Genomic DNA, 72,089 nt, shown 5'->3' with positions numbered 1-72,089 from the left:
GGGAGATTAAACATTCAGGTTGAAAACAAAAAATTATTTTTTGTGTTGGGGAAAAAAATCCTCATACGTAATTGACCCAGAAACTTGTATTGTAAAGGAGACAATTTGTTTTCAACCTGACATTATGTATACAGAGGAAGAATTTTGCTTGTACTGCTTGTAACAAGTCAAATGAGGCTTATAAAAACAAGAGCGTAACACTTTGGTAAATCACATACAATTTGGGAAATTAAGAATTTTAAAATTAAAAGCCATGCATATTCAGAAAGAGAACTTCTTACAGCTTTATAAAAAAGGAAAAGTGCTAATATTTTAATTTTAGTTTCTAGAGAAATACTACCTTGTAATGGTTAAAATGGAAAATTGTGATCCTTTATAATGACTTTGCATAACTATTATATTAGAGACAGCCTATTAAGTGCAAGAGAGCAATATTGAAAAACACCATCCTCTGATTATTCATCACAACACCTTTTCAGGCAAACACGGGAAAACCCATATTAATTCTATTTTATAACTGAGGAAATAGATGCATTTCAAAGGAAACTCACACTTGCATTCCGGGTGTAATGCAATAATCCAGGTCACCAAAGAGTTGCTGTAATTTGGAGTTAACTTGATCATCTTAATTAGGAACTCTGATAAACTGTTCTATTATACCAGTTTACTAGTTATTCCTGTTTCTCTCTCTGTCCTGGGTTCATACTAACTAACTAGCAGCTAGAATTAATTCCGTCCTTGCAGCTGAGATCTTGTGACTGTATTTGATAGAATGGGATAGGAGCAGAAGTTATTGCCCTGGACTTTGACTCTTCCTTTCTGTTTCCTGGAAAATGGATATATTCTGGCCCTATTTTGCCTAAGGAGACAAGGATAGTATCTTATGCCTGGTACAGTTGGAAGATAGAAAGACCCTGTGAAATCAAGCTGCCCTGATGGCTTGCACTGGCTGGTCTGTTGTATAAGAAAAATCTCTGCTTTATTTTGGATCTTGCATTACTGGCTTCTCTGCTACATCGACTTAGCTTTTACCTTAATTAATACAATTATTAAATATATTTCTTTGTAACTGATTCTTAGAAAGTCCAGACAACTGATGAAGTCAGCAAACCAAGAGCAAGTTACTCAAGTCAATATGTCTAAAAGCAACACTAAATTAATGAAAAATGGAAATAACTAATGTTCTCCTTCATTTGTAACTCATTCATTGGTAATTAATTCACCAGTAACTTTTAAAACAAACAGTTTCTGTGTCTAGATTGTATTCATAAGGGTTTCTCTTCAGTATTGTTTTAACACGTTCCTGATTTCAAAAGACTTACATTCTAAGACAGAGAGAAGACAATAAACAAATAAATTAAAAATATGTGATAAAATCTCTGATTTTGAGAGACACACCTTTAAGGTGGCTCCTATTGGGTCCTGCCCTTGTATAATCTCCTCCGCTTGAGTGGGGGCAGGCTGATGTTACACCACAAAATATGGCAAAGGTAATGGAATGTCACTTTCATAATTATGTCACATCATATTAGAATCTATTTCAGCAGATTTTAGAGAGAGATTCTCCTGCTGGCCTTGAATAAGCAAACATTTATGTTGCAGGCTGTCTGTGGAGAGGATCCCATGGGTGGAAACTGTGGTAACATCTATATAGTGACTTGTAATAGATAAAATTTCTTTCTAGTCTTCATTTTTTTCAAAACAGTCATCTGTACAATAAAATTATGTGACCTGTTTGCTTGTTTTTTAATAAGCTCTTGCAATTTGGTTCAGCAAATTGCAATAATGAGGACAGAGAAAAAAGTAAACATTTGTTGTCTATGGAAATTCTGTTTTAACAATTTTTAGAAATTACTTGCATTTCTTGTACTTAGAAATTATGTAAAAGAAAACATTTTTCCTAAGGTAATGTAAACACTAAATATTTATAACTAGATACAATTAAAATTAATTTGAAAATATTCCATTAAATTAACAACCTGTGGTTTGGAGGTATAAAACATGATTAATTTATTAATATTAAGAAAAATTTTGTTTCTCTTGGTAAATTCCAGAACTCGCTATTCTCTAAGGGCATGTCTACCTAACAGCAAAATTTTGTGTCAGTAAAAATACAAATGGAAATATACATGGATGAAATTTCTTAACAAGAAGACTCTTAACTTATATGGAGAATTTCATATCTTAGTTTCTCAAACTCAATCTCTTTCATCAGAAATTCTGATTCAACAGGTCTGGGCAAAGACATGGTTTCAGGAATCCAGAAGGAAGGAAGCGGAATGTTGGTGCATGTGAGTTTTCATGAGGTCTCCCTGAAGATTCTGGCCTACTTTCAAATTTGTGATCTACTTGTTTATCCAGTCTCAGCTCGGTAGGTCTTTTGTGAAAGGCAATGGTTTCTTGTGATGTTGTAGCCACAAGAATGAAATTACCTGTCACCATCTTTTAAATGAAATTTGCTGTTTTAAGTTCCAAGCATCCTCAATAATTAATATAAAGTATGTCCCTGATTAGTAGCTTTTCTTTTCCATCAGTAAATTTAACAGGAGAAGTAAAAGAATGGGAAGGAAGGACTGTATGTGTACGCGTACAAGCCTTGATGGTTGGGTGGATGACAGCTGGACAAAAAGTGGTTCCATATTGGAATTGTAATATCCTTGCCTGGCTGTCTAACTTGCATTCTATCTTCAAAGCTCAGTTTAGTTGTCACCTCCCCTATGAAGTATCTGTCATTCCTCAGGCAAAACCAGGCTCCACTTTATCTCTGCTCTCTTGCACCCTGTAAATAACCTGCCTGTACGTGTCATGATACTTTATAGCTGGCTTTCACTGCTGGTAGGGATTTCACCCTGTCTGGCTGGTGTATCCTGACTCCCCAGTGCAGTATGTGGTATCGAGTAGATTCTCTACGCAGGAAGGAAACGGGTCTTGAAAAGTGCCAGAAAAAGGGTGAAAATAGAAAAATGTGTGGGTAAGGAAGGAAAAAAGGACATATTGAATATTAACGTTGACATCTTTTTTGGACTTGTTGTTCATTTAGAGTTTATTGCCTGGGACTCTTTTTTATCCCATAAATTTTGCCCTATTCCTCTCATTTACTTCTCCTCCTACCATTCTGATATTTAAGGTTTTAAAATTGATGACATAGTTATTAATAGTGACAGAATTGTTTAGAGCATCACCATAATAAGAACTCTCCTCTTTAGTTCTCTGCTCAATAATAAAAGTAGATGTGATCTCGATCCTAGTCTGAACACAAATATATGAAAGAATACATTCTTTTAAGAAGGCAAGACAGACTGACATTTGCTGAGCATTTATTATATTTCAGGTACTGTGTTGGACACTTTTACTTAGTTTATTTCCTGTAATATTTCTATCAACTTGTGAGGTAGGTATTATATTTCACAAAGGAGAAAACAGTATTAGGGAGATTATAGAAATGGCCCAAGGTTTAACAGCTGGTAAATGAAGGAATCAAAATCTGAATGCAGATCTATCCTACGAAATTCTTGTGTCTTGTAACGCTCAGCTCTGAATAGCCTGACTGAAATTATTTGTAAGGGCTACAGTGACCTCTGCAGAGCCTCCTATGCATTTTAACATATCAGAGACGATGCACCTGCTATGTGGAAGGTCTTACCTAATTCATCTAGTTTGCTTGGCAAATTTGAATATTTTAGCACTTTCTCATTTTCATACCAGTTACCGCTTTATACCCAAACCATAATCTTTCAATCCTTGTCTAGTGAATGTCTCCTACATCTAAAGATGTCACATTTCTACTCTCAGAAAATCATAGCTTTATTTTATAAAATGTATTAATATATTTGTTTCAATGTTCCATTGTCCATTCATCTATATTCATATCATTAACCATTTCAATTTAATCTCTGAAGTAAACCCAACATTCCCAAAAGGACTATTTTCTATTTTGTAAAGAAATGAAGTGGGTAGTCTCTATATTCTTGGTTATCCCTTTCTCTTGAAACACATTTATATATATGTCTAACAAAATACAGTCCATCTTTCAAGGACCCACTAGGAAGTGCTTATTCCTCTGCACTGAGTAAACACTGGGGAAAAAAAATGTTGCTGAGGCTTGATAGTTACTCACTTTGAAAAGCTCAAGATGGAGAGAGAGATGCTGACCTAGGAGGCAGCAGAAATTGTTTAAGGCCTAGCAACTGTAGGACATGGTGAGACCAAGTATGGTTTAGACAAGGTGCAGGAAGTCCCACCCAGATTCCTGGTGACTTCCTGTCATGAAGTTTTGTGGGACCACAATGGATTTGGGAGATATCTGAAATAATACAGGCCCACTTGCTAAAGGGATGGGAATATACAGAATATGACTCAACTCTCTGAAAGAATGGTTGGTAAAATTTAATTGGCCTTCAGATCCTAGTCACTGGCTGAGTTTTAGGGTGGAATCCCAGTCCTATAAAGGAACTGAATTACGGACAGGGTAAGTAGGCTAATGACACAGTGAAGAAACAAGGTAGAAGTCTAATCCCAGCTATAGAGACAAGAAAGAGATGAATAGGAAATGCTACAACTGAGAAATCCCTCCAGCTCCACCTCATTGCCTGCAACTGGCTTGTATATTAATTAATTAATCTAGCCAGTCAGTAATCCATTAGGCATTTATTGAGTATCAATCGTGTATCAGGAACTAACTTGGGCTAAAATGAATAAAAAACTTCCTTAGAGTGAGGAAGAAAAATAAACATTAGGGCTATATTATTCAATATTATTCCGTGGTTGGACATCCCCCCGGTAGTTCCACCTATAACTGACTTGCACCCCTTGTACCAACGGTTTATGAAGGAACAAAGAAACCCTATCTGCCTGTTCCCAGCTTCCTGAGTTACTGTTCTGTGATGAGGAGCAGCTGGCACTGAGGCACTTACCTAGATAAAGTTTCCATGTGACGCCCGTGTTGAATTAAAGGGATGGCTTGTCAAAATCATTTGGACAGTAAAGGGTGAAGGTGGGGGGCATAGGAGGTAAAATGGAGGACTTCAAATTCCAGCTCTGGGATGTGACTTAATTCTTATAACCAATGGAAGCTGACAGGAGGCTTCCAACACTTTTCCTGCTTTGACTGATTATAGGTCAGGAACCGAATAGGACTTATCTGATAAGTCAGAGAAGGAAGTGTGGGCACATGTGGTCTCAGTGATGAAGGAGCTAGAAGAGTCAGGGGGGCAAGGATAGTTTCTTCGTCCTTAAAAAGAAACTTTACGGCCACCCAAAATGGAGTGACGACTTTGCACACTTTGTTTACATACATTGCTAATGGCCTTATTCTACTATGACACGGGAGGACTCAGCGGTGCCTGATCTTAGACCTAAGGGGTTTGAGGGGCATCCTTATTAGTGCTGCAGGGAAATCAGGTAGGGAAATCTAGACTCAGCGCTCCAGGGAAACAAGAGTCTTACAATTAAATTCAGATGTTGTCAAAGCGAGGCCTCCAAAAGAGTGGGGGATGAACGGTGCTTGTAATGCGCCAGGCAAAGGTGGTTGGTGGTGGTGGTTTTCCTGGGAGATTAACTCAACATTGCAGAGCCCTTTGTTAGAGATTTTGATTCAGGAAAGTGGAAATTATAAGAGCTAGGTATGAGTTGAGAAAGCTGGCAGACCACAGAATTGAACAAAGGCAGGACTGAATCCTGCTGGTTTTATTTGGGGTCGATGTGCACACTGAGTTCTGCTGGGCACGTGTGTCCTGTTTGGTATTAGAGGGCTTTGGGGGCCAGCTGAGGTGAACATGCATGATCTTGCTCCTGCTCAGCTCCATCCTTGTCTCCAATATTTGCTTTTGTTCATCCGACATCAGCCTCAAAACAGGCCAAACAAGTTTCCATCAAGGCCTTTGCACATAATATGACCTTTCCCTGGAAAGCTATTCTTGCAAATGTTCACATGGTTTATTCCCTCATGTTATTCAAGACTGCTCAAACATCTTATTAGAGAGGACTTTTCTCTCTTTCACCTGATTCTCCTTAGCTCCACAGCCCTTTTTATGACCTATCATGTTATTTCTTTATCCATTTTCTCTTTCCCACACCAGAATGCAAACCCCATGAGGGCAAGGGCTTTTCTTTGTTAACTGTTGCATTCTCAGGGCCTAGACCTGTGCCTGACACATAGCAGATACTCATTAAATATTAGATGACTGTATGCCTGGCCACCAAAATTTAGATGAAGGATGCAAATGGTTACCAAGCCACACTGAGTGGTGAGGCCAAGCTTTCTGTCATCTTATGTGCCTGAGGATTACCGTAGGAAACATAATAGGACTGAGTCTGCTTTGTGGGGTTGTCAAAAGTAGCAGCGGTAGGCACATGCAGGAGAAACTACACAGGGAGTGACATGCTGCAGCATTTCTGATGGTACATAAACAGATTTGATCATTACATTGCTAGATTATGAGCTCCTTGGAGGTGCTTATTTTATACTTAAGTAAACTTAATAGCAACTAGCCCAAGGCTATCCATATATGCATACTCAATGACACTTACTGAATGAATGAGTGATTTGATATTGAAATTACAATGCTCCTTATTTGAGAGTTATTTAAAGAATATCTGTAAAATGACTTCCTTAAAATTACAGTTTGGGTTCAGATTTATTATAAAATAAACTATTATCATACCATTTCAGAAATGAGAGTCTTAGTGTTAGCCTGAAATATAAGGCAACATAACATTCAATCAGATAAATGGAATGCTCAGGCTATCACTTGTGGGAATTAAATGAGTGGTCGCATGGGAGGCATTAAAACAACTGGATGCATAGTAAGATAACAGTGAGGAGAAGCAGTTATTATTATTATTAATATTATTGTTATTATTATGAATAATAGTGTGCTGTGGGGGTTTGGGTATGTGTGTGTGTGTGTTGTCTTCTCAAAAAGGGCAAATCTCTTATAGCAGGAGCCATGTCATGTATCTGTATACAAGGAAGAGGCGCACTACAAATATATTGGATAAATGAACTAATTCTTTCATTTGAAGAAGTTTTCAATCTGCAAACACACTGGAATGGTGCCCTTGCTGCAAGCGGCCAGGAGGAAAGGAGAAGGGAGGGGAAAGCACAGGTGTGTGCTGAGGAATGTGGGCTTTAGGGCTTGACTATGCTGCGCTTCAGTCCCACATGCTAACTCTGCTTGTGTGGGACAAATTAATCTTTCTAAGACTCAGCTTCTCTCTCTCTGAATGTATAACAATAACATACCCCTCAGGACTGTCTGGGAGACTAAGTGAGAAAGGATAGTACAAAATGCACAGTGCAGTTCTTGCACGTTATCTTGCCAATTACTGTGATTATCATAATCACCCAGGAATCCAGAGGTGTATCTTACAAGTTCAGAAATATAATGGCTTTAAAATATAGCATACCTCTTCTTTCCTCTTATATTTTATGGAGTTAAGAACACGGACGATCAAACAACTTAAGTCAGTATTTCTTTTTCATTCATTTGGATATGCATCATGTTCTGTTTTGGGACCACTTCAGAGACCTTGTCTAATATTATTATGAAGAATTTCACTTGTTCAATTTGTAATCCACAAATTAGGTTAGGACTTTGTGGGGAGCCGGTGTCCGCGATTGTGTTAGAGCCCCGGCTCTGTCAGGGACAGTTCCTTCTGCTGAGCATCCTGGTATTCTACCTGTATGATTAACTGGGCTTTAGGCTACAAGATCTAAATTGGGTCCCAGTTTACCCTTCACCAGCGGCAGACCTGTGAACAGTCCTCTCAGCCCTCTGCAAAGCCATTTCCTCATGTGTTCGAATGAGTGCAATAATCCAAGTGCTCTCAAAGGCCTGATGTGAGATGAAAATAGTTTAATGTGTGTATAAGTGCTTTGTAAGTTGTCAAGGGCTGCATAGTTATAAGGTAATATATGACTAATGACTAATAAATCAACAATGATTTATTGATTAATGCCAGAGTGAGTGACTAATTTTATCATTGCCTAAGGCATTTAGCAAGTTAGATTTGGGTAGTATTTTTATAATCACAAGTACCTGAATTAGAATGCATGTAAAAAATGATTACCTTGGGGAAACTATTCCAGAGATAGCTTAGACTCCCTTGATTTAAGTCTCAAACTGAGATCTAATTTTTTTGTTTATTCATCATCTTTGGAAAGTCTGTTTACTTCTTGTAACATTAAAGAAAAATAACTAACTTGTGGTTTAGCTCTCCTACTTGAGGATTGTGAGAAACGATTTAGGAATTAGATGGTCGAGACATAACACCAAAAAGGGAGAAAAAATGTTTGGTCCTTTATCAAGAACATGCAATAGCTAAGATCAACAAAGAAAAATGTGGTGGTATTTTACCTATAATTGTATCAAAGATGGTAGATTGAGTACCTCAAGCAGGAAAGGAATCAAATATAATTAAATGCTTTTGTTGCCCATAGTTTAAAAAAATTGTCATGCAGGTCATATAATTTGTCACTTTTCTCTTGCATCTAAATCTATTGTTAATGTAATGACCAAACTCCTTGCTATCAGAAAATGAAATCAAGACAGTGTTGATTTAAGAGTAACTATGTTGATGCCTTTTTAAGGCCCACATGTGTTTTTATATCCTTACCTTTAATAATTCCTACCATGGTTCTCTGTCCCTAGTGGGAGGCAATATAGCTGAGAACAAGATTTCTTAAAACATTATTTCAGTGCAGAAATAATCCTGACAAATATGATCCAGGAAAATATCAGCATCTACTTTCTTAGACATAGAAAGTAAAGCATTAAGTTTTATAACAAGCAAGACAACTTTTTTTTGTATGAAAAACTTTAAGCTCACACAGAAGAAGGAAGTACAAGGAACCTCAGTATAGTCATGACTTAGATACCAAAATAATCAAGATTTTGCCATTTTGGATTTCTCTGACCTTTTCTTCTCTCCCTTCTCCCTTTCCCTTCTGTCCTTCCTTTACTTTGCTGAATAAGTTTAAAGCAAATCCAGGTATCAGGCCATTTCAGCCCCACGTATTTCAGTATATATCTCTACAAAATGTGAACTTTTTCCTATGTAACCACAATACGTTATTAGGTATAGTTAACTTTAAAATCCTATATTCTTCTTATCATTTAGTAATCAGTCCATACAGAATTTCCCAGACTTTCTCAAAAATGTCCTTTCTGCATTAGATTAGTTTGTATCAGAATCCAAATAAAGTCTACAAATCACACTTGGGTGTTCTGGCTTTGCATCTATCTTGATCGGTCTCCTCCTCTCCCCCATTTATTTTTTCCATACAATTGACTTACTCCTGAAACTGGATGTATTGAGTTGTAGAATTTCTAACATTTTGGATTTGTCTGCTTGCTTTCTAATGCTGTCACTTAATTTATTCCTGTATCTTCTACAATTTCTACTAATGGAAGTCAGCTTTAGAAGCTTGAATAGGTTGAGGTCCATAGTTTTTGGCTATATAGTTAATCAAAGATGCTGAGGGCTCTGTGTTACATGGTATCAGAAGGAACTACATTTCTGGCTTTCTATTTTCAGTGAGACAGCCAGAATCTTCCACTGTAGATACCCAGTTGATTTTTTTTCATCTAATGGTTTCATCTCCTGATGATTGCCGCTTGAATCAATTATTTCATCAAGGGTTGCACAATGCAGTTTCTAATTCTACCATTCCTACCCTAGGTGTTAGTTGGAATTCATTTTGAGAAATAACTTTCTCACATCATGGAGGGTGGTATTTGGTTACTCTGAAACACAGTTTGTACACGACTCTTTCTGCTTCTTCTAAATGTCAGTTTTCAGGGTAGCCATCACTGCTGCCAAATCCATTTCAGTCTGCCTTTTCTCTCCATTTCCATCACCATAGTCTTAGTTCTGGCTTGCACTGACCTTCCATTATACTATTGCTGTAACTTCAGCCATTTATTTCACAAAACTGTTTTTCTTTCTCTTTCTATTTGTCTTTTGTCTATTTCTACCTAAATGATGCTTCTCAAACCTGCAGTGGAGTCTGATTGTCTTCAGCATAAAAGCTATCAGCCTCCAGTGAGATATTTGGAACTCTGTGCTGGCCCATCAAGCTATCTTTCTACTTTCAACACCACCACGCTCCAGGAACATAAGGAAACTCAACAAACATGCCCTGCATTTTTCTTCAAGCCCCTTGCATGACTCCGTCAGATGGTAGTGCCATTCTCCCCACTGTTTTCACTTACAATCCTACTGACCCTTCAAGACCTCGCTCTTATGCTACTTCTCCAGTGAAGCCTATGTGAACCTCCTCACTTAACATGAAGTCATCACTTTCTGCTTTGAACTGCCATAGCATTTCCAAGAACCTTCACTTTAACAACTGTTACTAGAAGTGCTCTTCCTGGACTTGACTGCACATATGCATCTTCCTGACAAATCACACATTCCCAAGAAGCTTCACTTGTGTAACCTTCCTATCCCTACCATCATCTCTTGTAGGAAGTGGTGCCTAGAATATTAATAAGAAATTATTTGTACATAATCCTTTGTGACTTGTCTTGAGGTCAAACACACACATTTAGCATAATGGAAAACAGTTAAATTTTAATAATCTGACCAAACATTTAATCTAAAGATATTGAGTACTTAGGAATCAGGTGGCATGCCCAGTGCTTTACAGGCCTCATTATACTTACTCACCAAAAATTCCCTATGAGGGAATTATCTGCTATGATTTCCATTTGATCAGAGAGGAGAGTAAGATTTAGAGAAATTACTTAGATTGCCAATGCCCTGTGTCTACTTGGCCTGCCACATCATATCAGATGCTTCTCTCCTCCAAGATTGTTGAATAGAAGAACTGGTATGAGGAGTGAGAAAGTCATTACATGACAATTAACTTGCTCTGGTCTCCATAAGTTAATAGCAAAAATTTGTGTATTTGCAGATCTTACTTAGGACAATAATTCCTGTAGTGAGCACATAAAGGGGAAGTCTAGGAATATCATAAAATGATAAAGACATCAAATTTGGAAGAAACGTAAGACTATTTATAAAGAAGTATTCTGAATTTATTAGGGAAATTCTATCACTTTTAAAACTTAGATTTTCTAGGATCCTGACAATATACTACTTAAAGAAGATGAAGTAGTAGTTCCAATAGAAAACTATACACATTTTAAATTTTGGCACATTTATTCAAGGAATATATCAGTGAATATTTATTCTGTGCTACATGTTGTAAGAAGATGTAAAGTTGCATAAGATGTCTACAACTTGCTTATAAGCTAGTAGAGAGGATAATATATATGCTTGGCAGTGGACAAAAGCTAGCAATAACCCATCACTGCTCTTGCAGGGCTCCAGTTCCAGCCATAACTTCTATGGGAATTCTGCAGGAGGAGAGAAAACTCTCCGTGCTATTACACAGACAGGAAGGGGATTTGTGCTGAAGAAAACAGCTGCTGGCAAAATTAAGGAAACATGGACACTTTCTCTATGAGCAGATTTATATCTCAAATAATTATTTAAAGGACCTGAAAAGAAAAATTGCAGGTGCTTCAGGGTCCGTTAGTTAAATAATCAACATGTCCAATTTGGTTCAAATTGCATAAGAAGGTCACACATTTTAAAAACATCCACTATTCCAATAGAAGTACAAATGGTGAGGTCTGTCAATGATGAACTCTTTATGACCTTGAGAATACAAACCTTGACCTGGCTAGCAGATGCTCTGTGAGGTAGGATGGGTGCTGCCTCCTGTTTAAGGAGTCAACATGCCGACTGGGAACAGTTCTGGGCTCTCCCTTCTAGCTGTCCTTGAGATTTTGCACAGATCACTCAATCTCTGTTATTGAAATCAAGTACTAGAGTATCTCTAAAGCCTTATTCATCCATTAAATTATATGACTTAATATTATAAGCACATTTAAGCACATGCTAATAATGAAGATGGTGGAGAATGTGCTAATCAGTGTAAGTCTAAATAAAGGTTGGTATGGCAAAAAGAAATAAAATGTTCCCATTCTTAAAGCCAGGCCATACTTTCCTGGTGGTATTTGGGTTTTGGGTAGTCATATTAAGAAAGGAGTGACCTGGAAGTCTTGATCTGTACACCCTGGGTGCGGACCTGCCATCTCATGCCTTGGGAGTGCCTGTGTGATAGCAGCTAGAAGCAGGACTGTTCTGGGAAACATTTTGCTTCTACCAAAATGTTGGATAAAAAGGAGTGAGTTTTCTTGGGGACCCTGTGACTACATGAGAGAGCCCGAGCTCACTGCCTGTGAGAACAGGGGAACCCCTAAAAGAAATGAGTGTGAAGGATCACTGGACGTTCTCCACAGGCTGTGGGAGGGGAGCCTCCAGTTAGGAGATGGTGCTGTGGTCGGTTTCCTCCTCTCTCCTAAAAAGTAAGACCCCACAAGGATGCTTCCGTAAAGTGAAGGGGGCTGTAGAGTGGCTCTCGCCTGGAAGGGACCGATGGAATATCACAACTGCAAAGCAGCCTAAGAGTGTGCTGTTTCCCCCAAGACCCTCTCCTACTTGGTCTGGTGGTGAAGGTTAGAGTGCTGGGGTAAGGAGAGGGAGGTTAAGATGTCCATGCCAAGCTCTACTCCTGAATGGCCCATTCCTGAATCAGACCCGAGCTGCAGGGAGAAGGAGTTCCCTTGAAGGGTGTTAAAAATCTGCTTATTTTCATATCTGACATGACATTTTTCTAGTGACTGAGAGGGACTTGAAAAGCCATGGGATCATTGTCACCACATATTGCTCATGGGAAACCTTCATAAGATTGTACATCAATGATACTTTAATAAAAAAAAAAAAAACAGAAAGAAAAGCCGTGGGATGTGCCTGAGACTTCATCCAGGAAGAAAAAAGAAACAAAAAAGAGTTTGAGGGGGTTTAGAGGGACCATCTGAGATGATAAAATTGTTTTATGATTATAAATCCTGTACATTTAAAAGAAGATTTCACACCAACGTCACAAACATATTATTAATTACCGAGAGCATTATAAGAAAAATGTAATCATACATGAATATGGGAGTTTAGACTGGGCGCCACAGACCACTTCATTCAGAAACTGAGTATGACAAAGACAGCGAATGCAGCTTTTCTTTCTCCTTCACTCCACCACCACTTCCTGTCCTCTAGCTCCTCCTTTGTTTCAGTCGTTTACAGCACTTGGGAACATTTATATAGTTTGGTTATTTCCAAGTCAGTCCCACAGTGGGGCTGTCCAGAGATAAATACATCTGTGAGCCGGAAATACCACAGACTCCTAAGACAAAGCATCAGATGGCCTTGTCAGGTTGCTCTCAGTCAGAAAGACGTGTCTTAAAGCTAGAGAGAATTATTCTTAATAAGCAGTTCTCTTCAGGGACAATCTTTGATGTTAGATCTTTGGTAATGTTTTCTTGGAAGGGATCTTTATCTTGTATATCACCTTCAAAGGAGAGTTAAATAAGAATGACAAGCTGAAGAAAAGTGAATGTGAAAGGACCCTTTTTCAGGAACGTGAAGTAGGAAATGACAGTGTGTAGATAGCAGTGTTTTCTTACAGGTTCTGCACATCTTAAAGTATCGTAACAGGCATTTGGTTGCCAAAACACATGAAACTTTGATGTTTAACGATTATTACAGTTATGATTTCACTGGCATCTCAGACTTGATGACTTGTGGAGCTATTCATGTTTTTCTCACCTCCTTCATTCTTTTACAGTTATAGGGAGGTGTTCATTCTGTGGTCAGGGTCACATTGTCTCCCTTAGCCTTAGCGTCTCCTTCATGACTTGCTCCATGAAAAATTCCCTCTATATTCTACACTTATTCTCCTCAGTCTGTATATATGTCTGGAACTCAATTTACTTTTGTCCCTCACCATAATTCCCAAACCAAATTCTGTGCCTCTATTAACCAGACAATAACATTACCATATACTTAGTCACTATAGAAACCCGGGTGTCATCCTTAGGCACTTTCTGTGTCTCACCGTTCTCTCCCTTCCTATGGTCCTCCCGCACCCCATGAAAAATCAACCTCTAAATGTTAGTGATATACCAGCTGTATTTTGATCATGTCACCTCTTCTCCAACCCTGTATCGCTACCAAGTAATACACTCATGATGTCCAGGAATATTCAAATCCTAACTATATCCCAGCCTCTAAGTTTGCTGTTCTCAGATTTACCATCCATACTGCTACCAGCATGGTCTATCTAAAATTAGTGTTAAGTAAACCTGCCACTCCAATCAAAATCTACCAGCTGTTCTCCATAATTTATCGGGTAACATTCAATTTCTGTGATGTATTATACAAAGTCAGCAATTAGCTGGATCCTATTTTTCCTTTTCTGTTAACTCTGGGTCATACTTAAAGTCTAAAATTACTCAAGTAGCTCCTTGAACAATATATATTATTTATTCCTCAGTGACTTGTTTGTGCTCTTTCTCCCACATGAAATATTCTCTATTCCCCCATCTCCTTCCTTACCTAGTACTCAAGGTTTAGTTCAGGTACTACATCCTCTAGGAAGGATTACCCAAGACTTTTTAAGCAACCTGAGTCCCTCTGTGCTTTCTAGGCATCCTTTAAACATCATTATCATTGGCTTTTCCATGGCATATTTAAATTATATATTTATTTTCCATGTTGACATAGGCAGCGAGCTCCTCAAGACCATTAATCATCCCTTTATACTCAGTGCCTAGCAGAGCGCCACCCACAGAACAGGTACATAGTATATCCCTGTTGAACTGAAATAGAACATTATTCCATCATATTTCTTTTATTTCACTCTATTTACTTTTTTGTATCCAATTTTTCTAGTAAGAGGAAAGACAGCATCTTCCTCATTTCCTATTTGGCAGGAATAAACAATTTCTCATTTAGCTTATCTTCTGTTTTTCAAACCCCATCTAATATTTTGTCTTTTAAAATGCTATTAAACAAAATTGTATATGTATCTATTTTTATTTATATAAATATTAGATAGATAACTATTTTTATTTATATAAAATAGGTTAAGCTTATTGAAACAATGGATGAAATGTCAAGTTTGTGAACTATTTTGAAAGATTGCTATTAAATTCTGAGTTTTCCACTAAATAGCTGTATTAGTTTGGTTTCTCCAGAGAAACAAAACCAGAACCTCATTTGTTATGAGGAATTGGCTTATGTGGCTATGGAGACTGAGAAGTCACATGACCTGCAGTTGGCAAGCTAGGGACAAGGAACTGATGGGTAAGTCCCAGTCCATGTCTGAGTCTGAAGACAGGAAAACACTGATATTTCAGCTTAAAGTCAGCCATGTGTAAGAGCAGATTCTCCTTTATCCCACCTTTTCGTTCTATTCAAGCCTCCAGTGGGTTGAAGTCAACCCACACTGGGAGCACAATCTGCTTTACTTAGTCTACCAATCTTATCCAAAAATACCCTCCCAGATATACCCAGGAAAATATTTGATCAAATATCTGGGAATCCCATAGCCTACTCAAGTTGACACATAAGATTGACTATCACAATAGTATATCATGAACATCTCCTATATCATTAAATATTTATCAAAGCCATGATTGAATGAACAGCATAATCTTAAATCTTACAGCTGTATCATTATTAAGTTTTCCTATTGCTAGATATGAAGTTGCTATGGATTTTTAACAATATCAGCAATAAAGTAATAGCCATATTTGTATAACTATCCTTGGTTAATTACATAGCTTTCACTTTGTAGAGATAAGTTGTTGAATTGTCTGACCATCTTTGTCTCCTTTCAGGAACTACCCCTCCCTTATTCAACATGATGTGAGTGAGGCTATTTACCCCAACCTTTGCCACCACAGTGGTATAAACCAGATCAAGCCAGCCAATTAGAGTAGCCAATTCTCATGGCTCAGGGATGGTTCAGAGATGGGCATGGGACTTAGAGTTCTCCTGAGACTTTGTTGCGAGAACTGTCAGGGGAGACAGATGTATTACGTTAGGATTGATGACCCATGAGGATGTGATCTGGATTCTTGTTGACCATTTCTCTGGCCTTAGGATAGAATGTTTCTACAGATTATGATCCACACACAGAGAGATTAAGGATTATGAGGCTCAGAGAAAGAAGACTTCCTTCAAATGTGACTGATCCTTTATGCAGGGTTGCCTACAGCTAATTTACTCCTGGAATTTTCAGTTACTTGGACTAATAAGTCCCCATCTGTACCCAAATTATTTTCAGTTGTATATCTCTCATTTTGAACCTAAGTTTCTTAGAAATTGATCATTTAGACATAGGTAATAAACACTGACTAAATAATTTTGCCACATTACTTTTCAAAAAGATTGTGAATTCGTATTTTAATCAGCAGTTCATTAGGAATAATGATAGAAAAAAACCAGAAGACAAATAGAAATAGTAATAATAACATTAGCAATAATACTTAATTGAGTACTACTACTATATACCAGTCATTAAACCTAGGCTTATATTTCCCATGGAGTTAGTTGTACATATATTTCCTTTCCATGCACACATGTACTCATTGAAATAGATAGCAGCACAATGGGTCTAGGGTCTTAAATATACATAATAAATCAAATAAACTATAACTTACTGTGTATGCCTTTGTTTTTCTTTTTAATGTTTACAATAAAAATAGCCTGCTTAGCTATTATTTGCTAAAGAACATAGCACATGAACAATATAAACAAATATAACCCAATGTTTAAGTTAAAATAATGCTATTTGTCGTAATACATAAATCTCTGTGGCCTAATATAGCAGAGACCATATTTATTATTTAGACTGGAACATTTTAAGAATGGAAGAGGGAGCTTTTAGTAAATATACTGGGATAAGAGATGTACACTGAGATTGTTCTTGCCATAGAGTGATATAGAGTCACTTTAATTCATGTAACAATGTTTATTTCTTACTTAAAATAAAGTTGTATACTCATACAGTGATGGACATTTTGAGTTCTACCCTACACAATTATTTGTGTGTCGAGACTCATGGAGATACTTTTATCTTTAATCTGTGGCTTCTCAGGGTGTACTGAGTACTGCTATCCAGGAGGATTTATGGACCTTGCCTGGAAATGAGGAAATTGTATTCCCCCACATTCCATTGGCAAGAACTCAGCCACTTGGCCACATCTAAATACAATGGTGGCTTCAAACTGCAGTCCGGTTAAGTGCCGGGAAGGAAGGAGACATGGTTCAGCAACAGCCAGCTGGTATATTTCCACAACTAAAACCAGAATATTTAGAATAGTATTTCTATGGTTATAGAAACATGTTAAAAGTTTTGGCCGAGGAGAAATAAAACTACAAACTGGTATTATGTATTATCTCAACATTCTGTTATTCTAGCATTTCTAAACTACTCCTAAAAGGGACTCAATTAAAATACGTTAGACAAACTTTACCTCCTATTAGAATCTACCCTTCAAAAATTCCATTACATATTATTTTCACCAGAACACATGCACCTAATCCCACCTTATTTAGCCAGCCTTATGTAATATAAAGAGTGTCAGGGTCAGAAAGACTGGAGTCACAATGCTGATTACTAGAGGCAAGGTCTGGAACAGGCTACTCAACCTTTCTGAGCCTCAGTTTTCTGCCCCATAAAATGGAAGCAAGTACCTATCTCACAGGATTGTGAGAATTAATTAAGATGAATGTCTAATGTGCCAACTTTAATGTTTGACCCATAGGAGGTACTCAGTAAATGTTGACCCCCCTCTCTTAGAGAACTTAATGTTTGTCAGATATACTTAATTGAGTGCTATTCTGGATAACTGTTCCCTCATTCTAATTAATAAAACATACCAACTGGAAATAAAAAAATTTAAATCCTGGAGTAAGTACAGAAATTGTAGTTGCTGAAGTGTTGGCAATAGTTACTCTTCTTCAATAAAAGAGCAAAAAATAATGCAACAAATTGTACTTCTCCGCACATCCCTAATTTTGCACAGAGGACATCATGCAATGAGTTCTTTGTTCAAAAAAGTTCAGAGATGTTGTATGAGTTCATGAAGGCAGACAGACGTGAGTCTTCATGGTGAAGGGATAGCAGAGCTTGCCACCCCAAAACAAGCCACTTGGACACAAGGATTATTTTGACCTAAAGTCTATTAAGAAGCAGACTTAAAAACAAAAGCAAAATAACTCTCTGCCTTCCCCTATTTGCCTAAAAGCAGAACATGAATTTACAAAAGAAAGGTGTTCATCCTTTTCTCTCTTCCAGAAAGACCGGAAGTTAGTCACCAGAGGCAACCGTGATCCAGGCTGGAGGCTTTACTAACTAGCCTTCATCTATTACTTCCCATGTACTTGCTTCCGCACAATTTCCTGCCCCTAGAGACTCAAGGACCTTTCTCCGTGCCTTCTCATTTCTCTAAAAATTTATAGTTCCTTTGCTTGCTGAGATGCTATTTAACCAAGCTCTCACCATCCTTTGAGTTACTCATCCCTGAATTTCTCCCATGTATGTGTGAGCTATCCTAGTTAATAAATTTGTTTGTTTTCTCTTGTTATTCTGTCTTTTGTTACAGAGCCCCAATCAAGAATCTAAGATAGGTAGAGGAAAATTTTTTCCTTCCCTACAATGGCAAGCTACATTTAATTTTTCATCAGAGGAATGAAGAGAATCAGAGAGTCCAGTGCCTTAAAATATAGATGAAAATAGTGAAGACTTATGTAGAAATAGAAAATGAACTCTTAGGAACCAATGATATCCCACCAGATTACACTTTTCCATGCTAGAACCGTCAGTGTATGTCCTTATGTTTATTCTTTAGGAGGCTAAAAATGGAATATAACCCTTCTAGTCTTCATGTCTAGGTAAACTCTTCAGCAATATTTTCCTTTTGGAGCTTTGATAACATCTATAATCTACTTGATTTTTTAAGGCTGTCTCAAAAGCAGTTGAAAACCTGAGAGAATTAAAAGCCAACCATCAAAATCAGGGCAGGCTATCACAAAGGTTAATGTTAATGTTTTTTTTTCCTGAAAATTAGGAATATGTTGGTTTTCCAAAACTTTGAATGAGATGACATGAGTGCATGTCTAAGCAATTTTCAAAAATGTAGTCATCTCTTAAATCTTGTCTTTAAGGGAAATTAAGAATCCACTGCTTTAAATCTACGAGTGATACCAAAGACTAACATTTCCACTAAGAGGATTTAAAATAATATTGAAGGAATAATTTCATTCTGGGTTACTTTAAGTTTCCTAGTATCTTTAGGAAAATAAAGAATCCACTTGGAGCTAAGAAAATATAGACAATCCTCTGAAGACAACCCTTCTAGTCTTCTGTCCACTTTGAACCACTGGCACTTTCACCCCAAATGTGCTCTGTTTAGCTACCACCCACCCTGTGTCCCTTTTCCCACGACCTTTCTTCCTGTGTATTTGTAATGCAACGTTCTCTGTCTCCATTGCTTCTCATTTGTTCAGGTTTTGAGATATTCTGATAAATGAACCTAGGCCTCTGTGTTGTTGAGCATGAGCTAGAAATCTAATTTTTGGTGATATATGCATTTCAGTTGAGACTTTAAGATGAATCTACTCCACACTTGTTTTCTAAAACATAAATGGCTGGCAATTAAGGCTTGCACAGAGCTGTGATTTTAATGACACTCTAATTACACTTCCTGGTGGCTGCATACCTTATATAACATGGGGTGGACCGTGGTAATTATCAACTCTGTGTTCCTTTGTGATAAGAGAAAAAGTTGAACCAATTGATTAGCCTAGTGGTTCTGTATTAATAGTTTTGGGAGGAATATCTGTAAAAGAAATTGTGGTGTGGTGCCATGTGCCTATAGGGCTATCTAACATATTTTTAGTTCTTGTTACATTCAAAATGAGGCCTAAATTATAGCAAAGTTATGACAGACTGACCAAGGTTTAACAGCAAACTTTCATTTTCTACATCAAGCACTTGCTGAATCCAGATCTAGGAATTTAAATAAGGCTTTCTCAGGAGAATGAACAGTTGTCATGAGCAGACTAAGAAATTTGCCTGTAGGCCTTCAAAGAGTTCATTTGAAGGTGTCCTTTCACTGGGACAGATGACTTGGTAGGAGGGCTGGGTTGCCAAAATTTTGCCTTTTCCAATTTCATGCTTTCCTTTCTTAAGTTTTCAGAGCTAATATAGATCTAATTTCCCCTCCTCTCTCATGTCATTTTCGTATTTTGACACAGGCTATCTCCCATATTTCTGCTCAGATCAAGGGCAGAACCAGGCAGACCAACCAGGCAGAATAAACCTTAGCTAAATGCCTATGCCAGTTTTTCAAATTTACAGCCTGCAGAGAACACTCTAAGCGGCCCTAGGAAAAATCATTTTTGTTTCTTACTTAAATTATTTTCATTTGGCCTAACAAAGCAAGAGTCAAATGTTATCAAACTTGTTCTATGGTTCATAATTTTCTAAAATAAAATTGAAATTGACACCGGGAGAAAAGACTAAAAGGCATTCCAATGTTTTCAGGATGCAAGATAAAATAATCTTTTATTCTTATCAAGGAAAACATTCCTTTTTGTGTATAACAGGGTGATACAAGCAGATTCCATGGCAAGATGGGTGGGCTAGTGTAGACAAAATACTGGAACATCTGACTAAATTTTGTGCTTTGGTGTTAGGTAGACACAACAAATATAGAAGATGGCTGATTCTATAATAGATTCCTCATGTTTTCCAGACTCATAGTATCAGTGCATTTGTGAAAATTTAAGGTAGTATAACTGTTTTTCAATAACAATAAATAAAATATGATACACTCAAATAGTAGAATCATAAATAAAAGATACAAAGTTCATGTTTTCAAATATCTCTCCATGGGTTTGTGCCATGATACAGCACACTCACAGTTACTGAAACTTCAGACAATATTAAAATGTGACACTTAATAAAAACTAGATCTCTGCAATTATGCTGATGTGCTCTATATACACGATATATATTAAGGTAACAAATTGTGAGGATGGCTTAAAAATTTCTCCAGTTAGTCTAGAATCCAGGTTTTTTTTTACACTATTGATTTGAGTGCTAATATTATTATCATCCCATTAAAATCTGTGCTAGTCTTTCCATTCATTCTTGTGAGTGTATGTAGGTGTGTGTGAGTGTGTATGTGCATGTGACCAAGGAGAGTAGCTGATGTACATGGCTGACAGGCTTTTTCACCTCACCAAAATAAACCAGAGTTTGTAGGATTTTTACAACAACTGATTTCAGACCTTCCATAATTTCTATTATCCTGGAGAGAAGCTGAAAGGTTATCATCTCTTGAGTTGATTACAAAAGAGCTTCTCTGATACTCCTCTTGAACCAAAATGTTCTCATTTTCTCTCTTTGCAGGCCCCTAGGCTCTTGTTTTCTGAGATAAATCACTCTCTTTCTTCCCAAAGCAAAATGAAAGGGGCAATTATACCCTTGGTGATTCTTAATTGTCCCAATTAACTAAGTCAGTTTCTAGAGTCTGAGCTAAAGATGAAGCTTAAAATGTGCCTTCAACGAATGGAATTTGTTAACCTGAACTTCTTTTTTTTAACTCAAGGAGAAGTCAGCTATTTGAATATTGAACTGCAGTCACTCTACTAGTGACCTTAATTTAGTTGAGAATAAAAATAATGTGTTCTCTCCCTACACCCTTAGCTAAATTAAAGGGAACAACAAAAATCCAATACTGAGAATCACCTAAACAGGTTTTATTTTAAGTGACGTTTCCATTTCTCCTTCATCAAATCAACATTTAACTTTTCTTACATGCATGTCAGTTTGTTTGCTAGTGAATAGTGAACATTCATATATCAAATAAGTTTTGCTAAGTACTGGTAGAAATAACACTGGTGGTTCAAAAGAGAAATTACAACCTGAGGGGTTATGTAACCTAGATATGCTCTTCTCTCACATATGGAAATATTGGAAAGATTCTTTTATTAGTGATTCTGATAATTAGAGGAATTTAATTAAAGATGTTTTGAAAAGACTTAAAGATTATCACTAGGATAATTAACATGAAACATACATGTTTCAAATCACTAGAGCAGAAGGAAGTAAATACTATATCCATTTATCTAAGTCAAAAAGGGCTGACACCATCAAATGGTGACATAGGTCAGTCCTGACTTCAGTCCTCTTCACAAGAAGACCAGCTGGCAACTACCCATAGACACAGCACCACTGTGGAAATTCTAGAACTAGGGTGTGGCTGAAGCAAGCCCCTGGGCTACAGACACTGAGAAGGACCACATCAGAAAGGTAAGAGGAACGGCTACGCTGAGACTGCATTGTCCCTCCCCATGGTCGGCACAGCGTGCACTCAGCAGGCCTCCCAGGGCCCAGGGCTTCTCCAGCGAGAAAAAGAGGCTAAGGCTGACATCCAGCTCCCCCAGCATAGCAGGATCCGACCTTATAAGCTACATTCGGGTTTTGCCTCACAGAAAGCATCCAAGCAGAGAGCCCATCTGCAGAGCTAAGCAGGTGGCCCTGTCTGCCCAGGGAGCTCAGTGTGCAGTTCTATCTGATTTGGGTCTAGAGCCAAGGAATCAGTCATACAGACCTTGGAGCCTATTTTACAGCCCACCCAGGAAGGGAAGCAATGAACATAAATGTCCTTTCAACAGCTATTCTCTCCTTTTGGAATAGTCTTCACTGACTCTTTCTTATTATTCATTTTTATTAATTTTTTAAGATGCAGACTCAAATGTCACCTATTCTTATAAACATTCTAAAACTTCCCTGGAAAAATTCAGCTCTGTGCTGTTCATATTCACTTTAATACCACTTAATCAGCAAATTTATTTATAATTTTTATCCAGCAACTGAGCTGCTTTCCTCACAAGCAGTGAAACCCCAGAACTCAGAAATACCTTATTTATCTCTGAATTCTTAGGTACTGGCTTTCAGGAGGCCTTCAATGAGAATGTTTAAATAAATAATAAGGAATATGGAAATTTACAAAGTTACAGACAATAAACTTGCAAATCCAGACCCTCTGTATTTGTGATCTAAAGTCTGTAGACTGGAAAAGTCACTTAGAGACAGAGTGATCATAAGACCCGGTTAACCAGGGATAGTCACATTTTTATATCTATTGTTCTGGCATAATTATTATAGCATCCCCTTTTACTCTCAGAAGTGCCCCACTTTGAACAATGTCACCATATTTACACACAAAATGAGTTTTTAAAGACAGTAATTGTATAGCTTTATATTTTTTAATACAATGGATAATACCTGCTTCTTACTCAGAGATAATTTCTGACAATGTCATTTACATTTAATGTAATCACCAAAATGATTGGGTTTAAGTGTCCCATGTTGGTATTTAGTTTTTATATATCCCATTTGTTATTTATCTCAGTTCACCCAAGTCTACTTCTATTAAGTGAATTGTATACTTGTTAGTATTTCACTTTATCTTAGGTAATGATTTTCAAGATACATCTGTGTGTGTGTGTGTCTGTGGGCTGTGTGTTTGATGGTTACTGTACAACTGGATGTGCTTGATGTGGTTATTAGTGTAAGTAATAGTATGCTGCATTACTGAGAAACTGTATGCTTGCATCCAGGATAATATCAATTGATCATTAGAAAACATTTCCTTTTTATCCCTACCACCCTTTTCTCATTTCCTCCTTCTTTTTACCCTTTCCCATCCATCCTTTGAAAATAACAATCTCTTCAGTAGTTCATTAATGAGCAGAAACGTGCATATTTTCTTATATACCCATTTTTCTTTCTTGTTTTAATAGAACAGCTTTATTAACACATAATTCACCTACTATAAAATTCACTCATTTGAAGTGTGTATTTCATTGGTATTGAGTGTATTCACAGTTGGGCACATCACATCTTAGAACATTTTCATCACTCTCAAAAGGAACCCTGTACCCATCTCTAGTCAATCTTCCTCCTCCACCTCTAGCTCCAGATAACCAGTAATCTTTGTGATCTTTGATAACTAGCTTCTTACACTGAGCATAATACTTTCAACATTAATCTTTTCAGAGTTCCTGAACTATTTTCAAAGTTTCTGCACGAAGCAAAGTATTTCCAAAAGTCATCCATGTTGTAGCACAGATTAGTGCTTCATTTCTTTTTATGGCTGAATAATATTCCAGGTCTATGGATGTACCACATTTTATTTATCCATTCATTAGTTGATGGACATTTGTTTCCACTTTGGGACTGTGATAAATGTTGCTATGAACATTTGTGTACAAATTTTGTGCAAACATATATTTTGAGTTTTCTTGGATACACGAGTAGGAGTGGAATTGCTGGGTCATTTGGTGACTCTATGTTTTAACTTTGTGAGGAAATGCCAGACTGCTTTCACAAAGTGGTCTTGCCACATTACATTCTTACCAGCAGTGTGTAAGCATACAATTTCTCCACATTCCTGCCAACTTGTTATTACTTGTCTTTTTATTATAGCCATCTGAATACTCTATCCCTTCTTAAATGAAGTGTGGAATACTATATATATTCCTTTACCCTTTGCTTTTCTCATTTAACAATAGTTCATGGATGTAACTACAAATTATTTTAGATTCCTCATTCTTTTATAGCTACATAGTATTCCATTATATAAATGAATCATAATTTATTCACCCTCCTATGTATGGCCATTTGGCTTCTTTTTCATATTCTGCAAATACAAACAATGCTGCAATAAATAACCTTATGTTTATGTATTTTCATACTGTTAAAAGAGTATCTTCAGGGTAGAGTCCTAAAAATGGGATAGCTGAGTCAAAATATTACCAAATTTCTCTTTTGTTAAATATTTTCCCTTTCCAGAAGAAACATAACAATTTTTTTCCTATGAACTATGTGTGAGTGTGTTTCCCCACAGCCTCACCAACAGGATATGCTGTCTTGCTTTTTAATTTTTGCCAGTTTGATAGATGAGAAACAATACCTTAGCATTGTTTCTATTTAAATTTCTCTAATTTGAGTTAGACTGAATTGTTTTCATGTTTGAGCATCGTTTTCAGATTTTTTAAGTTAATATTCTTTTCACCCCTTAATTATTTTTAAAGAGGTTAATACAAAACAAAGTGTCTTTAATATTTATTCACGTGTTTATCATTTCTAGCACTCACATTTACATTCTATGGACCTGGTTTCCATCTGGTAGCACTTTCTTTCAGCCTAGTGCTGAAAAGAATATTTTTTCCCCTTGTGTAGGTCTCCCAGAAACACATTTCTTAGCTTTTGTTTTTCTAAAAGTTTTCACTTCGCCTTTATTTTGTTGACAGATATTTTTGCTGGATATAGAAATCTAGGTTGCTGGATATTTTCTCCAGTATTCTATGTTGTTTGGTTGTCTTCTGGATTATATCTTCTCTGACAAGAAGTTTACAGTCATTCGGATTTTGTTATCCAGCATGTGGTATACAGTCCCTGAACACTCAGAGAGGACCTCTGGGAAAGAAATTTCAGATGGCTGCTGTCCTATATTATGTCTGTACCTCCTTTGAATTTTTATCTGTCATGCTTACCCACACAGCCATTAAAATTTTATTAATGATCTGGCTGCTTATTTTATCATCCTGCTATTTTTTTCTAGGGATGACAATGGCCTCAGGTCTTTTCTCCCATATGGAAAGTTTTTTACTTTATGGAATTTTTGTTCATTCCAGTTTCTTCATGTACTCAATTTTGTGATGAGTTAAAAAAATGAGACTATAATTTTTTTAGCTTCTTCAGCTTGTTAATGTGACAGCAATGATCTTGTGTGATCTGGATCTACTAGAGCAAAAGTCTGTGGTTTCAGATGAGAATGTTTGTAGTTACTTTATTTAACTCACTGGTATACTCAATGTTTGCTTACTTCATAGCCCTCATTAAGGCCCCAGTTAAGATATGATCACCTTTTATCCATTTTACTATAGGATATGTGAATTTCAGCAAGGATATGTAAAGTGTAATTGTTAAACCTGGCAATAATTCAACCTATACTCTCCTACAGGCAATCAAAAAGTGACTGGCTTTTGTTTTCAAAGCTTAATATTGTCAAAGGCCTTCAAACAATATTATGGCTAAAGCTCTTACATTAAATATTAATAAAATATTTATAGATCACAATGCTCTATAACCTCCCATAAGCTGGAGTTTTGCTTTTCTTTTGAATTTTCATTGGGCTGACAGTCTTCTTGCACAGATACTTAGCAGTGCTCAAAAGCAGGTCTCTAATACAAAATGGCATTTTGGGGAATGGGGGCAGATTTCCGGTTTGTATCAATCCTCTTCACTCTTGTATTATTTGTCAAATAAAAGATTTTACCAGTTTTACTGCTAGCATCATGCCACCTCCACAAAAGTTTTATTAGTTAAGAAAAGTTGAAATCATGCTTTCAACTTGTGTTAGAGAGTGTATTTATCTACATTATTTTATTATGTTGGATTCAAGATGCAATTATTTGCATGAATGGGTTAAATATTTCATTCTTAGGAGTGAATAACATCACAATCTTTCATTTTCTGAAAGAGTAGCAATTCAAGAGGGATTATGTTCCTTTTCATTTGAATAAATGTCAGATATTAGGAAGCTAAATGAGATGCCTTTACATTTAATTGCATCACGGTTGATTTTGGAATGGCTATTTTTATTGTGTCAAAAAACATTAATGTGCTATAAAAATCAATATTTTTTCCAGTATTCTTTCTGAGGTGGATATTCTAAATTTATTAGTTTTTATTTATGGTTTGATAATTCAATAGTATAAGGCTATTCATAACTAGCTTAGAAAAGTATCTGAGTAGTCCCCTTCCTTGGTGTTTACAATCCATGTTAAATATTTTTATGTTTGAGCAGTAATTGTATGAAGTAAGTGCCTCTTGTCTAAGACAGACTTTCCCCATGTTTATTTTCTTCTATGCATTGTTTGAATGAAATATAAAGAAGTATAGGGGAGAAAATTGCTTCTTTTCTCCACCTTTTCCCCCCTCTACCACGTGCGCCCATAGATAAAGCACAGCCACCAACCTCTAACACTTTGGCCTTTGGAGAAAGGTGCGTGTGGGGGTGGGGTGGGGGGGCTAGGATTAGATATGCAGAGTGTGAAACTATTTGCTCCTCCTCTACTAAAATCCCCCCTTCTTGCAGAGGGTTTACCTGAGTTCTTTATCATCATTTCTGTTACATCATTATTGGATAGCAAGGCAGTGCAAGAGACAGAAGATACAGGGTTGAACTAGCAAAAATTGTCCTGTGCCTTGAGTGTATTGAATATTTATTCTGCCTAGGCCTGGTAGGAGGAGAGATGCTATGTAACTTTCATCTTCTGTCACCTGTTGAGTGGCTCCAGAAGTGCACTAGGTTCCCCACTGACAACTAGGGAGAGTACAAGACAAAAATACTTTCAGTTTACTTAGGCCTTTATCATTAATTTTATTATCTTTACAATTAACTTTTCATAAATTTATAAGGTAAGCAGATTCTACCCTGTTAATTTGACTTTGCCTGGGAGGTAACTGAGCTGAGAGGATAATAAACCAAGTTCATACAGTCTGCAAAAGGCAGAGGCAGATGTAAACCAAGCTGCAAACTTCAAATTCTTCTGTTACTAGATGGTTCCACCTTTCCTCCTTTGCAACGAGCAATTCACCTACCTGAGTGATTGCAGGGTTGAGCTTTACAGGAGCTTAGTATTTGAACGACATTTTGGTATACTGTTCTAGTATTTTTTTTTTTACTAAATTCATTAGCAATATTGCTTAAAGTGGACAGCTTTAGGTAAAGGAGAAAAGCTGTATTGTATGGGTTGAGAGGAAATGCAAAGAAAAATCAAAAACGAAATTAATTCCCCAGCACTTTGAATTTTTCTATTTGTACCCTTTTCTCTGGTCTCATTTCAGATCTCAACTCTGTTTTGCATTTTGCCTGTCCTGAAGTCAAACGATGTTCAACAACTACATGTATCTTTAGCTTGTTGTTTGTTCATTCATTTACTCAGCATTTATTCAATTCCTACTAAATACAAATATAGTATATATTAGTATATATACTAATACTATATACTAATCATTGCATTGGCCTAGGAATTAAAGATATTTAAAAAGCATTTCCTGTTTTCAAGTAGCATGTAGCATAGTGAATGAGACAGAAATATTAGCAGAGGCCATGGTCTTTGTATTGATTACAAAATAATGAGCACCTGCATTCATTTCTTCCTTGACCAGCCATGGTCCTTTTCCATTGCTGCTTTACACAAGAAAATGGAACTCTTGAGTAAATGCTCTTAGGAAATGTTGTTTTAAATACCTATTGATTCTGAATGGGTTCTGCAAATGCTCAGGGTTCTATTTACCTACTTTATAAACTCAAGAGTGGGGCTGTTCAATAGGAGAGCTTCTTCAAACACTCTCTTTCTCCTCTTTAGGAAAGATTCCATATCCATCTCTTGTGTAACCATTGTCCAGTATTATTTTGTAAAACAATGTATTTTGCTATCATGCTAGAATAGAGGTTCTCAGAGTATGGCCCATGAAAACCCTTGGGTCCCTAGGACCCAATGTAGAAGTCTCTGAAGTCAAAACTACTTTCAAAATTAAAGAAAAACATTTTCTCTACTTAAAACACTTCTGACATCAAATGTGCAGGCATTTTCCACATCAAAAGGCCAATTCTCTAACACCCTGACATCAACTTGGTGTGCAGTGTTTCAAATCAATTCTGATACTAACTACCTGGTTAGCACCAGACCCCACAAGTTAAGGGCTCAGTCCTACAAGACTGGGGAGTTCCTAAAAAAAAAAGGCTATAAGAATAGCAAAGAAAACCTTCCCATTCAACAAACCCAGTCGTTTTCTCCACTGTCCAGTGGTAGGAATGTCATGATCATCTCTGGTTGAGAGAGGGTTGGTTAACTAGGGAGATCTTAGGTTTCATGAAGCCTCTGAAGGTTCCAGCCAGGCAAGTTCCAAAGAACCACTCACAGGACAGCTCAGGGCAGTGGAACTGGGACAGGCACATGCTTTTGCATATATTGTCAGGGGATGGTGTGGTCCTTTTTCTTTCCAATCTCCTGTGTACATATTAATAAAACAAGGACTGATTTCTGACCTACAAAAATAAAACAGAAACTCACTCTGAAGATAAACTAACAAGACAACAAACACCAAGGTGGAGGGAATGTTTGGTATTTATGGAAGACAGAGTGCGTGAAAGAGAAACAAGACAGAACCTGCACCTGCTCAATGAAATCAAGGGGAATTTCAAGTGGAAATGCCCTCAGAAAGTAAGAGGCAAAAAGGTTTCCTAGATGGAATGGAACAGAGTTGCTGGGCTGCAGATCTCATGGATCACAGGCAGAAAAGAGGGGACAAACAGGAAGACTGTATAGTGACTGAGACACAAATTGAAGTAAAACAGCTCAAGGCTTTTTTAGATCTGGTTCCTGGCAGTGCAATTGGCAGATGGTTTCCTTTGAATAGGAGGAAGAGAAGATGTACAAAAGGCTGTCCAGAGACTGAGTGGCAGTGAAGAATTGGTGAGGTAGATGCCAGGGTACACAGGCAAATTTCTAATGAGTGTTTCCCAATATCAATTTCATTTGGCACTGGAGAAATATACCGAAAGCAGGTAAATTATTTTGACATGTGGCTTTAGTTTTATTTCAACTGTCTTGTCACTTGAGCTTAGTTGCATTTGTTTCAGTACATGGTAGCTGATGCAGTGTCTTTACTTACAAGATATTAAAAGGTATATTTCACTTTAAATATATTAAAAGAAACCCTGATCATACAATTTAAGATCAGTTTTTGGTTGAATATGTTTGCTTACTGTTTATCGGAGGTTAGAAAGAATGGTTAACTGTCTACACTGACTGGAAAAAAGTTACTGTTCATTTTAAAAGTACATTTTTAGGAGGGTGTTCCTGGCAATTTCAGCAGTTGGCTTTTTCAAATTTAAATGGGAATCAAGATTCGGAACTGGTTTTGGTGCACCATGGGGGAAGACTGGAAAATAAGCCATTGGTCAAGGGGAATCTAGCCTAGATACTTTATAAAGTCTTGCGAGTATATTTGGAAAGTCATAATTTTGGACTAAAGACATCTTAATGCTGTTTTTTCACAAGCCAACTCATAGTGAACTTTGTTATTCATAAAACATCTTAATAATATGCCTTAAGGAAAGGTTACATAGTATGTGTTTTGACTTATTTTATAAAATGCCCAAGTAACATTGAACAAAGAATTTTTCTCAAGTGCTTATTATTTTCAAATCACTATTTTAAATGCTACCTTTAATTTCTTTCTCAATATATTCCATTTTAATCTACTATTAAACATTTTGGTGTTATATTCAATGTCACTCATTTTCTTTCATAATAAATCTGATACCAAATCTTGACTTTTGAGGTATTACATTTCATATCTGTATGTCCACCCAGAATTAAGTATCAGCATTGGGTGTACTCAGTGAATATTCTCCCTCCTCAGCTCTTCCAAGCCTAGAGTACTTGCAGGGATAGTTTAGTGGATGGCTTAATCCATGGGAAATGTGGGTTTTAAGAAAACATTATTGAAAGAACAACAAAAAAAATTAATAAATTTTGGACTGATTACCAGTGAATTAAAAAAAGTAGAGAAACAAGAATGTTTTACTTTAATTTATATCAAAGGAGTGATATATATAATAGTGCCTGAGAGCATTGGTAGATTTGCAGCATTTAAGAACTACTAGTTGAAATGCATCATGTAGGATATTATTTCTAGAATTGCATTTTTGGAGATAATTAAAAAAATAAACAAATATCAGAAGCCTCATTTGATCATATGGAGAACAGTAAACAGAAGTTGTACTTTTTCCCCTGGGCGTTTCTCATGACTAAAGAGGAATTGTTCATCCAGAGCTTTAAGACATCCAATTAGGGTACCTGCTAACTCATCATGAAAATGACAGGATAGTTGAGCATTGAGGTTAACCATTACCCAAGATTGTTGGAAAAGCTTCTAGGCATTTCATTTTCAAAATAAATAATATAAACTATGATAATCACTAACAGCACTTTTCCAGGCTTAATTTCTTCAATATTGCAGTTATTAGATTCTACATAAGTAAAATGTCATATACAAGAATTTTGCTTGGCTAAACAGAGTTAGGTGATATAAATGAATGGGTCAGTCTTCATTCTATTTAACAATTTGAAGGCAACAAATAGCTAAGTATAGAGTACCTATCATCAATACTCTGAATCAAAGTGGTTAGCTTTCTAGGTATCCACTCAAAATCCTGCTCATTTAAACTATACATTGTAAAAGAAGTTTTGAGCATTGCAATAATTACTAGGAGAGTCACTTTTCTAGTTAAGATATAGTAATTTTATAAGTCAAATCATTTGGGGGAAATTCCTCCTGAGAGGTAAAGCTGGATTGTGAGCACCACTTTTCTGCTTTTAAAGCCTTACTTTAGGGAGTAAGCCTGCCTCATTTAAACCCTTCCTATGTATTTTTTATACAGATCTGTTTCAGATACTCCAGTATCACCTCCTGTTTTCAGCCCAACCCTTAAGAGGCTTTCAAACATCATTGTTTTACCTTCTTGTTTGAAAATTAGAGACATCATCAAACAGGCTAAATAAAAAGATTATCAAGAAATCATCTCTAAACAGAATGGTCAATTTCACTGATAGAAAAAGACTTGGTGGCCATGCTTTTCTCTTTCATTTTTGGCCAGCTTACCAAGATGTATTATTCAGTGCTCAGTTGTAAAGTTCTTGAAGCATCTTTTAGCTGCTAATATTTTATGTTTTCTTGCACTCTCCATCTGTCATTAATGAACAAGGCATGTACACACAATTCCTTTAAAATAAATATGGTATGTGGGGGATTTTTAGATAATCCAAGGATTTTCAAGTAATTGAGAGCTTTGCAAAGCTTACTTTACAGGTCAAACTTTGGTCTTAGTTTGTACTGAGGGAACTATAAACTTTATAGTAAAGAGACAAAAACAGAAAACAAGAATCTCTATTATAAAAAGAGGACTCAAGTCAGTCTAAATCGTGATACTTCTTTCTTGAATTGAATAACTTAATATCATAAAAGATAGCTCTCTCCCCCACAACCCATGACCTTCATACATATATCCTGTTTTTAAGTGTTAGCAGAAAGTTCTGTTATAATTAACTCTTGTTATGTGTGTGTATGGAGTTAGTTAGGTCTGAAATGGACTCCACACCTCTGAATTCTCGCCTCTCTTCTATAAAATTACTGAGGAATTATGAACTATTGTACCAGGAGGCAAGGATATGAAGCCAGTTTATTAGCATGTGTCTGCATGTATCTTGTTATTATTTGCAAGGCTTAATGCTAACCAGTCACTTCAAGTTTTATAGAATGCAATTTAGTACATGTAAATAAAACTCAGGGTTCTTGAAACAAAATCATAAAAGTAGCATATTGCAATCAAAGAGCAGATGTTTTGTGATAAACTGAATATTTATGGTCTTGCTTTAAGCCAATTGCTGAAACTGACAAATTATCAAAAATTATTGACTAACCAAAGAGAGCAATTTCATGAAAAGGATGCTAAAAACTTTGCAAACAACTAAGAATCAAGGAGATTTTTATTCTTAAGAAAAGGAAAGAAACCAAATACAAGACTGAAGTAGAAAAACTCCAAATATATTCAAGAGTTTCTGATTAGTAGTGACTAGTGACCCATACAACTATCTTAGACATCTCTTAAATTGTACTAAGTGTTCCAATTTACCTGAAAATTGAAAAAATTACTCTCAGTTTGGTTCTTGCTAATTTAAATTCTCAATCAAAGTAACTTAGAGTGATTACATCTGACATATAAAAATGTTTAATAAACATCTTGTTAGTTGGTCTTGTATGTGTTTTCAGTTTATTCTGGCTTTTATGGAAGAGCTTGGAAAGGAACTTGAGAATTTACTTTCTGTTAGACAAACATATTACTCTTGCTTTCTGTGTGACAATTTCATTCATCATGTTTCTCTAATGTTAAAATATTGTTCATAATTGCATATAGCCATAAATGAGCTCATATAAGTCTAAAACACTTAAGTGAAACTTGAGTCCCCTATACAATATCCCTAACATACTATTGTGTCTCTACTGAAGTATCCTAGTAACATTTTAGTGTGAGACACCTTTAGAGAGTATCATTCACAAGTTCACTCACTTTATAGGTTTTTGATTGAGTTCCTACTGTATGACACACATAGTCCTAGGAAATAGGGATGCCATAATGAATCAAACCAACACAGGCCCTGTCCAGTGTGGAATGCCTAAACTGGCTTTTTTATGTTATGTCAAATTCTACTTCTCTTTAACATCTATCCCTGGTTGTTATCACATCCACCTTCTACTCCTATAATCTGAAAATTTAACCAGACCTTCTTTGTTAATGATCTATAAACTGATAATCTTTATATTAAGTCTGATTTTTAAAAAGTTTTGAGACTGAAATTTGAGCTAACAGTGGTATAGGGTAACCATAAAACATTTCAGCTAAAACATGCATGATTCATAGTCATTAAAACAGATGCACTAAAGTTTTACTATTTGCCTTCCTCTAGTCCATGTTTCTAAGCTTGCTTCATTAAACCTCAGTGAGTAAAACTGACTGACAAGGAAAGCAATGTAAATGCAAATGCCTGAATTCACAATAGGACAGCCTCTTTAGGAGGGAATTGATGGCTCCATAAATACAATATTAAATAAATACTTACTCATGTATTGAAAATCACCTCCCCAAAACATTATTTTGTCCTTAGAATATTTTATTGTGGCTTTAGAGATAGTTACTAATTTTTTTTTAAAAAGGACATAAAATAGACATTGATTATCTGCAGGTTATATATGAGAAAGAATTCAGTATATACTCTCATACTCCAGAAGACCAATTATTCTTTGAGCCAAACCTTCCACCACCAATATGGAATGCCAACCATATTCTCTTAATTGGCTCATGAATATGTTAGAGCAACTAGCTTTATGATTCTTTACATTCTTATTAGTTCTATTAATTAATTCTATTAATGTTTTCCTATTTATTTAGAAACATTAACTTTGACAAAGAGTTTATATTGACTAATTTTTTTTAATTTACAGAAGATACATTTTATGTCTCAATTTACTATCTTCACATTGTATACAGAATAATTAATGATTTTATCATTTCAAAAATGGTAGATAGGTTATTTCCAGATCTGCTCTTTAGTTTACATTAATGCAAAGTTTCCCTTTCAATATTTCCAAATGTTATTTCTACCTTGCCAAGTAGACCGATTTTGTAAGTGCCATTATACAGAATATTCTCTGTCATCATTGCTTTCATCATAAATGAAAGCTTCAATTTTGTTAGTATAATTTTCTAAAAACACTCTTGTGCTAAATACATTCTAGATGATAAACACTGGGAAAGAGATTACTTGAAAAGGAAGAGGAGAATGTTGTCTGCAATCTCTTTATTTTCTTACAATGACCACCTTGGTTTCCAACCAAGAAATGAGGATGATAGCATTTGTCATCTTGGAATAGAAGGGCAGGATCAAATCATGAGGATGATTTAGGTGGTGATGGAAGGAACGGAGAAAGAAAAAGTTTCAGTGTTCAGCTAGATCTAAGTGGGGAATTAAATCAAACAAAGAATACTTTGCCTGTGATGACTCTTCACTGTCAAGCATGGCCAGCTGTCAGAACTATAGGGCTGTTTCCTGAGGTATAGTCCAACCCAGTCTGAATCAACAGGATACTGGCTTGTTCTTATATTAGAATCACAAGTGAGATATGGAAATGATCTCTTACTACTGTGCACCAGCACAGTGTTTTCAACCTTTAATCCAGTCATGGCATTCTTGAAAATCTGATGGAACATAGAAACTATTGGTCAAGAAGTGTGTACACAAACACACAGACACACACACAGACACACACACACACACACATTATTGTAAATTATTTGAAGGGACTCTTGTACTTCTTGAGCTTTGATTCTCCCCAGGGTCATAGATTCCAGGTTGAGAATCTCCTATACTAGAGAAGAGGGAAGTAGCTTTTACTAGTGTATTCCATGAGTCAGATAACATAATAAGCTCTTTATATGCACAGTCTTACAATAATCTCATGAGTTAGTTTTATTGTCCCCACTTTTAAAATGAGCTGGTGAGAATCACTGACTTGCCCATGGTTGAATAATCCATAACCAGAGACTTCAGAACACTAAATAGTCTCTGTTCATAGGTACTTAGGGCTACATTTTTCCACGTTTGTTTTCTGTTTTCCATGCTGTGTGGCTATTATTCCAAATTGTGTTCATTACAGATTTCTGGTTCTCAGCTCCCAAGAATATTATTTAGTTTCCCCTTGTCCTTACCCAGGCCAACATTTACTCATTTTCTTCTCACTGGGAGTCCCTATTATGTTCCATGGCTGGCCTTCAGATGCCATGCTAGCTTTACATTCACCAGCTGCCCAGAAGCTCAATCTTCTGTCATACACGCTCTGTACCCTCATCCCCCCTCCCTCCCCTCACCCCCACTCCCTCCACCAGTAGCCCCCACAGGTTTAGTTTCACATCTGTTCCTAAGCCAATACTAATTGAGGCAGAAAGTAGACCTTAGTGTAGTGAGTCTTGGAATTAAATTACTTTAACAAGATCTACTGATCTAGCCTCCAACAGCTGGGACCCCAAGTGTCTACTTATGCCAACCAGATAAGGCATCCAATGTTCCTTGTGTATGCATTTATGTGCCTCTATAGTTTTCATTTCATGGTATTCTCTTTGACAGCATGTGAGTACCTTTATGATCTTGGAAATTAAATAACAGAATATCCCTTGAGAGTTAAAATAGTAGGTAATAAGCCAGAGCAGAGATAGGCAAAGTCATGGGAAAGATGAATAATGGTTCTCAAGCTAACAGGATTTGATTGTAACTTGGTTATCTATTTAGATTTATTTAAATAAAAATCATGTCTATCAAAATAAGGATTGACCAGTCATAGAAATACAGAAAAAAGAGAGTTGCAGAAGGTAAATTTTATCTAATAATAATCCAAGAATATAAGGGAATGTATGTTCCTAATTATCCCTTTGAAACTCAAATGCTTCCTTCCCAAGAAAGGCTTTGGTCTTATGAAGAGAGATGCAAGGAACTGTAGGCAATGAACACAGCATGTTCTGGATCCATTCACAACAAGAATATTTTTATGGTGAAGTGGATGTGTTTTAGGTAATCTTAGCCTAATGTCATTAAACAGTTTATATATCAAATCACCCCTGTCCTGAGTCCATGCTTAGCTAGTTACCATCTAATTATGATTTGATTTTCCATTTAGTTTTTTCTATGAGCAAACATTAATTGCTCATATAGATGATAAATATCATTGGTGTCCATGACAGTGATTTTTCAAGATGACTTAATAAAGTGGTCTTTGAACATTATTTGATTTTTCTTAAAGCCAGACTGCAGCTAAACACTTGCTAATACAAAGAGTCTGCTCAGCATGGCAATTAGATTTCTGACTGAATATTTGCAAATAAGGGTTTGTGTTTCTTCCCTGGTCTTGGGGGGCATTTTAGTTAGGGTCTTTCAGTCTCTCATCATGTGTTCTTTTGACTGCTGTCAAGAAGGGGCCATTGCACATTTACTACAGAGGGCAGCTCCTCTGAAGTGACTTAGCTAATTGAGGCAGTTGCCAGGGAGGCCTTACCCAGCACCAGGTGGTCCTTTTTTAATGGGAATGCAACCAACATCATCCTTCTGAACAGACTTTTACAGTGTCTGCTCTAAGACAGGACTGAGTTTCTCTGGGTTCCTGACTGTAGTAAGTCTAGTTCCTAGGCTTATTATGTATCCAGTCCCTTGCCCTGCCACAAACTCCAGCCTTTTGGATGGTATCCAAATGCCTAGAAACGAAGTTTTGGCTTGACTGAGAATTGATGATAAAACTGCAGAGTGCCTGGCTCAGGACTGTGCTATAGCCAGTCCCTGGCTCCTTGGACTCCTGGCTCAGGGCCTTTAATTCAAAGAAAAAGCTATAAATAATACATCCTCACCACCTAATATTTGACTACCATCTGGATTTGCCCTTCTGGTGTCCAGCATTACTAGAAAGGTGAGCAAGCACTGAGAGTGACCTGGTTTATGACTGAAGTTTCTATGTCTTTTGAAAATTCTCCTTAGGCTGTCCTCCCCAAAGCCAGAACCCACGGTAGACTTGTTTTCCCAACACTTCCGTCTGCTTGGCTCCGGGCTTCTTTCCCTTTCCAGCAGTCATATTGTAGACGTACTTAAATGCCAAGCCAAGAGAGAGGTTTATATTTAAGTGTGTCATGTCAGCTGGGGAGGCTGTGTCCTCCAAAGATTAATAGTTCAGAGAATGCACACTGAATTGAAAAGGGAGGACATTTTTAGATGGGGACCAGATAGTCTAGAGTAGGGATCTGACACCTTATTTTTATAAATAAAGTTTACATGGATCACAGCCACACTCATTCATTTATGAATTTTCTATGGCAACTTGTGTTCTCCCACACAAGAGTTGAGTAGTTGGGACAGAGATCAGAGTGCAGGGTCTGAAATATTTACTATCTGGTCCTTTTCAGAGTTAGTTTGCAGACCCCTGGCCTACATGATGATTAAGGAAACCTGGACTAATTAAGGGGTTAGCATAAGAATAAAAGAAAAAGCAGTTAGGAGGGACACTGCAGAATTTTCATTTCAAGTTCCTGATAAATGATTAAGATGCTTTTATGCCCAAATCTACTTCAGATATTACACTAAAGTTGAGTAGTTTTCCCAGTGTGAGCTACAGGCACTGCCTCTTATAAAACTCCCCCTCCACACAAAAAAAGGAAGAATGTACTCTGATCTGCTAATCTGTTAGAAAATAATAACTTATTATGTTTGAAATGACACCATCTTTCATCTGAAACTATGATTTTTGGAATTAACAAGGTACCCAATAAACTCAACAGCTGGTAAAGTAGAATAATTCAAAATGGTATAGGCAGAATAAATGAGTTAGGTGTTTACTGAAGGATAGCCTCAAACAAGAAGAAAAATTGTAGAATTATGGGAAATAAGAGCAATAGACTTGTCTGAATTCTGAAGAGCAAAAAAGAAAAAGATTTCTAGATATATAAATAGATAAGTAGGCAGATAGAATTCTAGTATGTTAACTAAAGTTCTCTATGCGATTCAATCTTTTTCTCCTTTTCCTGTTACCTTTTTCCTATTAATTCATTAACATGCACTATCTCAGAGGAGACATTACATTGAATATAGAGGACAAAATGTCAATACCCTGGATTCTGAATTCCAAAATAGACTCCTGAGACTCACAGAAGAGACATATTCTTGAAAGCCAGGGCTTTTGACCTGTAAGGGTCAGAATATTGTATTTCTAAAAGGCTAAGCCCAGAAAACATTTAGTTGCTTCTATAACTAATAGTTTGGAAATATAATAGGATCCTATCCCTGGACATTAGGTAAGGGTTGTCCAAGCAGGGGCAGGGAGTACTGGAGAGGATGTTTCTTTATTTTAGAAACTTGTATGGACAGGGTATCACTCCTTAAGATAATCTAGAGCTGAAATGGATAAAGCTCTACCACCTTAACTACACTTGGAGCAGGATGCAGAAGGAACTGTATCTTTAGAATGACAGGTGAGTTGTTAAGCCTTGTGCAGAAGTCCTGTGTCCTGCATGATCCCACCATGGCCACTGAAGTTACCTAGGCAGATGGGTTTCAGGAAGCTCCCTGAGAATTTTAGGAGAGTAGCCAATTTTTTCTATATCCCTCAAACAGGATGTGTAGCTGAGAAATTGCTGGAGAATCAAAAGTCCTTCTTGTATAAAGGAGAATGTAGAAGGCATGGCCTAGTGATAGGAGACTAGATGGCACATAGGACATCTCATTAAAGACCAAGAAGAACGCTTGTAAACAAACAAAGGTAATGTGAACAGATGAGATGGGAGATGACCTGGATTCCACCCTGCTGCCTGCCATGTGGTCCTACTTGAGCTGAACAAAAACTTGGATATAATTCTAGAGATAAAGAAGAGGGGGGATACCTAACTGACTGAAAAATTCTAATTCATCTGAGAAAAGACTTCATGACTCTAAAAACTCTGATCACCTGAGTTTACATAGAATTAAGATGAAGTTCTTGCTAGTAGATAAAATGATTCTCTTAATACAGAAATAATACTTTAAAAATATATAGAAGAGATTTTATAGTCTGAATATTTGTATTCACCATTTATATATCAAGAGAATTTTCAAAAGATGTTCACCTTTATGTAGTAGAATATAGGTATTCTCTTTTTGTATATATTGTGATACACTTAATACATTTTTATAGTGGTTGTGCATTATGCTAATAAATATGAGCACTGATATATTCCAGAAGTATTGAGTTGGCTTGAAAGCTACACATACACACACAAAAACTGTATGTAGTTTGTACAAAGAGAATTTTGGTCATGTCTGCATACACAGAACATGACTCTTACTAGTGTCTACATTCTGGAAAGGGAACAATGTCTCTTATTCTTCTTATTCTTTGAGTGCACAGAGATGAAGGTACCTCTTTCAATCAAGCAGGATAATAGGGATGTCCTAAGAGTATGCATATGGCCCAGCAGTTTGGAAGAGGAAAGGTGACATAGGAAAAGGGTGTTTGTTATTATTATTTGGTCATCCAAGGGATTGACAAGAAAGAGAGAGACAGACAGAGACAGAGAGAAAGGGGGTGGTATGACACACTGAACCTGACAGGCAAATTACCCCCCTGACACACACACAATGTTGTCATGGTAACAGAGGACTACTTTAATAAACAAAATAAATTGCCCTGATGAATAATCTCATTGCTTGCCTTTTTGGTGTCCAAACAATTATGAACATAACCAAAATCCCGTTTTAACATTCTACAGAAAAGTTTCTCTTTAACATTTTCATTAAAAATTGAAGGAAAAAAAACTGTTAAAACTGACCTAGAGCTTCATTTTATGGCTCAGTAGAGAACTGCATTCCCAATCAGCATAAAATGCCTTTATCAATATTAATTTTCTTGCTTATTGATGATGTGAAAAATTTATTATTATGATGACTAAAAATATTTTGAGTACATAAATTTTTTTGACATAGGGGTTGAAGTGACATAGGACACTTGACAGCAAATTCAGAGTGCTATTTACTAAAATTCAATTTTTCCACTTTTAAGTTGATTTAATAATATATTTCTTAGAATAACTGAGTGACAAGTAATGACATGTAACATGTTGATAATGTTTAATTTTAAAAATTAAAACTGTGTGTGTGTGTGTGTGTGTGTGTGTGTGTGTGTGTGTGTGTACACGAATGTGGGGAGGGAACTAGATAATTCATCTCCACTTGGGAGGTGGAGAGGTTTATTACTGTTGAATTATAGGAGACCCAAGAAATACATAAATCGGTTATTATAAAACTAAATGAAAGGAAGCTGGAATTGAAATGTTTTTCTTTCTTCTACTCAGGTGCATATTTCAGGTATAATTATTACCCAAAGGGGCTACATTACATGGCTGATTTAGGTTAGCCAAGCAAAAAGAATTTTATCCTTCAAAGTTCAGTTGGAATAGGCAATGGCAATTTATATCTTACTGCCAAAGAAACAAGGAGCTTTAGGAAGAAGATTAAATGTAATGATATTTTAAAATCTCTCAATATTACTAATAAAATTGTCAAAATTGGGAACTGAGACTATATATAAGGGAACTTGCATAAAATTTTGACGTAAAAATGCATAAACCTGGCATTGGTAATTTATTTCTACCTTAACAAATTCACTGCTTCTATTTTATTAATCAAATTTGCTTTGTGTTTTTTTCCTTTTCTTTTGCTCTGTATTCCTAGACTTCCCATCTGATTGGCCATAGGATGGAGTTTACTGACAGGTCTATGTGTACAAATAGAAACACCAGTGACACTTCATTAGATAACCTCTTTGGAAACTGAACATTTAGTCATGCATGTCAATAGAGTTTATTGAATAGTTCTGTGCCTAACATTTTGCTGTGTGTTAAGAAATAAGAATTTTTACATTTTCAATAACGAATTGCTTGGTCCCCAGGATAGTTCTGTTCTGTCAATTAGGGAGTTAGATGTTATTCTAGTCTGATAGATGAGGAAACTGGGGCCCAGAGTTACAGACCTAGTTGATGTTCCCCAGAGCAAGGGATTATATTTTCTTCCAGGGAGAAAAGAAATTTAAGGGAGAGACTAATGCTCTTACTCAAAGCTGAAGAATAGATTATCAAATCATGTCCAAGTAAGGTCTAGAGGTGGAAGGGTAAAATTATTCCAGGTGCCTTTCAGTGAAGTGTGTCATTAGATTCCCAGATATTCTTATTTTATCTAAATGGTGGGTTGAGAAACTTTGCCAGGTTTGCTTCTGAGAAGTGTAAAAATTCTAGGCTTAAAGATCTGCTCCATTTATCATCGTTAAAGCATGTAAGTAGATCTCACCCTTGTTTAAAAACACAATCTTGGCCTTGGGAAAAAAGCAACTATATATTTGAGTGTTTCCTTTTAAGACACAATTCAAGTAGTATTTCAAGGACATATACCTTCTCATTCATCAAGTATTTATTAAGCATCCATAATATATCTATTATATACAAGAAATTGTGTTAGAACTTTGGTTTTGAGCACAGCCCAACAGGAAAGCAATCTATGCTGTTAAAAAGAAAATCAGAGGCCCTAAATGGAGTCACGTATGTTAAAGGCCTACATCAGCAAACTAAAACCTAATCTAATGCAGTTTCAACCTCTCAAGTATGTAACCTTCAACCAGTCAAAATTTGCTGATAGACTCCTTTTATTTCCCTTAGGAGGGTTACCTTGTTTAAAACAATACATTCTTTGTTAATAATTTCCATTTTTTCATTCCTTATCTACCTTTAAAAAACATTTCCTTTTCTACAGCTCAACAGAACTCCTTTCTATTTAAATGGAATACTGCCTGATTGGTGGATTATTCAATAAAGGTAATTTAATCTTTTAAATTACTCAGTTAAATTTTTGTTATTTAACAGATTTGATGGCAACACTGGAATTGACTTCCAATAGCTCAGGTACAATGAGAAACACAGCATGGCACCTGCAAACCCCTTTTGAATTTACTGTGTTTCTCCCAATTCTGAGGGCTGTGATTAGGTTGTCTCTTAGTTCTGAGCTCTACTCTCTTTGCACTGAGTTCCTGATCCAATTGGCTTTCCAGTCCAGGGCTTAGCATGTCAGCTTGAACTTTCAAATTGTTCCATCCAAAACCTGAGTCTATGGCCCTTGGTTCAGTCTATAGTTCCCCGGTTTGGAATCCCTTTCCCCAGATCCAGTCTGTAGTCCGCACTTGCTGGGATTTGCTAGTTTAGTCCTTTCCCCGGTTCCAGTACACAGTACCCAATTACTACAGGCAGCTGATTTAGTTCATGATGGGAACTGCTGGTGTTACACACAGATTTCTTTTAACAAGTCCACAATAAATTCTAAACCCTAAACCTTGGTTCTGTCCTCAGAATCCACATTGGGAACTGCTGATGACATTCCCACTCCCCATTAGTTTGAAATCAGACTGCAGTCCACAGCAGGATGTATGTTCTTAGCAAAGAAGGTATAAGGAATGGAAATGCATTTTTGTTGAAAGATAATATAGTAATTTAGTCCTAAAATGAGTGGTTATTTAAAGAGGGAAATATAGGAAAATAATCCAAATGTAAAAAAGAAAGTAGTAGATTTATGGAAAGGGAATCATTGAAAAGGAATTTGAATGTGTGGTCCAGATGGCTAAGATGAAAATGAACTGATTTAAAAATGAGTTTTAATATTAAAAGTACACTGGTGAAAAATTAGAATTCAGTTTTTCTCTCTTAAAAGGACATTTTCTTAGATTATTGGTCTGCTTTTAATAAAAATATCATAAACATTTTTCTTTACCTTTAATATAATCTGCCTAGAAAAATAAAGATTCTATGCCTTGTTTTTACCAGCCTTTGATTCCTTAGGAAAAAAAAACTTAGTCTTTTCAATAAGGAAAGAGCTAAGGCTTTTTACAACTAATTTTCTTCATTTGCCTACAAAATCTCTAATTATCACTTTGGTTAAATGGGTAGCTATTGTTTCTCACTGGCCTATGACCCTATTTCATCAAGTGTTTTAAAATCCTTTTGATATTTTTGACAAACTTCCTCCAAATCAGATAGTCTTTTGGCCTTGAGCTAGTATTGGTTTTTTCAGAAGGTCCCTAGAACATCTCAAAGGATTTGTTCTCTCTCTTAATGAAAAGGGAGATATTAAACTAATTAGGCTTATTTGAGATGTTAAATTACATGGAAAGTATTGTCAAATAAGAAGTAATACCAAGCCTTCTTTATAATATGTCTGTAAAAATGTTTCCCAGATTATGTCAAATTCCTGGAAATCTGATATATCCTATTATAATAACACTTTTAATTCTAGTTACCATCTTAGAATGTATGTCACAAAAGTAACCCCATTTCCTTGTCACTTGCTTTCTAATGAACTCTTATCAGATACTTAACCATGGTCATTTTTGTCTTTTATCATTTACAGACAGTTATTGTTTTGCTCAGTTGCTTTTACAAAAGCTTCCTGCAAATGTGTTCCATCATCAGAGAAAATCATGGAAAGGAATCTGACAAGCACTCTAGAATACAGATTTCTGAGAATGTTCAGATCATACAACTTAACTGGTAAGAACAAAGACTGCCCTTGAATCTCCTTGGAAGGGACTACACTAGGTCCTTCTTACTACCCAGATGGCAGCCAAACTTCAGGGACTTACACTTTGGATATGTATTTCACAGCTGAAGAAGGCTCCACCTGACATCTGGTCTTACACAAGTGTTGGAGAATTCTAAATATAATTGACTAGGAAGAGATAGCTGACACTGAAGTATACTGTTCCCTCCTATGATGCCAGATCAAGACTTCATACTTCAACTAAACACGAAACCCTTGTTTTTCTTTCCATTACTCCAGCAATGGCCTGGACAGATAACACCATCACCTGTACCTCCCAGGCTCTTGCTAAGCAGGAGTCTGTGGGTAAACTTTGCCTTTCAGATTTCTGGGTTTGTCATCAAAACTCTTGTCTATCTACAGTGCCACCTTAGTGGAAGTGGTTTGTGTCCCAGTAGGTTCTGTCTTTGTGGTGGCTGCTATTCTCCTTGGGCCTATGGATGCCTATATGATTGGCACACAGCTGGGCAATATCTCTTAGGTGATCTAATGGTACCCCTAACTTTTCACAAGTGAAATAAAACATTTCATTTGTTGACTTTTGTGGATTTACATCATTGAGTTAGAAAAGACTTACCAGAAGGCAGTCATGACCCAGGATTCACTTCCTTTGGCAGGGCCATATCTCCCCAGCTAGGAGCAAATAAGAAAATCAGCAGAAACTGATCTTTAACTCTTAAAGAAATTGCAGACTCCACTGCTAAGACAATGGCTATTCAACAAAGATTCCTAGACTCTCTGGCCAAAGTTGATCCTTTATAAAAGGATGACCTTTTATAGACTTTTTTTCTTTATAATATGATAGCCACTGATCATCTTTTAGCTGGGCATGTAGGTGTCTGTGCTGTGGCCAACACCACCTGGTGCACCTGTATTAACACTTCTGGAGGACTTGAAACTCAATTACATAAGATCACTGAGCAAGACACTAGGCTTAAAAAGGTGACTTCTTCAGCAGGGTCTTTCTTTGACTTATTTGATTTTGATTGGTTTGGGCCTTGGGGACCATAGTTCTTAAGTGCACTCTAAACAGGGAATTATCCTGCTTGTAATAATCATCATAATTTCTTGGGTGTATTGTATTCTCCCAAAAGCTTTAAATTCATGTTTGCAGCCGCTAACTACCAAGCAAATTACCTCCTTAACACTGGAATGCCAGAAAAAGAACAGAGGATGACCAACATAAAAACTATGAACCTAAAGTTGTAACCTATGAATATCACAGAGATTAAACAGAAATGTCATGGCTGGTTAACACCATGCTGCGATAACAACAGAGTGGTAGCTGAAAGTGGTGCTAATGCCTTAAAGTTTGATCACACCTCTAATGTTAAGATGAGAGTCTGATAAAAGGGGGAATTATTAAAAAGGCCCCAAATGGAGTCACTCATGTTAAAGCCCTATGTGAGAAAAACAAGATTTCATACCTAATCTAAGTGTAGTTTCCACACCCTCTCCCCACACATGCCCCTCCCCTCCCAGGCTCCGTAGGAATGTAACTTTAACCAGTCAGTGTAGAATTTCCTAGTCAGAACTAGGAAATTTACTAAGAGAACAAATTTACTTTTGTTCCCCTCAGGAGAGTGACCTTGCCTAAAATGACACATTCTTCACTAATAATTTCTTTTTCCCACTGTCTCTCCACCTCTGAAAACCTTTCCTTTTCTACAGCTCAGTGGAGCTCCTTTCCATTTGCTAGTTGGGATGTTACTTGATCTATGAATAGTTCACTAAAGGCAATTTGATCTTTTAAATTACTCAGTTGAATTTTTGTGGTTTAATAATTCCTTCATAGCACTTGAAAGTAGGGAAGATCAATATTATACAAATTATCAACTAATATATAATTTAAAAATATAGCTTTAATTGAAGAAATCTAAAGAGCATAATTGTTTAGGCAGCTGACTTAGATTCAAGATCGGTAAAGTCTCCCCTCAGAAAGTGATGTTAAGTTTAAGATCTGAAGGAAAGTTAGGAATTAGGCAAAGAGAGGAAAAGAATTCCCAGACAGAGCAGGAGATGAGGCTGCAGATGATAGGCAGCATGAAGTCACTGACAAATTTGACTTTTTCCTTAGGAAAGTATTAAAGAATTTTAAATGGGTGGTTAGAGGCTTAAGTTAGTATTTTTAGTTAATTTAACTTCTGGAAGGAAAATAGATTGAAGGAAAATAAAAGAAGATGCAGGGATCTTAAATCAGATTATGATGATATATCCTAGAGCTGTGGTGGGGTGACAGAGACATGAATCTATTTGAGATACATTAATGTCACCAAGAAATGAGCACTGCATGAACAAACACTAATTATCATCATTTGGCTATGTTATTTTTGTTAGTAAGTTGCAATATTTTAGAATAAAATCCATAATTCAAAGTAGTAGTGGAATACATTGTTCCTAGAACTGCAGATACGATGCCAATCTATGAGAAGTTGAAAAGAAGATGCTAAAAGCATGGATTTTTCAGAAAATGTGGGTATCTGGCATAGTAATAAAAAGACTCACTCAGTTTTCAGACCTCACAATAATTAAGTACCTAAAAAACAGCAGTGTAAGCCCCATCCTGCCAGAGTTCTGAAAGTCCAGTCTTTTACCAATTTTATATTCCTGAGTATTTCTGAGTATCCCCAGGTTGCCAAATCTGTCCTGGTGGCTTCCTACCACTTCAGCCAACTAAGAGTCCCTAAACCACAGCATGGCTTTTGTGCATGTCACCTCTTGGGGTCTTGAGACTGGATTCTCTCAGTAAGCTATTACTCCTTTCCCGTCTTCATCCCTGCAGAATACATTCCCTGGCCTCAGATTCCCCATGCTCATAAGTGAGTCTATAATCCTTAAGAAGATTTTTCTGAAGTCCTGGGGATAACAGAAGAGATTTGCAATTCAAAAAGAACAATACTGGAAACTATAAATGGCCCCTTTTAATTTACAACCTAAACTCCCCCAGAGGGGACCACCCTTCCTCTCCAGCCTATAGTCTGAAGCCTGGATACCTGCAGGTACAGAAGCCTTCTTGCTTCCAAAGTAACTCTCCTCCAATTATTATTCCCCCACTGGAAGTCCACCCCCTAAAGAGAAATGCATGTTTCTTAATGAGAAATATCCACAGGTGTAAGCTCCATCCCTGGTGAAGGCCATCTTAATGTTACTTTACAGAGGGTTTTAGCTCCTTGATTCTGTGTCCTCCATTGCAGGGTGGGATTTGTGCCTTATCTTTGGCAATGCAAAAAGATCATAAAGTGATCACCCCCTGAACAAAACAATCATTGCCCTTCTATGCGGTTTCAGTCTTCAGAGAAACAGACACCTGACCCAAGTGTTAAAAAGACTTGGGTCTGTATTAGATTCGTAGGGCTTCCATAATGAAGAACCACAAACTGGTGGCTTAAACAACAGAAGTTTATTGTCTTACAATTCTGGAGACAATAACTGAACTTCCAGAAGCCCAAGATCCAGGTGTCTGCACGGCTGCTTTCCTTCTGAGGGTTATGAGGAAGAACGTGTCCCATGCCTCTCCACCAGCTTCTGGTGGTTAGCTGACAATCCTTGGCATCCCTTGGCTTGTGGAAGCATCACCCCAAACTGTGCCTTCATTTTCACATAGAGCCCTCACATCCTTCTCCTCTGTGCCTGCCTCTGTGTCCAAATTTCCCCTTTATACAAGGATACCAGTTGTGGATTAGGGGCCTGCTTTGTTCTAGTAAGGGGCCTCACCTAACTCAATAATTACATATGCAACTATTTTATTTTCAAATAATGTCATGTTCTGAGGTACTAGGAGTTAGGATTTCAACATACAAATTTGTTAGGGGGATGCAATTCAACCCATAACAGGTTCTTATCTCAGTTGGAGTGTCTAGGGGAGGAGATATGTTGAATCAAGTCACTTTACACAATAAATTGATTAACAAATTACCAGGAACCAATGAATTACCAGGCTTGGTGGGAAAGAAACCCAGAGGAAGCTCCCCCATCTCCATTAAGAAGTTGGCAAAGAAGTTTTTGTGGCTGAGGAGTAGGGGTAGCAGCCATATAGTGGAGTCATCCCAAGTTTAGTACTTTTTTTTAACTTCTTAATAACCTCATTGTTTTATTTTGGATTATGAAAATATATGATCATTGTAGAACATGTAGAATATATAGGTAACTGTAGAGGAAAAAAAAAAGCTGTAATCCTAATATAACTATCATTTAAACATTGAATCGTCTTGTTTATTAAAAATTGAAATTATCTTGTATCATTTTATATCCTGCCTTTTCCATTTAATACTGTATTATGAACATTTAAAAAATATAACAATGTATTTCAATACCATGATATTTTTAGGATTGCATGGTATTTTGTTATTGGATAGATTATAATTTACTTAACCACTCTTTTCCGGTTAGTTATTTGGATGATTTCTGTACTATATTAAACATAATATGACAATGAAGATTTCTGTACATAAATCTTGTGTGTATCTCTAATTATTTCCCTGTGTACATTCCTAGAAGTGGAGTTGCAAGGCACATTTTTAAAGCTTTTATTTGTACTGGAGATATAACCTCCCAAAAGGGTGATTTATTTGTTTCACTATGTCAAATAACACTCGTTTTGCTGATCCCTTGTCAACACTGGATAGACTAAAACATAAATCCTAAATTGAAGAGCAAAATATGTCATTGTTTTATATGCTTATTTTCCTTTTATTAGTGATGTTGACCTTTTTTTTTTTTGGACATTCACATTTCTGTTTTTGTGAATTGCCTTTTCATGTTTGTCCATTTTTCATTCAGAATTTTTATTATTGTTATTTTCTACTGATTTGGGAAAGCTCTTTCAATTATGTGTGACATAATGTATTTTTTTCCCAGGATACCATTTGCCTTTTAATTTTGTTTACAGTTTGTTTTAAAGTATAAAAACTTACTTTTTATGCTATATCCATCCTTTCCTTTATGGTTTCTATCTTTGATTTATGCCTTGACATTGCTCTCTCAACCCAATATCACTTAAATAGTCAGGAGCTATATTTTCTTGTTTTTTGTTTGAATTCATTTTTGTGTGTGAAGTAAGAAAGGGATCCATTTATTTCTTTTACATGTATTTATACAGTTTCCCTAGCACATAATTCCCCTCCTCCCAACAACTGGAAATGACATTTTTGCCGTAAGTCAAATTCTTAATCAGAGTTGGGTTTTGGCCTCTGTACTCTACTTCTTGGAGTGATTTTCAAGGTTTTCCATTTTATTTTTATTTCCCAATATAAACAGAAATATTTGAAAAAAATCATTTCCTTGTTTCTCACAGCAACCTTGATTCAAAAGACTAACTGAAATAAAGTCCTTCCATGTTTCCTCTTTAGGTCAGAGAACTGATGTTTGCTTATTTCTGAGGTGCCTTTTAGCTTTTTGAAGTGGCAACCAAGGTTGAGGCAATTAAAACGTAAAAATAGAGAACTGATAAATAACAGCGTAACGACAAACTTTGATCTGCTTTTTACTCTTTCCCTCTAACAACAAGTTTAAACATTAATGATAAGATACTCCTCTCCTAAAAAATCTTTGTTGGTTTAAGTCCTAATCAATTACCACAGTTAAATTTAAGTGTTAATAACCCATGCATGGCTTCAAATTAGTACATATTAAAATTACTTATCATTGAAGAAACATTATATTCTTTATGGAAGGAAACAGAGAGAACTCAAAATTATACAGCTGGCTCTGAACATAGAGGTTAGCTACGTGTACTTGCTTAAAGAGTAAATTTATAAAAGTTCACCATCATTCAACCTTGCTTGGGGAGCAGTTTTCCAACTCCAGAAGAACTAGATATTTCTGCATTTCAATAGTAGATACAAAGTGAACAAGAGAGCACAAGATCGTCAACTGGAAGAAACAGAATTTTCTGGTGAACCTACTTTAGTGGAAACTTTTTTGACTGGAGAGAGCTTTCAGAGTTGCTACAATCAATTTTAAAGAAACAAAGACAGTTGGCAGTATTGTAAGTTCTGAAATTTATTGTAAAATTAATTTTTAAAAATATCTGTACAACTTATCTGTACATTTATGATTTTCCATATACATATATATATATATGTATTTGCTGCTTCATTTGAAAAAAAATTTTTTAATTAAAATTGATATAAATAGATTTGGACAACCACGAACAACTACCTATTGGCTATGCTACACTGTCAGGAATGTGAATATGTGAAGAAAAAAACCATTTTAAGGAAGTCAGTTACTAATTTGTAAAAGTTAAGCCCTGCTACTGTTTTTATTCATTACTGTAACAGACCAGTATGTAGGCTGATGCTTTATTTCCATTTATAAATATTGCTCCATTACTTATTTTCCCTTTTGGTATTGTAACATTCATTTTTTAAAATTAATTAGCTTATTTTTATGGGTATAATTTTATGGTAAAATGAACAACAGGGAATTGTTTGCTTATTTCTGGGGTGCCTTTTAGCTTTTAGAAGTAGACAGGCTGTGATTTTTTTTCCTGGTCATTACTGTAATTTGTTTCATTTCATGATTATTACTGAAAATAATTTTGTTGCATGGAAGAGAGGGTGTTAAAAAGTGCTCTGCTTCAAGTTTTAAATATGCTAGGTGCAACTGGTTCTAGGTAGCACCCCTCTCTGGGGGACATCTTTCCCCATCGTTGGTGTGTCTGGCCAACATTCAGAAAGGAGCCTCTTCTGCTTCTAATCTGTTTGTACCTGCCCTGTGGCCTACACTCACCCCATGGTTTAGAGGATGTAAATATATTCTACAGCATCTCTTCTAACTTTCCAGGCATTGTTGATGAGTGATGCCTTCTTCAAGTCATCCCAAACATATTAAAGTTTCTGACATATAGATAGTATTCTTCCTAGTTTCCAGGACTATGGTAGATGTCTACCACCCTTCTCCCAATTTTGCATTTTAAAGTTTGACCCCTAGGCATTATATTTCCCATGTCTTATCTGGAAGTCAGCTACTGACCATTAACCACAGGAAAAAGGGGATAGGGAGGCAGCAAGAGACTATTTCCATTGCAAAGGGTGACCAGGTTTAACTCAATGCGCTTATCATGGGCAAAGGTGGGTGGCCAAAGGGGGAGTGCAAGAAGGTACCTCAGCCTCTGTAATGATGCTTACGCCTCCTGTGTCATTTTCTATTCCTGGAATTAAGAATTCTGGCTTTGAAATGAGCAGTTGGAATGCATTTTCTTGATAAAAATACACAGAGAAATACTCTAGAGCTTACAGTCTAAACCCTTTACTTCATAGATGAAAAAATTAAGTCCCAGAGGAGTCAAATCACTTGAGTTAATTCAAGTTAGTGGCAGAATGGGAACCAGAGCTCAGGCCTACTTATTCCTAATTAAGCACATTTTCTAATAGAGATATTGTTGTGCCTGCTTTGACATCACTCTTAAGCTTTCTCCACAATTCCTGCCTCCTGGTTACTGTGAGGATTAGGTGCAACAATATGTATTAAAAATGTGCCTGAATCTCCAAAAGCCCTAAAAAAATCTGTCAGACTTACTGTTATTCTAACAAATGTCCTAATGATAGAGGTTTTAAAACAGACATAAATTGTGTTTCCTTATTCAGTTCTGAACAGAATACAGTCTTTCTTTTTTAGAGCAATACTTCTGCTCCAATGAACTAATGTTCCTATCTGAAATGACTTCTTTGGCAGGAACAAAAATGACCATGTTAACGCAAAAAAAAAAAAAAAAAGACATGGGAAGAGATTACTGGGGAATAGCAGTATGTCTTAAAAGTTATTAAGAGTCACATGCCACTGCCTCATTTTTATTTTAAAAGAAAGCATGAGTATCTATATACTAACCTTCAATACACAGGCAATAGTCCATGATCATGGTTATAACCTTTCCCCTTTTTCCTTAAACTTATCTACTGGAAGGTTTGCTAGTCTTTTCATTAGTTTCTACTTCATTCATTCTTTCCCTCAAAAAATTTTTATTGAAACACTATTATGTGTGTCTCTGTGGTTCAACAGTGAACAAAATATAAGCACAATCTGGGGAGAGAAACAGAGGCAATATTAGTAAATTATGAAAAGAATTAGGTCAGTAGAACTAGACTATTAAGGAAGCAGGAAAATGGAATTTAGTAAAACTTGGTACATTTGGATCGTCCATAAATAAGCAATTCTGTTAGAAGTATGTTTTGAGGGAAACAAATGAAACCAAAAGTTTAAAAATCATTTTTGAAGCCAAGCAAATCCAAGTTTTTCATCTATCCTGACTGAGGCTAACTGGGAGATGGTAGTTTTTGAACTCATTTGAAATTTCTTCTCTGAGCAATTCTTCACTTTGCGAATGGGATTCTGGCTTTGTTAATTTGAGCAATAATGAATAAGGAGCTGGATTCTAGATGTGTTAGGTTTTGAGAGCTCAGAAGACATTTTCCATTACTAAAACAGTTGAAATCATTCCTAAATCTATTGAAATGAGACGATTAGGCTGGAATCTTCGGATACATCATAGTATGGTCAATGGTCAACAGGGACTTGATGAGAGCTGTCAGTGGGTAGGATTTAGAAATAAGGACACTATGAGTGCATTATAGATAGGCCAACTAGATAGATGTAGTAGAAAGCTTTTGTATAAGGAATAATTTTATTAAAATGTGACTGAGTGATACAGAAAACTGGTTCACTCTTCCTAGGGATAGTACATAAAACATCTTCCCAGCTGGTGAAGAAATAAGAAAAAGAAAATAATGAGTGTTATTATCATCAGTTGTCAGAATGAGGACCAGAGGGGAATTGTTGTGTAATACCCAATTATGAACTAATAAAAATGGCATAATTTGGTGATGAAGAGCTAATTCTTTTCTGTGGGTAGATTCCAGGAACAAATTCTGAGGTCATACAATATTAATGTAGATGATTAAAAAATAGCAAAAGGTAACCAAGAATATAAATTTAACAGAGAAGAATTAGAAATGCAACATAATAAAGGCAGGAGAGGGAGGGATAAGTAAAGGTAAGAAAAGAGAAATAAGAGTACTTAAAGCTATCATATGTTCCCATCGTGTACATTATATATGAACAAAGCCAGGAATGAAGACATCAACATTGAGAGATACTGGAGAATATTTTCTTTTCTCTGGACAAGCAGTTACTCAAAGGTATAATGAATATACTACTCATTTTTTTAAAGATCCAAGTGATACAGCTACAGACCACTAGAAATGCATAAGACTTTCTTGAACAAAATTAATATATATATTCAAGGATTTAGGCTGCAGATTTAATCCTTGAGTCTGTCAGAAACCAAGGTGAGTGAGATTGAATTTGCCATAGAACCTCAAATTCTAATATTTTAAGGTCTGTATGCAAACCTAAGAAATATAATTTGCTTGTTAAGGATGCCTACTACTTACATACTGTAACAACTTTATCACATGCTTTGTGCCATCCTCGGTGATGGATGGAGAAGAAGCTCAGAGACAAAGTGAGAAGAGTGATTTCCATGCTCTTAACTATCTGATTGGGATTTTTACCCTTCCCCTTCCAATACATAAACCCACACAAACCCATATACTTAGTTTTTCTCTTCCTGCAGGGTATCACTTTGCTAGATAAGTAATAAAGATGTATCAAGTCGCATAATATTCACAACAATCTGTGAAGAAGGTGCTATTTCAGATGAAGAAAGAGAGATATAAAGAGAGGGAGGAGATTGTTAAGTGTCACAATGTTGGCCAGACATGGGGCCAGGTGCAAACCCAAGCAAGTGATTTCAAATCATGTCACTATAATGCCTCTCTTATGTGAGTAAAAACTGAATGAAGTATTTTTTCCCCAGTTTTGAGATACAACTGACATACATTGTATCAGTTCAAAGTGCACAACATGATTTGATGTAGGTATATATTGTAAAATGATTACCATAATAAATTTAGTTAATATCCATTACCCATGTAGTTATAAATTATTTTTTCTTGCAATGGGAACTTTTAATATTTACCCTTTTAACAACTTTCAAATATATTGTTACCTATAGTCACAATGCTGTACATTACATCCCCAGGACGTATTTATGTTATAACTGGAAGTTTATACCTTGTGACCACCTTCTACCCATTTCCCCCAACCCTCATTCCTCAACCCCTACCTCTGGCAACAGATACAATCTGTTCTCTGTATCTATGAGTTCAGATATTTTAGATTCCACATTTAAGAGGGATCATACAGTGTTTGTCTTTCTGTTTCACTTATTTCACTTAGCAATAATGCCCTCAAGGTTCATCAATGTTGTTGCAAATGGCAGGATTTCCTTCTTTTTCTTTTTCATGGCTTAAATAATACTGAATGAAACAATGAAGAAAATTTTTTTACATATTGTTTTCCATTACTTTCAAATATGGAACAATGCAGAATCCCTTTCAGTTTTTATTTGAAAACAACCTAATCCTCTCTGCTAATTCAGTGCCTAAATTATTTTCTTCTACCAATTACATCATTTCTTTATTGATTTCATAACCTGAAGATTTCTAATCCCGTTAAGGGATTCACCGAAGAGGGTTTGTGAAAAATGTCTAGTCTAAGAGCCGCCGATCTGCATCATCTGGAATCCGGTTGCTCAGGTAGAAGTGCTGACGTAGCGTTACACACGGGGTTCATTCTCTCATGTAGACAACGACAAAGTTGAGAGGACACAGTCTGGAGAAAGGGCTGAGTCATTAGAGACCCAGGCCCCTCCTGTCTTTTTGCTCCCCTTGGCTTCATGTGCAAGATAATGGCACCGTATAAGATTAATGCAGGAATTCCATCTGTCTCCCTGGGGTAGAAGGAAGGGAAGAGAGGAAAAGGGGGAAGGGGAAGGAAGGGGCGTAGCAGTATTGCTTCCTATTTAAAGAATCTCCCTAGAAAATCCACAGGGAACTTCCTCTTCTTATTGCCTAGAAATCAGTCACGTGGCCACATTTAACTGCAAAAATCCTGGGAAATATAGTCTTTTAACTGGATATGTTGGCATTCTGAATAAAACCGGAGTCCCGTTATTAAGGTGGATGAGAATAAATGTTGGGAGGAAGAACAGCCTCTACCACTGTCATAAAGAAACGTATGGGACGCCAGAGTGCCATGAAAAAAGGGGACTGGGAATCAAAGCCCAGTTTGGAAGTCCACTCCAAACCTGAAATGGTAAATGGGAGGCAACTGGGTGCTAGGGAACTGGATTAGGTTTATTCGTGCTCATTTAGAATGGGTTAACTTTTTTAGATGTTGAGACTCAACTTCTACCTAAAGAGGCTTCTTATAAATTGGATTTACATAGTAATAGTTACTTTAAAATTCTGTTAGGAATGAAAGAAAGCCCCAACTTAATTATTCTAAGTCCGCATTCTCTGAAATCGATCAGACATGGACCAACCCCGCCTCTTTCTGCTCGGAAAATAGCACAATGACTTAGAGGCAAGGGAAGAGTCTCTCTTCCTTTCCTTTGTTCTCTTTGTCTTAAACCACCATCTCTGAGTTCCTAGGTGCAGTGATGATACACGCCAAGGAAATGTTCAGATGATTACATTCCATTCTTTTCATATCACTTGAAATTATAGAAATGAAACCATCCGCCAGATAAGGGCATTTTCATAAACACTTTACTTCTATGTTCCAGTGGGTGTTGATGAGAGAACATATGTACGCACAGCCATATTCACAAACATTTATAACCTCCAGCAACTATAAAATCTCATCTGTTCTACAAAGAAAGGCTCTGTTCCCAGTGCCATTTGCCAGCGAACGCTGATCATTTGACAGTTACATTTAAAGGCAGCAGGCTCTTGACTCTGAAACCTATGCTCTAAACACCTGTTCCCTGTCAGACACTGCAGCTGACATTTTTCCAGGAGACCTAGTTATTTTACTGGGACAGTTCTTTGCCCCATGAGCCGCAGAAAGAATAGTCAGTGGATTGCCTGAGATTTCAACAGGCTCTGAATTGAAAGCAGGGCACTGTAAGGCTCTTGGTACAGGGAAAGATCACAGGAAGATCAAGTTTACTCACAAAGTCTCTTTAGCTGCCTCACCCCCAGGCCTTCTGCTGTGATAGACCAGCATTCTTTTATATTGTTATTAGCATATTATTATAATACTGTACCCAGCTTTCAGGTTCTCTTAAAAATCAACATTAAATGTCTGGCCATAAAAGTTATCTGTATTTATTGTAGCAAGATAGAAATGACTAAAAATTCATAAATAAAATAATATATATACACATTATCAAGAATCACAAGTATAAAATTAGCCCGCCACAGTTCATAGATTCTTATAGAAGACACAGGATTCCTGCTGCAGTAATAGAGGAACAGCATGTTTTGAACCAGTTTCTGAGCCCTAATTCCCACAGGGAGGCACAAAGAAGCCCAGTGACCCCTGTGTACACAGTGGATTGTGGTACAGGAGAGGAACACTGAACCTAGGGAACCCAATCTGTTTTTACGGGCAATAGCCTACAGGCACTTCGTTTTGGAGGGAGACATTATCTTTATTAAACTGGACAGTAAACCAATGTACTTTTTGCCCCAGGGGGAGATGCTATCTCTATCTTCCAAGGCTGTTCATAATACATTCTTGGGAGGACAGTGTGGAAGAAGGAGGGGCCAGTAACTCTCTTGCAAAATAAGCAGAAAGGTGAGAACCTATGGATAGCTATCCCCTAATGTACATAAGCCAACTCCGAGAGAAAAACATTGGTGTCTTGGAGCATATGTATAGACAAACATGTTTATTTGAAAAAGTTACACCCTTTAGTAATACTGCATTATAACCTTAAGAATATATTGTGTCTTTTGCTTTATAATTTTATAAGATATAATGTTCCAGAATATAAATTTACTATTAAAAAATAATCAAAACTCTCATTGTTGGGCATTTTAAAAGTTTCTAAATGTTTGCTATTATAAGTAATACCTACTAAAAAATTTTGCATGTAAATTTTTGTGCATAGACATGATAATTTCCTTCGGGTAAATTGTAGAAGTGGTATTTCTAAGTGAAAGTTAATGGTTATTTTTGAAACATTTGACAAATCTTCCCAAATCATTCCAGGAAAATGTATCGTTTATACTCCCATCAACAATTTAAAAAGGAATTTCCATTATTCAAGACAATATTTTATAACATTTCTAACCTACAGCTATAAAAACAGAGCTAATAAGAAAATATGAAAGTTGTTCTGATTTAAATCATTAAATAAATGATTTATGTTCATAAACAAACTCAACTGAGCACTAATTTCCTTCCTTTCCTAAGTGTCCCATCAAGATTCCCTTTGAATTAATATTCAGAGTTCAGAATAATCAACTTCCTGCATCCAGCAAGCACTCAGTTAGGAGAGGACTCTAAATTAGCATCGTGTTTATTTTAGCAAATAAAAGAAATGCTAAGCTAGATCTTAAGCACAAGAAAACCAGAAGGAATGGGTTTTCTACTCAATAGGAGTTTGCAATCTAGGGTTTACTGTGCATAAAAGAAACTCCAGATAAGTCTTGATGTACTGTTACCTACTGTAATCTGAAAACATACTTTGTGTATGGAATTTGCTCAGAATAAAATACATTTACACACAAACTAAAAAACACACACACACTTAGGAAACAATACAATAAATATTAGATTGCTTCATTTAACTGAGCATCTATATAAAAATCTGTTCAAACAAATAACAGGCATTTCTTTATTTGTCCAACAGTTTATTCACGCATTCAACAAATATTTTTCAACCTACCTTCCCTCCTTCCTTCCTTTCTCAATTCTAGTTGTTCCCATCAAGCCCTTGTTCCTTTAACTGAAAATTTTCAGAGAGCTTAATATATAACAACTCTTTCTTACCACCTCAAGTTTGGAACCACTGGAGAGATAACCACAGGAGTCAGGAAAATGAGCATCAAATCACCCAGTTGACTGTTTATAAAGGTCTCTGAAGAATATGGCTTGAGATAAGCTCATACTTTACTACAGAATTCAATTTGCTCACCCAGTGCTTAGCCTGTCCTTGAGAACCATAGGCTTTTCCAGCAGAGGTCTGTCCTAGGAATCCAAAGGCACAGAGAAAGTATGCCTCCTGCAGTCTAGCTTATGTTCCACATGGATGGGCTCTAAGCTCATCAATTAGAAGCGATGTGAGGGCAAGGCCTACAATGATTCTTTGGGGAAATTCTTCCATGTGGATATGTAAGAGGAAGGAATTGAGTGTTCAAACTTTATGCCCATGAGATATGAAAGCAGGGAAAGATTTTAGACATCTCTTAAACAATCTTCCCACTTAATGGAATAGAAAAAGAGGGACAATAAATTACCCAAGATTTTACAATGAGCAAGAAGTAAAACCAGGATTAGATGCCAATTGTTTAAGTTACCTATGCCAGTTTTCTACATGGATGCCAGTACAATGTTATTCTATAAAGTGTTTGGCAATCTGGCAAAAATTAATCTGCATAAAAAAAATAGTCAAGATTCAGGTTGAGCAAAATTTTGTCCTTTTTATTTCCCACTCTTCAGATAGAGTTCTTTTAAAAAAAATTTTTTTTTACAATTTTTAAAAATAAGGTATTATTCTACCACTTCAGCATTTTATTAAAAATAAAAATAATAATAATAATAGGAGAAATGTGGGATCAACATATAAATCAAGTACAAAAATCAAACGAATATTCATATTTGACCTGATTGTTTATAGGTCATATTGCATGATCAAAACCGAAAGTTTCTGTGATGACTGCCCTTGTACTGTTCACCATGTAAGAATTTATTCACTATGTAAGAATTCGTTCACCATGTAAGAACTTGTTCGTTATGCTTCAGAAGATTGGAGACTGACGAGAATTAGGCTTGAGATGGATTAATGATTGTACATTGAGCGTTGACCCCCCTATACTGATTTTTATTGTTGTTAACAACCATTTGATCAATAAATATGAGAGATGCCCTCTCAAAAAAAAAAAAAATAAGGTATTATTGATATACATTCTTATGAAGGTTTCACATAAAGAACAATGTGGTTACTATATTTACCCATATTATTGAGTCCCCCCCACACCCCACTGCTGTCACTATCCATCAGTGTAGTAAGATGCCACAGAGTCACTACTTGTCTTCTCTGTGCTACACTGTCTTCTCCATGATCCCCCCCACACCAACTGTACTAATCGTAATATCTCTCAATCCCTTTCTCCCTCCCTCCCCACCTGCCCTCCCCCACCCCTTCCCTTTGGTAACCGTTAGTCCCTTCTTGTAGTTTGTGAGTCTGGTGCTGTTTTGTTCCTTCAGTTTTGTTTGTTGTTATACTCCACAAATGAGGGAAATCATTTGGTACTTGTCTTTCACCACCTGGCTTATTTCACTGAGCATAATACCCTCTAGCTCCATCCATGTTGTTGCAAATAGTAGGATTTCTTTTCTTCTTATGGCTGAATAATATTCCACTGTGTATATGTACCATCTCTCCTTTATCCATTCATCTACTGGTGGACACTTAGGTTGCTTCCATTTCTTGGCTATTGTAAATAGCGCTGCAATAAACATAGAGGTGCATATGTCTTTTTAAATCTGAGAACTTGTATTATTTGGGTAAACTCCTGGGAGTGGAATTCCCTGGTCAAATAGTATTTCTATTTTTAGTTTTTAGAGGAACTTCCATGTTGCTTTCCACAATGGTTGAAGGGGTAGGATTCTTTTTTGTTAATAATACTGACTATTTTTTACACTTATGATTTACATTTAAAGTATTCACACTTAAGGTGTGAAATTTTTTTTATCTTTATCCAGTTTTTCGAAGGCAAAATTTGTTTTGCAAAGAACTAACACTTGTACTATTTCAGAATCTAATGCTTTGGGATTAACACTGCTGAAACGGCCTGAGAAGTGAGAAGAAGGCTACATCTCAAAGGCTACAGTCTGTAGCAATGACCACTTTCATGAACTGACTCACTGTTGTTTATATTTTGGAGGAAGCAGCTTAGAAAAAGGAGAAGTATGCAGGCAGCATCCTAGGATAACAGCTTTGAAGAATTCACACTATAATGGAGAAATTGGCTAAACCACCCTATAATTTCTATTTAATGATTCTGCACTTCCCTAGAAGGAGAAAGGCAGCTTCTCAAAAGTTCTTTGTTTAAAGAGGAAGAGGGTGTGGTGCAGTGAAAAAAAATGACAGGGGGAATGCTTATTTGTTATGGTTGCTTGTTATCTCATAGGTTTCCTACACACACTTGCACACACACATGCATGCAAAAAATGGCAAGAGAAAGCGAAGGGCAAGCGATCATCTTGGGATTATCCTATAAAATAGACTCTGGGTAAAAGAAGCAAATGATTGGCAATCAAACCCCTGAGTGATTCTCCATTGCTTTTAATTCTCCTTTAATCAAAGGGGAGCATGTGGTTATGTGAGATGGCCAGAGCAGGGAGACATTATGCAGAGAGTGACTTCATTCAGAGAAATCTTGGCATGATTCCTAACCTCTTAGCCTGAGGGAGCATTTCTGAATTTTATTTGTGTTCTTCACCTGAGAGAACTGATGCCTTCAAGAGAGCACAAGAAAGAGGCTAAGCAGACCTGCAATAAAATTATCCTCCTTGGATGGGTCGGGAGCTGCCTGATGACTTAGCCTATGCCTACATCAATCCAGGAGCAGCAAGGAGCATCCCTGTCAAGGAGAGCTGAAGGTGGCTGGGCTCACAGAGGCAGATCCTCTTACAAAGGTACAGAAGGCAGACCCTCAGAAAAGAAGCCAGATATGGCTATTAATACTGACCTTTGTTTCTCATTCTGCACTATTTTCAAATTTCAAAACAAGCATGGGTGGTTTTCTTAAATAAAAAGCAAGCAATAAATGAATAAAGATAAGGGATCAATTTTCACTGACTAACCTCAGAGGAAGCCATGTTTTGCCTGCGCTTTTATAAAGATTACAGGTGGATTTTTCTTCTCCTTTTTTTAAAGAATACATTCAGTCTGATCCGTGAATTCATGCATCCGGGTAAATGGATAAGCAAATACCAAATTTGGTGTTACCTTTTTCACTACTGCTTGTCTTAGAAATTCAGGTTTATAAATGTATTCTAACAGAGTTTTAAGGAAATCAGGCTATCTCGTGGTCATCAGAATTTATGGAACTCTGTCCAATACCCTCTGCCGGATTAGATTTTAGCTCTGTAAACAGTCTTATCTCTTAAGAGCTAGGACCTGAAATTAAATTATAAATTGATACTATCAATAGCAGAAATGTTATCTTGAGCCTGGAAGGCCAGAAGGCTGATTGAATCTCATTCATCACAGATGCACTTTGCTACTGAAGGCTGTGCTTGGGTGTGACTGTTTATGTGTTGTAACTAGTGGGCTGGTTAGCTGAGCTGGTTAGCACATAATGCTCACGGTAGCAGCAGGAAAGGCTCTATGGCTCCAGAAGACAGTTAACTGTGCTTTGTTTAGGGATGATTGGTGGTAATTCAGATCCTATAAGTCAGTCTCTTATCCTGCTGCTGATCTCAATAATAAAACCAACTTTATGCAGGAAAACTTAAAGCTGTTTTTAGCTTATTGGTTTCAAGGAGGTACAAAGAATTGTGTGAAAAAGCCATGCAATATGCTTATAGCACTTTCTTGAAAATCCACAGAGAATTTGTCATGCCCACTGTCTCCTTCTTAGGGATTTCTACACATAAAATTTATAGAAACTATGCCTTGATGCAATTGGAATGGAAATACTGGCATTCTTGAACTAGACCTGGAACAAATGTCAACTAAAACTCAACCATTTACAGACTAGTCAGTCCATGAGAGCTGGACCCCACAATTAAGTAGCAAATCTGATGAGAGTCCCTCTTTTAGGTGGTTTTAAATATAAAAGACACAGAGAGGGTCACAAACACATAAGTGATGCAGAAATGGAGCTTGATAAAGAGAGGTGTCTTGCCAATGGGTTTCAGCCCCAGACAAGTTCACTATGGATTCAATGTGACCAAAGAAATGACAGTAGAATGTTCTTAGGATGAAAGGGTTATACTCAACTTTATTCACATGGTGGCAGGTCAATCACTAGAATCCTGTCCACCCAGAGCGAGTCTGCATGCAGCAAGGTGGCCTCTGCCTCTGGGCCTCTCTGCCAGCACAGCCGTCTCAGTCTCTGTCCTCGGCGCTGCCACCACTCCAGTCTCGTCTCTCCTCTCCTGCAGCCTTGCAGCCATGCCACCGTGTCATGAAGAGCACTGGGCAGAGCTCCTTATATAGAGTCAATAAGAACATATTGTCCACATGTGTGTAGTGATCTAGCCAACCAGGGCCAAGTGAGAATCCTGGCCACACAAACCTTCACTTTATCCACAGAGACAAAGTAGCAAGAAGTGATAATCCAGTAGAAATTATGAGGCAGCAGATATTATGAACAAATAAGAATCCTGTGGCACATAGCAGAGCAGAGAATATACCATCAGGAGCAGCCAGAGCCCAGGAAGCAGCACCAGGGAGTAGCTGAATAACCGTGTTGTGTAGTGCATAAAATAAGCCTTTCTGCTGCTGGGCCATAAAACAATTGCAAAGTCTTTATAGCCATGTTGTATACAGAACAGCACTTCGGGTCTCCATAAGGCCCAGCTTTGTTATTATGGAAAGATTCTGAAAGTTACTCCAGACTCTAAGAAGCCTGGCTCTGCAGCTGTTTTCAATTGCTCTTAATTCCTGGTGGGTCCTTAACAATAAAGTGCTATCATTTGAGGTAATCTAAGGGTGTTTTTGCACTTGTTACCTGGAAGGTCTTAACATTCAAACATTATTTGCATTAACAAAGATGTTCTATTGCTTTTGGAATTAGTTTGTAAATACTGGATTCTCATCAAATTTCTAGCAGTCCACAAGTGTCACTAAACTCTACCCCATTTGGGGTGTTATTCAATAGTTTTATGTTCTTATATTTAGTCATTGTGAAACAACAAACTCTTCAAATTCCTGAAATCAATTCAAGATATATTGAAAAAACTTTCATTCAAATTTGTCATACATATTAAGTGAAAGCCATTTATTGTGTTCTTGGTCATTAAGAAAATATTCCTTTTAGCTTAGGGATCTTATATAACCAATAATATTTTCACAGTGGCTCTGAAGGTGGTATTTGAAAAATATTTCATAAAGAAATATCACAAAATTTTTTTTTCTCATAGTTCTGGAGGACAGGAAGGCTGAGGTCAAGATGCCAGTGGATTTGGTGTCTGGTTCATAATGGCTGTCTTCTCAATGTGTTCTCCTCACATAGTGAAAGGAGTGAGAGAGCTCCCTGGGGATTCCTTTAACATGCGCTCACCCCAATCAGGAGGGCTCTACCTTCACCATTTAATTACTTCCCAAAGGCCCCATGTCCAAATACCATCATGTGACATCAAGGTATGAACTTTGGTTCCAGATCCTGGCTATTTAAAGTGAGTCAAATGAACTTTTTGGTTTTCCAGTGTATTTAAAAGTTATGTGTATACTATACTGTATAGTTGATTAAGTGTGCAATAGTATTATGTCTAAAAAGTATACATACCTTCTTTAAAAAATATGTTATTGCTAAATGCTAACCATTATCTGAGCTTTTAGCATGTTGTAATCTTTTTGCCTTGGTTTGACAGTGATGGCTGGTAACTGATCAGGGTGCTGGTTGTTTAAGGTTGGGGTGGCTGTGGCAGTTTCTTAAGTAAGACAAAAATCAAGTTGGCCACATTGACTGACTCTTCCTTTCACAAATGATTTCCCTGTTGCATGCAAAGGTTGCTATTTGATAGCATTTTACTCAACTAGAACTTCTTTCAAAGTTGAAGGCCATCCTCCCAGAGCTAGCTGCTACCTTATCAACTAAACTTGTATAATATCTAAATCCTTTGCTGTCATTTCAACAGTTCTTACAGCATCTTCACCAAAAGTAGATTCCATGTCAAGAAAGCATTCTTTGCTCATTCATGAGAAACAACTCATCTGTGAAAGTTTCATCCGAAGATTGCAGCAATTCAGTCTCATCTTCAGATTTCACTTCTAATTTTAGTTCTCTTGCTGTTACCACCACATCTGAAACTATTTCCCCCACTGACATCTTGAACCTCTCAAAGTCATCCATTAGGATTGGAATCAACTTCTAAGCTCCTGTGAATGTTCATATTTTGACTTCTTCCATGAATCATGAATATTCTTAATGATATCTACAATGGTGAATCATTCCCAGAAAGTTTTTAGTGGACTGTGCCTAGAAGCATCAGAGGAATCATTACCTATGGCAGCTAAAGCCTTATGCAATGTATTTCTTATATAACATGGCTTGCAAGTTGAAATGACTCCTTAATCCATGGGCTGCAGAGTGGATGTTATGCCAGCAGGCATGAAAACAACATAAATCTAATTGTGCATTTCTACTAGAACTCCTGGTGCATTGTCAATGAGCAGTAATATTTTTGCAAGGTATCTTCTTTTATAAGCAGTTGGTCTCAACAGTGGGCTTAAAATATTCAGTAAACCATTTTGTAAATAGATGTGCTCTCATCCAGGCTTTATTGTTTCACTGACAGAGAACAGGCAAAGTAGATTCAGTGTAATTCTTAAGCGCCCTAGGATTTTCAGAATGGTCAATGAGCATTGGTTTCAACTTAAAGTCACCACCTGAATTAGCTCCTAACAAGAAAGTCAGTGTTTTTTGAATCTTTGAAATTGGGCATTGACTTCTCCTTTCTAGCTTTGAAAGTCCCACATGGCATCTTCTCCCAATAGCAGGCTGTTTCACCCACATTGATAACCTGTTGTTGAGTGTAACCACCTTCTTTACTGATCTGAGCTGAAGCTTCTTGATAACTTGCTGCAGCTTCTACATCAGTACTTGTTCTGCTGACCTTGAACTTTTATATTATGGAAATGGCTTCTTATACTTTATGAACCAACCTCTGCTGGCTTCCAGCTTTTCTTCTTCGGCTTCCTCAGCTCTCTCAGCCTTCATAGAATTGAAGAGAGTTAGGGTCTCACCCTAGATAAGGTTTCAGCTTAAAGAAATATTGTGGTTGGTTTGATCTTCTATCAAGACCACCAAAACTTCTCTATATCTGCAATAAGGTATGTCCACTGGAGTAGCACTTTTCATTTCCTTCAAGAACTTTTCCTTTACCTTCACAACTTGGCTAACTGGCTCAAGAGGCCTAGTTTTCAGCCTATGTTGGCTTTTGACATGCCTTTCACTAAATTATTTCTAGCTTTTGATTTAAAGTGAGAGATTGTGACTTTTCCTTTCACTTGAACACTTAGAGGCCCCTGAGTGTTCTCAGCAGGCCTAATTTCAACATTTTATGTCTCAGGGAATAAGGAGGCCCAAGGAGAGGGAAAGAGATGGAAGGAATGGCTGGTCAGTGGGGCAGTCAGAACACACACAACATTTATCAAATAAGTTTGCTATCTTATATGGGCATGGCACCCCAAAACAATTACAATGGCTGCAGATCACTGCTCACAGGTCACCAAAGCAAATGTAAAAACAAGGAAAAAGTCTGAAATCTTCTGAAAATTACCAAAATGTGACACAAAGACAGGAAATGAACAAATGCTGTTGGGAAAATGGTGCCAACAGATTTGTTCAATGCACAATTGCCACAAACCTTCAATTTGTAAAGAAAAGCAGTGTCTGAAGTGCAGTAAAGCAAAGCACAATCAAACAAGGTATGCCTGCAATTTAGTACTGACACAATACCATGAACCAATCTATATACTTTATTTGAATTTTGCCAGTTGTCTCACTAGTGTCTTTTCCCAATGGTTCAGGATCCAACCCGGGTCTCACATTGCAGGTAGGTGTGTTAGACTCCAATTCTGGTAACTTATTTGACTCTTTTTCTTTGTGCTTCATGAACCTGATAGATTTAAAGACTACTGGCTATTTATTTTGTAGAATTTACTAGAAGTGAAAGAATGTCTTCCTGGCAAGAATATCACAGTAGTGATGCTGTGCCCTTTATGATGAATCACACCAGGAGCATGTGCTTTCGGTATATCTTATCACTGATGATGTTAACGCCAATCACTTGTTTGAGGAGGCATCTGCCAGGATTGTCCACTTAAAATCATAAATTCCTCCATGTAATTAGTAAGTACCTTGTGGGAAGATAATCTGAGACTCTACACATATCCTGTTTATCATCATACTTTTGCCATCTAATTTTAGCATACAAAGATAAGTCTTATCTCCAACAGGGATTTGTTAATGGTACTTGATAAATAGTGGTTTTTCTACTCCCATTATACACCATATTAATTGGGACACAATTGTAAGAAAGAAATATCCTTTTCTCCCATTTATTTATGTATACTGATATGCTTTTATTTTCAACTCAAACTCTCCTTCCATCCAAATTATCACCTCCCTTAGGCAATACCACCTTTTCTTCACTGGGAGCCCCAGAACTGGTCATGAACAGAAGAGCGGACTGGTCTTCTACAGGTTGCTCCACTCTCCTGCTTAGTTTTTCTCAGGCTGTGTCTTTGCTGACTGGCCTCAGCCTTTGCCTTGGGTTTCCAGGCTAACGCACTTAACCTGACATTTACTTCATATCTTCATGTGACTTTGCTGGCCTTGGTTCTCAGTCCTACATTCTTCACTGTCCACTGCCCTTATACAAGCCCAGCTTTACCAGAAAATGCCTCCTACTGTTAGTAATTCGAGTTAGGTCAGCAAACTGGAGAGAGTGTTGCTATTATTCTCTACAGTGGGCATTTTTGCCTGCTGGCTTCTATTCTTCATATATTTCCATTAGGGGGTGTAGGTTTGGTGGGGTTATTTGGAAGAGTCACCTGCCTTGTCTAGGAAGGATAGGCATCACCGTTCCACCAGCTCTGTCCACATTCTCTCCCTCAGGGCTCCACCCTCTCCGTGGGGCAAGGCAAAGACGGAGAAACCTACAGAACCAAAGCAGTTAGAGCAGGTTCATTCCCATGGCGCCCTAAGGACACTGTAACTTAATTCAGCCAACAAGGCGTAGGATGCTTCCCTGGCTTCTAGTTTTTTAGGGTCTAGTTTTCCAATCTCCCTTTTGAATTTGTAAGTTCTCTAAATAGCCAGCCAGAGGCATTTTCTATAGCTTGGCGGTGGGGGTAGGAGGTGGTGGGGCGGTGGGGGCGCAGAGGGAACAAGACCAATTCACTCTTATGAGAGCATTATAGGAAAGGTTACCATTTTTCTGAAGCCAAACATCTCAAGAAGGAAATACTAAGTACTCTATTGATGGGAGCTGGGTTACAGGAAAGTAAGGAGGCTGATTGTCGCAGGCCATGGGACATTCACATGTGAAAGACTTGGAAAAACAAGTTCTCCGCACTCTCGGAGGACCTGCTTGTCTCTCTCGGGGCTCTGAGCTTCCAGTTGGCCTCACTGCCCTCTCTCCCTCTGTCGGTTGGCTGAGCTTGCCTGGCCTCGGCCCGTCTTAGCCTTCCATGCTCTGGGCCATAGGAAGTTTCTGTTGCTGTTCTTGCCTCCATCCCTCTCCTGGGAATCCTGTCCCACCTCACAGTCTCCCTATTCCTCAGATTGTAACCCTGAGGTCTCCAGTGAGAGTGGAATGGAAAATAAAGTCTAGGATTCTTTTCTATCTTCATTACATTTGGAAGAGAGAATATTCTTAACAAACTTGGCAGAGACAGTAGAAAACTGTGATCACTTTACTGCAGTGTCTCCAGGCCCCCGGAGAAAGTGGCCCTGCCCTGCAAACTTGGCTTCTGCTCTCCCTTGCACCCCACTGTGCCCCTCAGCCTCAGGACTGGAATGTACCTTGCCTTCAGGCAAACTCACAATTCCTCATCACACGGGGATCCTTCTTCACACTGAGCAACAGAGGCACAGAATCACCATGTGAAAGAGACCCAGCGAGTAAGATACTTTAATATCTTCAGATTATGGTCAAGAATAAAGGCAAATTTTACACAGGCTTATGAGGTTGGAACTGCACAGATTTCTGCACTATACATGAAAGAGAATTTTTCCAGAGGGGCTAAAATGAATGAAATAACGTTATGACTCAATGTTGAGAAAACATGTTATGCTTACATCATTTTCAAAATATTTGCCAAAGGCCAAGGGAGAAAACCCTTGTCAGGATGGGGTCAAAGTAAGTAAATAATTACTGTAATATTCATATTGCCAAATGTCCTAATGTTTTATTTTAGAAAACTAATAGCTGGTCTAGAGGAAGGGACATACAAAGGAGACATGCTCTTTTATACATCTTGCAGAAGTGAGATATTATTTTTTCCTCTAAAAAGAATTTGTGTGACCAGTTGCCAAAACATTTCTGGAGTGGCCATGGCCAGGACTTCTCAAAAGGGCAAATAAAATGGTGATAAAATACTGTTGATGTCTTACTTGCATTTGAACTTAACAGTACCAATTTCCTCCTTTAACAGGAAGTGCCTCAGAAACTCTGAGAACGCCTTTTAAAGTCATGAGGTCCAAAGACACCCCACCTGACTTGACTGAGATCCTGACCTGCTTCCCAAGGGCAGATCCACATGGAGAAAGTTACCCTCCAAACAGAGAAGGGAAGCTTCCCTTCCCTGAACCTACCAGCTAGGCACCTCATACCTCCTCCTCTGTGTTTCTCTAGAGACTTATTGTGCTGCTATTAGCACTGTTTGTCTTACATGATAGCTGTTGGCTTATGTATTTTTCTTACCCACTAAATTGTGCATTCTTTGAACACAAAACCGTGGCATTTTCAACTTTCTAACCTAAGCACCCAACAAAGACTGGCCTCTTACAAGAGGATTAATAAACAGATTAAAAAAAATTTTCTGACCTCTGACCTTGTGTTATCCTATTTTTCTGTAATGTGCCATATTGTTATTTTTATTTTCTTATGTGCAAATTCTTCAGAAAGTCTCTGTCCACTATGAAAATCTGAAGTTTTGAATTTCAGATGGAATAGGAAACTCAACGAAATTTAAAAGCAGAACTTCTCCTATAGTATTTCTATTTCAGATTCAATAAAAAGAAAAATGGCTGCTATAGAATCAAACTTTATATCCACTGTGAGAGAAAATTTCAATCTTATATCTAGGAATGTTATAGATTTTTCTGTCATAACAATATGCAGGACAAACCAACATAGGCAGGCAGGAACTAACATCTTAGTTTTTCTGTCTGCCCCGACTGGGTGCCCGCTTTGCTTCTAGAATTTTCTACAGGCTGTCACTACAGCACATGAAAAACTGTGGGTACATTATCACCCAACTAGAATGGAAAAATGTCTCTTCTGTTTAATTCAGCAGAGATAAGATCATAATTCCTAACAATAAACTTATATTAAAAACTAAGAGTAAATGGACAAAACAGAGATCAACAAATGTACAGGGGGTAGCTCCTAGAAGTTTCTTTTTTTATTGTTTAGGTGACATTGGCTCACTGTGTGCCTAGATCCCATTCCATACCTTTCCTAGGCTTTTGGGTTTTCCTTCCATATTCCCCAAGGACATGTTCTATTATCCCCCATTACTGAGGCAACAGAGTTGCTGCTTTTTGGCAATGAATGAATGGCAGCAAAAGCACTTTCAGAATGGGGAGCAAGAACCTCTGAAAACCACTCCTCTATATATGCAATGAGGACTCTAGCAAAAATCGTCAAAACTAACTTTTTCAGAACTTTGGAAATTAACCAAAGGCTTGCAACAATGTGAGGAGCATTTATTTAAGAAAAATGACTCAGTAACCATGAGAATAGTGAACACTGGATATTTTAATGTGCTCTGCTCCCATTCCCTCTCCCCAGCTCTACAGTAATCTTGAAAACTGACATCCTCAGAACTATAGTATCTGTGACAAATAGCAGAGTAGAAGCCACTGGAAGGGGTGGAATGGGTTTGGAGTGTCCTTTAAAGCCTCACTCCCAGATAATTTTCATTTACCAGTATGGCATTTTGCTGGATCACGTGCTCGAAGGCTCATCTTTATTTGACTTGACTCACTCAGAGCTCACTCCCCATGGGGCAACTGTTAAAAATACTCAATGGCAAATACTCTAAACAACTGTATGCCACAAATTATGTAACCTTGGTGAAAAGACAAATTCCCAGAAAGGTACAAAATACTGAAGCTGATTCAAGAGGAAACAGAAACTCTGAATAGACTTAATGTAAGTGAATTCATAATCAAAATCCAAGAAAAGCTCAGCCTAAATAATTTCACAAGTGAATTCTACCAAGTATTTTAAGAAGAATTAGTCCAATCTGTCACAAATTCTTCCAAGGAATAGAAGAGGAGACAATGCTTCTTAAATAATTCTCTGAAGTCAGTATTAGCCTAATACCCAAACCAGACAATTATATCAAAAGAAAACTTCAGACCACTATGAATATACATGTGCAAAGCCTCAACAAAATTCTATTGAACTGAGTTCAGCAGCATGAACAAAGGATTATGCGCCATAACAAAGCAGGATTTATTTCAGGAATGCAAGGCTGGTTGAAAAATAGATTAATATAATATCCCATGTTCACAGAATAAGGAAAACAAATTACAAGATCATCTCAATTCATGCAAAAAGTCTATTTAACAAAATCCATCACCCTTTAGTGATAAAAACACTTAGAAAGTAGCAATAGAAGGGAACTTCCTCAATCTGATAAAGAGCATTTATGAAAGACCCAGTTAATATATTTAACACTGAAGGACTCCTCATCCTCTTTCTCTCTCTCCCCACATATCTAACTCAAAACTGTGCAGCAAATGAATTTGTATACAGTTTCATCTATAATATCCTCCTAGTTAGCCAGATTAATGCCTGATTCTTTTAAGAATTAACATGAATTAACACTTATATGTTCCATATGCACCTTATATATAATTCTCTTATTACATACAATATCATCATATATTATTGAAATAATTTATTTAATATTCTGCCACCCTCACTAGAGTTTAAACTCCTCAAGATCAAGAGCACATGATTATATTTCTGAGAGTAGGTATTTGACAAATGTCTGTAGAATGGCACTAGAATCAAAGGAACTTAGTTTCTCAATTAGTAGATTCCCATTTTACCCCATTATAATCTAGTTTATAAAAATTAAACATTTAAAAATGTACCAAACACTAAGGACTTTAAAAAATCTCTATTAGATAGACTAGCCCTGGGGGAGGAACTGGGCCCTATTTCTTTATTTCTTCCCTATGATGTACAATATGTGCTCCATCAGCTTTGTGGATTTTCTACAACTGATGAGAAGCTGATGAAGACACATCAGTAATTCTGGAATAATGACAGGTAAACACACTAGCAAGATCTTGATCATTAGTTTGATGTAGATGATTTACCTGCAATAAAATCACTTACAGAAAAACACATTATGCCTTATGGATCATGTCTTTGTGATCATACGCTTAGAGATGATTTATTTTAAACTTCTTGTATTCAAATACCAGCTCATACTCTTCCTAGCAGTGTGACCTTGGGCAAAATCACCATTACATGCTTCAGTTTCCCCATGTGTAAAGTGGAGATAATAACAGTATCTACCTCATAGGATTATTGGGAGACTTAAATGAATTAATATATGTTTTCACATAGTAAATGTACATGATTTAATAAATGTAAGTTAATTTATACATACATAAATTACTACATGCCTGGTACATAGTAAATGCTCAATGACTGTTTGATATCATCATTACAGCTAAGGGACATTAGCCATGCAGTACCCTGTGTAAATACCGAGTCTGGAACCTCTCACAGACAAATGTTGCATGATGTGGATGGGAGTTTATGCCACATTGTCTGTGATTTCAGAGCTGTACATGCTTTGTTTCATATGATTTTCCCAGCAACTCCAGGAGATACCTGGCAGGACTTATTTACTAGCATACTTATTTTATAGGTGCAGAAACTGGCCTGTGTTAACTGACCCCATAGCTCTTTGAGAACAAGGTAATTGGTTTATTAGAACTACATCTGGAAGAAAAATGAATGCTGATAAAAATCACCTGTTTTGTTTTTATTTGGTAGAAGTTCTTACACTGAGTTTGAAACCTTCTTGTCATGGTCTAAGGATGTGAGGCTTCACTATGCTATATCTCCTTTTAGTCATTTTTATTCTTGAATCCCCAATCTTTTTTTAACTCCTTCCCTAAGTTAAAGAAAAAAAATGAAATGAAACTGTATGCTTCTCAGCTTCAGGAATCACTGGCTTCCAGATATCTCCAGGCATAGACCCATAGTTAATAAGCATCAACCTCTCTGTGTCTCAGTTTCCTCTCTGTAGCATGAGAATAACAATAGCACCCACATCGTTTAGGTTCATGAATTAGTGCAAAACCCCT

This window comes from Manis javanica, chromosome 9, assembly GCF_040802235.1.
Source record: "Manis javanica isolate MJ-LG chromosome 9, MJ_LKY, whole genome shotgun sequence".
Classification (NCBI taxonomy): Eukaryota; Metazoa; Chordata; class Mammalia; order Pholidota; family Manidae; genus Manis; species Manis javanica.
The sequence above is the reverse complement of the archived record's forward strand: the minus strand, read 5'-3'. Positions refer to the sequence as shown.